Source organism: Netta rufina (assembly GCF_964035555.1).
Source record: "Netta rufina genome assembly, chromosome: 4".
Taxonomy (NCBI): domain Eukaryota; kingdom Metazoa; phylum Chordata; class Aves; order Anseriformes; family Anatidae; genus Netta; species Netta rufina.
Window position 1 is genome coordinate 71,013,733 of NC_140127.1, and position 71,907 is coordinate 71,085,639.

Sequence of the window (71,907 nt, forward strand, 5' to 3'; positions counted from 1 at the left end):
AGGTCTACACAGCTCTCTCCTTATCTTCCACCTAACTACCCTTACTCCAGCCACAAACACCCCCAAACCTTGCATGCATAATAGTTCTCACTCCACCTTTTTCACCTTTTAAATATTCTCTTTCTCTAATACAAAAATCACACTTTACCTTGACCTAAATTTTTTTTCAGACAGGATCAGAACTGAAAAAGCTGAGGACCAGATATTTCTCCACCATCAGCTGTGACTCCCTCAAACTTCATCTTTTCAGTGTCTTCACATCGAGAGATGAGCAGGTCTGGTAGTGCTCAGGTGTCGCTCTCCTAATTGGAGTGTCAGATGGGGCAAGGTGAGCTGCTGAGCTTTGTGCTTTGAGACGCCAGAATAAAAAAGCTGTTTTCTTCCTCAGCATATGTGGAATAGCTTCCCCTGTAGGTGTGGAAGAGGTGGAGAGAACAGAGTGATATTCCCTTCACTCACAGCTCCCATAGCTTTCAGGAATTTTATACTTTCTCCAGAAAAGCAAATGGGGACTTAGCCCAGAACCAAACAGCAATCTGTAAGAAAACACAATGCTCATTTAAACACAAGCAAAGTCGCCTCTCCTGGGGTCTGATCTTATGTTCTCTGAATTTGACCTACCGTCCACTAATGAGTATGAAAACCCCTCCACAATGAAACATTTCTTCACGGGTAATTATCTTAATTTTTATTACACAGGAATTCCTTTTCCTGTCAGACGGGGTTTGGGTGAGTGGAGCGCAGCTCATGGTATCTCCAGCTCCTTTAGCAGATATCGCGGTGGATGATCTCACAGAATGTGCATTTCCCCTCCACACATGTTTCAAAATGGGACCACATCCCTACCTATTTCCTGCAGCCTGGAAGGAGGGCGCATCTGATTTACCCTCCAACTCAAGAACAGTGGCCAGACGTACTACAATTTTCTTGGAAGTAAAGCATGACACAGAAGAGAGAAATGCCCTCGTAATAAGAAAATGTATAGCAAACAGATGCTAGAAGGAAGGCCTAAATTTCAAGAAAGCAGCTGAATGAAGGAAGTTTGGAATAACAACTGGTACAGTAGCATGCTCCTGCACATAGGACACAACTGGGATGTCTTCTGCTTGCCTAAAATTAGTAATCAACGTGCTAGCTTAGTGCATGCAATAAAGACCTTTTCTAGCAGCTGCACCCAGGTATCAGATCACCTACAAGGCTCAAGATCACCTCCTTTACCATGAGTGAGAGACACTGCTGCTGAACATTATGAACTCATGTCTACGAGGACAGTCTTTGAATCCCTGCGTCTGACACCACAGAGCATTGGTCATGGTCTCAGACCCCAGTGCCATGTGCCCGTGGATCACTGCATCGGCATGTTCCCATTCTAAAAGCAGAAACCAAACCAAAACCAAGCTTTTTCTTGCCAGAACTAACGACTCCATCCCAGCCCTCATGACTTTTGCAATCTGAGATCCTAGGAGCAATTCTTATACCTCTACCTGGAAAGAATTCCTCGGTGGAGATCATCCCGCCCCGTGCACCCATACAAGAAGAAAAACAGCTCATGTTTTCATTCAGCCCTACCAATGAGCTCCCAGCCACGCTGAAGAGAGCCATTGTGGAGCCACTGCATTATAAAAGATGTTAAGACCTCTTCCAGACCATAAAATATGCAACAAAACAGAGTGCCAAATACCAGTCCTTTCCATGGCCCAAGACAAAGAGCCGCCCTGCAAAGCATTAATCCCCGCAGCTGCCTTGAACTATTCATGTCTCTCGGCTTTACGTAAGGAGCCATTCCATTCTGGCTACTGCTCTCCCTGCTACAGAGATTTGCAGAGTCTTTAAAACAATTAAAGGTCATTCTGTGAACAGGGAACCCAAAGATTTGAATGGGAGACTGTGACTTCTCAGTAGAGAAGGCCAGACTATTTATTTTCAGTGGAGAGTAAATTTACCAAAAAATGTCGTTATGATTGTTTCTCCCTCACACACATCAACACCCCTTTCTTTTATCTAATAGCTTCATGGTTAGTACATTCAGTTAAACTGTGAGGGACCCTGCTCCAATTTCCTCATCTTCCCAGGGCTGTCTGAATTCACATGTCCCATCTTCCTGCCCCAAACCACCAGGCTTTGGGACAGAGCTGCACAATTAGGCGTTACAAAAGCAGCTCTGAGCAGGACGTACTCACAGTCCACATCCAGGCAATGTGCCCTTCAAGTCACCCTATTACAAGATCTCCGGTGGTTTTCTTCATTTTCTCTTACTGACACTTCAACTTCTCACATATAAACCTGAATATTTGGAAACCTAACCTACAGGCTTGAGAGAGACAATCATGATTTCTCCCTTTTTGGCACAAAAAAAAAAAAATGTAGGGATTCACCATGCTGTGTGCAAAGCTCTAAGAAACAGATTTGAGGAACATCCTCTGTTGGCTATCACATAGCTTCATGGTGGGACTAATTAGAGATGGGATTTTGAAGCCAGACCCTTCACCAACTGAGGAGGAAATGGTATCTAAGTTTTTTTTACTGTGGGCAAAATCCCCAAAAGATGGGCCTTTGGATATAAGGCAACTGCTTCTTCCACACAGCTATTTGGTTCTCTGCTTTCTGCCTGAAAATGAAATGTTTTCCTTTAAACCGAAAGAACATTTGGCTTGACACAAGAATGTATTTTAATTTTGTTGGGTTATTGAAAGAAAGCTAAAAATTTTAAGCTTGGCTGGAGCAAAACCTAAATTTTTTACAAATGTTTGGTTCTGTGACTAAGGCCTACAAACAAACAAACAAAAATCTGTTTCTCACAGCTCAGCTTCTCATCCCAATTAATGGTTTCTCTCCAAACCACCAGTTTTCTGTGGGTCTGAGATGCCATCTTTGTTGGTTTGCTTATTCGGAGGCTTGGAGACCTCTGCTTAAAAGCAATGAGAAGAAAATCTCCGTTGTGACAAGTCTGTGTTTCTTGCACACACACAAAAATACATTTTAATCCTTCAGGTGACATTTTATGACACAATTTCTAAGAGCAAGACTCGTTCCACCAGCAGCCAGGCCTGGGTCTCGTGTATTTTAACTCAAAATGAGGTGAAGTAAGAGTCTGTAACACTGCACTTCAGCTAGGGTAGGTCGCTTAGAGGGGTCCCAATGGCAAAAGGCTCTCTCGAAGGTAAGTCCCCAGATGCCACCCAGCACAGTCCCTCTGAGGAGTAAATGATTTGCCCAAACCTCTCCCCAGGGTACCCAGCTGGCACCTTTGGATGAGCACTGAAGCCTCCTGGGCCAAAAAAAATAAAAAATAAAAAACCACTAAGAGCTGGCAATATTGAGCTAATACGTCCTTCCCTGTGAACTGCACCACACATACAAATGAAGCTGATTTTGCAACACCCCATGCGCGCACCCTGGAGAGGTCTGTGGCCTGTTTTCCCCAAATGCCAAACATCTGCCACCTTCCCCAGAGCCCGGAAAGGCGAAGTTTAGCTGTCTCCTGGCCAGCTTAAAACCAGGCCACAGGTGACCTCTGCAAACTCTTACAGCGTCCTGTTAATGCAGACAGAAGCGGGACTCGGGGCTCCTGGCTGTCACAAAACCACACGGATCCAGGCTCTTTCAGCCATCGGTGGATTTTGAAACACACCTTGAATGACACAGCTCTCTTGTAGAGCCCCAGTGGTGGATGAGAGCTCCTGGCCCTGGGCAATGTCTTCTGGGGAATAAATAGGAAAGAGAAATAAAGTTGTCTCATTAGCGTTGGGACTGGTTTTCCCCACCACTCCAGTTCCTGGCTGTTTTCAAACCCCTAAGAGCTCCAGTGCCCTTACTTGCAACAGCCTGCCTGCTTGGTGACCCAAAATGGCTCGGATAATTACAGATCTGTCGGGACTGTCAGAGCTGCTGGGTGCACGGAAACTTGTCTGTAATGAGCTGTTGGTTGTGAAAGCATTTTCACTCCTAAGTATGTGAATGAACTGTGTGTGGGAGGGATTCGGATCAGTGTTTTTCCAGTTATTATGGACTTTACGATCTAAATTATTGGGTAAGCTACCGACAGAAAGCTGGACACAAGAGGAAAAGTTCGTGTTGGTGAGGGCTCGTTCCATGCCCTACTGGGAAAGGGAGCCACATCTAGTTATACCCCAGCAATTTGGGAAAAGCCCTTTCAGAGTCTTCCTCCGGCTATGTCAAAGGATTATTCAAAAGAGTATATAAAAAAGCCTAACAAACCCCAGAGAGATATGTTTTAAGATATATCAAAATGATGGGTGTTGAAGTTTACAGATTAATTGTTTCAACAGTGATGCCAGTTTTCACGGAGACTTTTTCCCTTTTCCCCTATAACATGCCCACCAAACTGTCCCACACCGGTTAAGATGTGATGCATGCACTCCCCACACAGCCTTGCCCCTCCACATCCTTCCTCTCCCTGCCATCAGTGTACACAAATCCAGTAAAATTAATAACAACAACAACAATAATAATAATAAAGTCCATGAGCTCACCTTGCCTTTGTTAAATCTGGTTGACCAAGTAATTAAAGAGGGATGAGTGGATGGCAGAGAGGATGCTGAGGAAAGGACCAAAGATGGTAGAAAACCAGGACAGGTGGAAAGATCCCTGGGCTCTGAGCTGGCTACTGGTTAAAAATCACAGGTGGTGTGCATTGAGGTGGACTTGGGTATTTCTCCTGCAACAGCCTGCTCAGCAGTGTGCACATTAACACTGTTGAAAAGCCTGGTCGGGACATATTTCATCAATATTTCAATGATTTGTACTAACCAGTCTGAATTTGCAGGGAAGAAGAACTGTATTGAGCTACAAGCCCAGACTCAAACACTATTGGTAAAGGCACTGGAAATCCAGACCAAGCTTTGAAACTATGGATAACATACATATACGTAACTTCAAGCCCAATTCTCCAAGTGGTCCAGAAATGCACGGCCCAAAGCCACTTTTTGGGGTGAATGAGGCTGAACCTCCAACCACCACACCGCAGCTCCTCTGGCTTTGGGGTTCGGCTGAACACCTGACATCAAGAGACTTCTGCATGCTAGCATGAGGTAAATACCACTGAAATACAAATGCTAATGCCCAGCAGGGAGCACGTGAGGGTGTAATCCACATGGATTTTTCACCTGGTCCCAGAATCAACCCCAAGGCAAAGCTCAGCCACAGAAGCTCAGGGTGGAAAACGTTTCAGCCAGTCAGGTTCCATAGGGGATTTTTTTCCCTCTCCTTCACTTCACCTGGGTGCTGCCCCCTGTTCCCATCTCTCCTTGTTTTCCCCTTCCCCAGTCCCGTCTCTCAGCCCACCCTTCCCTCACTTGGGAGGTAAATGGGAGGATTTGCACCAGTCTCTGGTGCATTCCCAGGATGGAAAACCACAGCAGATCCCACAAAATGGGTTCTCCCTTCCCCAAAATCACAGCCAGCCTCCTTCAGCAAGGAAGGCAGATCTGCCCTGGGCACTGCAGGGTTGTGGATCCGAGCATCGCTGGGGAGCTGCTGCCCTGACACCACTCCTTTATCACTCTGTGCCTCATGCTCAACAAACAAAACCCTGAAGAGTGGTTTGGGCATGATGCTCGTGGCTGCTGCCGCCACTACCAAGTGCTTGGCATCGATCTGGTGATGCCACCTCACCACGACAGGCACCGCCACACAATTAGACAAAAGCACGATGGAGGGAGTCCTAGATAAAGAGGGAAAAAATGGGGAGATCTGGCACACGGCCCTCTGTCCTCTTCCTTTGTTTATAGTACGTACGAGAGAGAAAGGGCGGAGGAGAATGCAGGGTTTTGTGTGTGTGCAACGCACGCGGGTCTCACGGCATTTATTAGGGCTAATGCGATGAGCTGCGGTTTTACATTCTGTTCTTCCCCAGATTTGGGAACGAGTACATGGGACAGGCGAAACGCGGTGTGACGGGACTCTAAATCTCTCTCCAAAGACAATTAACTGCTATGATTATTCCCTAATAATGAGTTCATGTTTGCGAACGGGCCCAACCACAAAATATGCTAAACACGTTATCGTCGGCCCCGAGCACGGAGAAACCTGATATCGCCTCCAAACACACCGGGTTCCTCGCCACGAGGAGCAGCGCTCGCTTTTTTTTTTTTATCTTCTGCCTTGAAATTTCAGCTTTTTGGTTTTTTTTTTTTGAACTGTAATTGAATTTCAGTCCTGTGTGTGTGTGTGTGTGAAGAAAGGAAACACTTCTCTCAAGATTTACTGCATGTCTGTTACTGTGTGGGCTGTTTTGACTCTGCAGCGTAGCAGAGACCAGGCAAACCGCGCGCTATTGGAATCGGTTCAAACTTTTACAGTCTTTCAAATTGGGGCTGGAGCCGGAGAGGAAATACTAAAATCCTGTATATACAACTTCTGTCTGTGAGGGGGAGAGAAATTCCATGAAAATTAAGAACTCAATGATGTATAAATTTATATTCTGTTTAAAGGGCGGGTTGTTTTTTTCTCTTTTTCTTTTCTTTTTTGGTTCTTTTTTTTTTTTCCTGTTAAAGAAACAATTGAGCTCTTATGTAAGGATATGCAGGATCTTTAAATAATACTGGATCCTGCGAGCTGATAGTAGAACAGGGGTTCGATTTGCTTAACCGAGCCATCTAATTAACTTGTGAGCCAAGCTTTCTGAAGGCGAGTCAGTTCGGATGTGTCGCTCCCAAGAAAGCCAAACCAATTTCTTTTTAATAGCGTGTTGTGCTGTGAGCAATTAAACCAGATTCTGCAATCAGCAAGCCGGCCGTATTGTCCCTCCTGGCTACTAACAGCCACCGGTGGGCTACGATCCCCGGGGACATCCCCAGCAGCCCCTGCCCAGGAGGAGGGAGCAGCAAGCCCCACGGAGGAGAGGATTGAGGATGCTTCGAGCACCCTCTGATGGTTGCACAGCCTTGCCCCAAAGACTCTTCCCATAGGGAAAAAAATAAATAAATAAATAAATCAAAGATGATAACCTCATCGTGGGGTTTCTTATCCTGCCAGCTTGGTGCCCTGGGGAGGGACTGGTCCAGCTGAAGCACAGCTCTGGTTTTGGGAAGCCGGCCGCCGTGACCTCCCCTCGGTGGCTTTCCAAAGGCATCTCGCAGCTTCCCCGGCTTCTGCGCACGGCTCCCATCCAGAAGGAAGCTGCTCTAAGCAGGACTATTCCCATCTTGTTCCCATTATATTTTTATGACTGTCATGTGGACAGGGGAAAAGGGGAGGCGGGGGGGGGAGACAAGAGAAAAAGAGAAGCAGGACGTCAAATTCTGCCTTTGAGGAGGGAGCTGACAAAAATGCAATGGTCAACTCCCTCTAGCACAGACTTGCACACGCTGAAAATCTGAGGGAGCAGAGACAGCCTCATGATGGGAAGGACCAAGTGCTTCCCTCAGACGCAGTTTTACAGCCCTCCTTGCAAGCTAGAAGCTACAACCTCAGTCCTCTTTTCTTCTTTTTTCTCTTTTTTTGGTTTTTTTTTCTTTTTTTTTTTCCTTTTAGCCTGGGAAATTTGCTCTCCATCCCAGAGGTCAGGAGAAAGTAAGCACTTTGTATGTAAGCAATTTAATGAATTGCTTTCTGCCTACCTGCAAACCCTGGTGTAGCTCTAGCAGGATGCTCAGCACATCCCTGGCTGATGCCACGTGTGGCTCGGGGATGGCAGCAGATTGTCCCTGCCTGTGCCACAGCAGGGACACCACAACCATGGCACATCCCAGAGGGCCCTGGCACCACTCACAGCTCACATCCATGGGGTCATGCACACCTACACATGTACCCAGAGCCTGGTTGGTCACCAGAGAGGCCAAGGTGAGCCCTGTCCCCCCATTCCTTGTGACAAACATCTGATCTTGCTGAGCAACATCACAAAATGGGATCATCTTCTTCCAGTAGGGATCCCTCAGCCAGGTCCTGCTGGTGCTCACGGCTTGTGGTGCTGGGGCTCAGCCCCAGGGTGATGCCCTGGAGCTGGAGCTCATCTCTCTTACCCCACACCAGGTTTGGTGCTGCTGTGCTGGTTTCCATTGGTCTCTGTTCTCCCTCCATACCTTAAAACATTTCTGGAGTTTGTCCTGGTGCCAAAAGGAAGAAAAATGGGAATCTCACAGAATTTGTTAGAGCAAAAATAAAGCTTGCTGACCTGGTCAGGGCATCAAAGGCAGAACTGGAGACTTCTCGTTCAGCTGAGAAATAGGCAGTGATGTCAGGCCTCGTTCTCAAAGGAAGAGACAGATGAAAAGGGGAGTCATCTTCTCCAACTACTTCTGCTTACCAAAAAAAAAAAAAAAAAAAAAAAACCTGCACTGAAAGCAAGCTCTTTCTGCAGCTGATCCTCACTGCCATATTTCTTTGGGATGTGTGTGAACACCTCTTCTTAAATCTCCATTATCTCCTGAAATCAACGATGGGCAATTAATGCCTTTGTATTAGGGTACCGACAAGGTTCAAAGCAGCACATCATGCGAAGTGGTTACATCCAATACTCTTCCCTCTTACAGCATGACAGCAAGAGTACACATAACTAGGGTGGACTTCCCAAGTATGGCCACGTGTCCACCAATATTGTTTCCACCTTTCCCTCTGAAAACATCATTTTCATCATGGAAAGTTTTTGACCACACTCAAACTATCAGCCCTGAAATGCCCATCACAGTGCTTCCTGGACCTGCATTTTTTTCCCAGGGTTTCCACTTTCTGCAGGCTCAGGAGGCGCAGCCAGGCTGCATCCCCACAAATGTACCACGAGAACAAGCTGCAGCCAAACAGGAGACCTCGGGACAGGCAGCCAGGTGGCAGAAACGAAGCAGGGCAGAAAAAGCAAATTACATCTGCCACTTTCAGCAGCTTTTCAGTTCCTTTTGACAGACCTGAAAAGACTTTTGTTTTCATCAACAGTTTCTGCAATAGAAAAATCGCTCTAAGGCAAGGACTCATTGTTTCCTTTCTTTCTGCTGAGTGATGACAGATCTTGCTGAAGCCCTAAGTAGAGGTGGAGTAGGAGACCCAAATAAATACAAGTTAAAATGCAGCAATACTTCCTTCCTGTGAAATACCATCAACTCTAGTGAATTCTGCAACACAAGCAGCTGGGTCAGAGGTGGAGGGAACAACGACCAACATAGGAATCAATTGCTGGCATTGCTGGCGAAGCTCCTGCAAACCCAACGAGCAGGGTCTCCTGCAGTGCTGTGTGTGTGTGCTGAGTCCATGAGGTTCCCAAAGGGTCTGCAGGCCAAAGAAAGAGATGTTGAGAAAGAAAAGAGAGGTGGAATAGCTGCCACAGGGTCACCTAATGCATTCGTGGCAAAACCACCCTCTCCATCCCTTGACATGCTGCCTGGAGACCTGTGTAGGCACCAGAATAAGTCAAGGATGGGCAGCCACTTCTTGTTCCCACAGTTTGTGCCTCTTCTCACACCTACACACTCCGTGATGGATGGAGAAAGCCTTCAATACATCTTTTCAAAAGCCACCCAGAGGTATAGAGTGCAGCACCCCTCCAGCTATGGGACTTATGGCAGGAAGAGGCATTTCTGAATGGAAACCCCATGGGTTGATCTCATGCTTGCACCAATTCTTAAATGTCTTAGGGGAAAAGTAGAATGATTTACTTTGGAGCTTCTCAGCTACAGGTTGTACATGGCTCCTGATGCATAGGTACAAGTTCTGCCTAATTCATTAGCAATTTTTTGGCTCACATTTGGATGTAGCACAAAGGCAGCACGATTGCACTACACTTAATATCACGCACACCATACCTCTTTGGTGTCCTCCTGCTTGGGTGTCAGGCCAGCTGAGATGTGCCTACACATCTCTGCTCCCAAGGTAGTCGTCTCCTAAAAAAGCTCATTTAGGCCACAGAATGAAAGCTAAGAGGGGTCATGGTTGCTGTCTATAAATACAACAGGAGCAAGCACCAGGGAGGCAGTAAAGCTATTGAAGCTAAAAGACAATGTTGGCGCAGGAACAAATGGGTATGAAGGGGCCAGGAATAAATTTAGGCAAGAAATTAGAGAAAGAAGACAACCCTCTGAGAGCCTACTGTAAGATTTAGAAGAAGTAGATTTGTGCCTAAATACATGTGATGCATAAATATATATGGGTTCCCTGACATGCCCAAGATAACCTGAGTATACTTTAGACAACTCAGGTACTGCAACTCAGATCCATCCTGTAAGAACTTCTAGGCTCCATTATCTTTCACATCTTTCTTACTCATACTATATTATCGCAGCCATCCCAACTGAGAGCCAATAAACCCTTCCTACCACACCCCATATCATATGTTCCTCATATACTACATATTTAACACACAAAGTTCACTAGGGATGCTTTAATCTGACCAAATTTTTAAAAATTCCTCTCTAAAGCCAAGTCAGGGCAGATTGGTAGGTGAAAAGTCTGTGAACTTAGAATTCATATGCAGCTCTCAAGTCCTCCATACATTTAGGATAGATCCTGGGAATGCTGTTACCAAGCAGAGCACTCATGGCATGTTATGGCTCAATAAAAATCACAGGCACAGAATCATCTCGCATAAAACCCCTCAGTCTCTTCTGGCCCACTGCATTCAAGTATTTTCAGGATCTTTCTGACCATTGGAGACTCAGAAAATGTGAGAAATTAAATCAGGTATAAGAGATGTTGGATGAGGGACCTTCAGGAGAGCATCTTTTTCATGTAGCTCACCTGATTCCAAGAGATTCATGAGAGGCTCCACCACATCCACAGCTACATCAGGAGAAAAATAACTGAATTTGACTGAGAGAAATGCACTCTCACAGCTGTGCAATGATCAACTGAGCAACAGCTTGTGTGTTACAAGCTTAATATTTATTCCAAAGCCATTTTCACCTCAGATGCACTTGGTTTGCAGACTCCAGGAACATGTTCCCACTCCTCCCAAAGGAGACGAAGGCAGGGGGCATCTGAAAGTCCTCTCCACTTTGCAGGGCCTGATGACTTCTCCCCCTCACTGCACACCCTGAAGGAGAGTAGCACAAGTCCAGGAGCTAACCCCACACTTGTGAATTGAGACCATCTTCCCCTTCCAGCACACAGCTCTCGCACATTTTTGTTTCGAAATGAAACGGTGTTAAGGAGGCCTTTGGGAAATGAAACAAAAATGGCGTTTTATTTCTTTTTTTTTTTTTTCTTTCCTATCCATCACGTCTCTTCAAGACGCTGAGTCCCAGGACATCCTGGCTGACACAATCCAGAGCTGGCCCCTTCAGGCTCAAAATGAAGTCACAGCTTCAGGGTCTCCAGGCAGAAAGTTCACTGGGAGGGCCATGGGAGGGGTTTAGTTCTTCTAAGCCAAGGGTGAGGAGTTGCACAAGAAACCTGGATGCCAGTTCCAGAGGTAGGAACCAAATTCTGGCTTCTCAAAAAAGGAAATGAGACATGGGAGAGACAAGTCAATGACAAATATTTCTTCTTGTGCCTATATCGATGGTGTTTTAGCAAGATTTAGCTTAATTTGGAAGTGCTCACAGTAGTGACAAGCACAACTGAGCCGTGACATTTTACTCTGAGCAATAGATGGGGAATGCATAGATGGGACTTTGTGGAACCCATGTGATCCCTCCATGGTTTTTGTACACTATAAGTAAAGGAGCAGAGCTGGGGCACACCGCAGCTAAGCGTGCTTCTATTTCTGGAGATGTTTCTCCTCTCTATGATCACACATCACTTCCCTGCCACTGTGCAGCTCCTCTGCGGGGACCTCAGAAGGTGGATCTGCCACGTGCCCAAGCATAACTCTGGAGAGCTATTTGAAAACTCACAAGTCCCTACATTTTAATCCTGATTCAATTTCAATTTCCATGCTACACATATCTTCCAGCACAATAAGGAAAAGGGACCCACCTGACAGCAAGTCAGCCCATTTCATCCCTTCTTCAATCACGTAGGAACATGCATTCTGGAAATCACCATCGCCTTGGAAGAGCAGCCATGCATGTTGAAGACCCAATAAGTCAGGGTTTGCTTCCTATGTGAAGCTTGGCTCAGCTTTCTTCCCAACTTTCCTATATGAAATTTTAGGCTTAACACTTTCTTCTTTTTTCTTTTTTTCTGCAAACTTTACTTGTGAGCATTCATCAGCTAAAGATTGCCTCATGCTGAGCTATGAAAATCAAGGATTTTGACTTAAAATGGATTGCTGAGGTCAGGAAGTTCCTGTAGACCTCAAACTCCATAGACTTAAGTGAATTAGGCTACAACCCCTGTGTCTTTGAGCCAACGGAGACTGTCACTTCAGAAGACATTTTACAATTCGGGATGGATTTCCAGATGGTGGCTCTGACAGAAACATTACTGTGCAGCATGGGCTTTTGAAAAAAAAAAAGGTTGTTGCAGCAACATTGTGTTGTTCTATCATAATCTGTACATTGAAACAGTGCAAGAAGGGAGGAAGGATGCCTCCATGGGCCTCTCTCCTCAGTCTCTGCTCCTCAGCATCACAGGCACACCATGCTCACCTTGTTTCCTTTCAGAGCATTGTGAGCTCAAATTCATTCTTACAAATCCTCCACCATTTCCCTCCAAAACACCCTCCTCTCCCTGCTGGACAGCGGCTCCCTCTCCTCCCATGATGGGATGCAGAGGGCCACGCGCCCCAGCGCAGCCACCTGGGGGCCGGCAGCCACGCAGGGTGCCAGGGCTGCGGTTTCCAGCACAACAAAAATAACATCAAGACTATCAGCCCTATTTCAGGACCGTTCTCTCATGCAGGGCTGCCCGGCCAAGCTATTCCAGGCTGCTACTGTACTTGCTGGTGGCCGCTGCCCGCGTGTGCCCAGCATACTGTACATTCCCTTGTAAGGGCTTGCCCCATTCCCTGCTCTGCTCTGAGCTGTCGCCTGGCTGTTTGCCCCACACCTGCTGGTGGGAAGGTCCCCACAGCACCCACTCTCAAAAACCTGTTCCCGAGGCTCTCCTGGGAGCTCCCTGCTCGGCTATGATGGCTTTGAAGGAAAGGAGGCGCTCACAGGGCTGAGCTGAGATGCTGCGTCATGATGGACAAGCTCTGTGGTGCAGGGTAACACCTCTCCTGTCCTACAGCACCTCACACAGCATGGAGTTTCTTGTCAAAAAAACACTTTAGAAACCAATCCTGAATTTACTAGGTCCTCTGCGGTCAGCTAGGGTCTGGGGCTCAGAAGGAGGGAGGTGGATGTCAGACCAGGACCCGCACGGGATCTCCCTCCTTGGGTCTGCGTTGGAGGGCCTGGAGTTGGAGCTTCACTCAGGGTTTATCATTGCTGATGTCAGCGATCTTTAAACAGCAAAATCTAACTTTTATGAGGTTCCTGGAAGCATTTTTATCATCACTCAGGAGCAGGATGGCAACAGGACGTGTGGGCGATGCCTCATGCGATAGGATCCTGGGCCATGCCAAGGACAATAGGGATGAGTAATATTAATGAGAAATAGGTAAAAGCTGATGGATGTGATGCTTCCTGAGAGTCAAAACATTTCACATCTCAAGGCACTAAGGACTGGGGACAGGCTTCATCCTAACCAGATGTAATTTTTATTAGATGTCTCACAGTTCTGTGTTTTCTTTATAGCCTGTGAAGGCGATGCACTCTACGTCCAGTGTGATCCCTGAGGGACACCCACCTGCAAGCCAACAGGTTGGCTCTGAACTTTGGGGAACAGTTTGGACCTCTCTAAATTCACACCCTTAACAATGGCAGTAATAAAAACATGTATTTATTTTCCCACCTGCATTTTTGCCCGACTGAAAGTGCTGAAAACACAATGCTCAAGTTGTATTTTTGGCTGTCCTCTTCCTCACCACATTCCGTCCAAAATCTGTTGAATTCAAGCTGCTCGTTCCCTCTTCAGCTTTTTAAGGGCACATCTTCTTTAGGGGTATGCACCCAGCAAAGACATAAGGCATCTAAGAGATCAATAACAGGCACTTTTAGTGCTTAATTCAAAATCCTACAATTATTGCAGATGCCTGACATTTGTAGGGACCAGGATTCCCACTAGCAAGGTGCTACTTACTGTTTTTGGGCACCTGCTCTCTCTATATAACGCTGTGTTTTCCTTTTGTTTTAAGGCTTTTCCTTACAAGAAAATGTTGGAGCACGCCCTTTAAAAACAAGTATGATTTTTACCATGCAATGCACATCAGGCTAAAGGCCAGCACGAGCAGAGAGGGAGGCACACTGCAAACATTCCTACCCACAGCCACAACCCTCTCGAAGGACCCAAAACACATTGTGATGTTGCACATTTCTCACACCATGCACAACAGCCAGGGTGCTGTCAAATGCTCGGGTTTTGCTCAGGAAATGGATCCCTCATCAGTGGCGAGCACAGAGGCCGTGACAACTCGTGTCACCAAACGCCTGCCAAGTGCAACAGCAGCGGATGTAGCCACGCAGGGAGAGGAGACCTTGCAGCAGGAGATGCTGCCTGTTCTTTCCAGTGATCCACAATCATCTCGCACTCGTATCCGAGGAGCTGACAACGTCAATAGCTGGCGTTTAAGCATGAAATTTTACATCTAAAGAGCCCCTGCTGCTCGTTTGCTCCAGAACCTCCTTCCCAGTTGCCGTCCGCAGGGGTAAGTCAATCAGGATAGTTAAGCTTTCAAAACCTGACAGATGCTCAGCAGCTTTTTGGCAGCAGTGCCTCCCTGATGTCTCTGCAGCGCTGCTTCCCACCACGCACAACCTTCAGCTGAAAGCACCACTCAACGCTGGGCACCTACCAAAGTTCAGCAAGCAACCCCCGGCCAGCTCGCTGCTTCATCACCCTGAATTTGGATGAGCTGCTCTGCAAAATCTGGAAGCCGTTGCCTTGACCCATCAGATAAGGCTGCTGCTGGAGCCAATTTCTCAGCAACACTCCTGGCCTGCAGCTGAAGCAATTCCTGCAGTAGCCCAGCCTGATAAAACTGCTGCTAGATTCCTCCCTTCTTGGCTGAAGATTTAATTTGAGATCTAGTATCCCACTGTGCACTCCCCCAGACTTCCAAAATGTTCTCCTCCAAACAGCCTTCCCGTCTTGCACTGCCAGGCTTTGCACATCTGGAGTCCAGACTTCATTGTCACTGACCCAGGACTCACCATAGTTCTCCTCCTCCAGCTCAAAATTAAACACATGCAGTCGTCCCGATCTGAGCACAGCCCTTCTGCCAGGTGTTGTCAGCATCCCACCGCGCCAGCCCCAGCAGCTCACGTTCTCTTTTAAAACAAAGCAGACCCAGCTCGAGGCACTCACGCTGGATTTCTAGGACCCCCAAAAAAAAAACCCTCAGATGTGTCCTTAGCAATCTCTGCAGCCTTTCCACCCACGTCAGTCTGGGGATGAAATCAGGGAAAAATCTATTATCAGGCTTTTTATTTCTCCCTAAGGTGGAGAAAAACAAAAATAGATGATGGAAATGGAGCATAACCATGCCTCTGCAGAAGCACTGGTGGTCACTGGTTAACTCTCCACTGGTGGGAAGCCTCCACGGGAGAACATGTCAGTGGGTGCAATTTCTGTCCCCAGCCACGTGAGCCCATGGACCATTTGGAGTCACTGAGCGATTAGGGTCTAGCCCCAGAGGCCAGGATGTTCCCAGCACTGTAGGAAGAGTAAAAGCACACTCTATTTTGTTTTATTTATTTCTGAGGAGGAGGAGGAATTATCTATCTCCACGCCTTCCTTGTGCAGGATCCCTCCTGCTTATACATCACCATGCCCAGAGACACTGGGCAGGACCCCCTGTGCCTTTAGGCCCTTGTGCTGGCACAGGATCCACAGAGAAAAAAAGGATCCACATCATGCAGCCTCTTTGCTCTGACACAGAAACTTTCCCCTGCTCCAAATTCTGCTGTGCAAGCAGGTCTGGATTTGTCTGCAGCTTCTGGTGACTTTCAGGGTATCCTTGGAAACATTCAGGAGAATTTCTGGTGAATTAAGCTCCTCCTGTTGGCTCAGCAAGATGAAGCCCTTCACTTCTGGAGCTTGGTCCCTCCATGCACCCAGTTTACCCAAGTGAAGGAAGGCTCTAGGTGTAACTTTTCCTGCTCCTGCTTGAGGAGAACAACTTCTGCTCTGCATCATCAGGCATAAATCAGCAATAATATTGCCCATGGGGAAGAATCTGGTGCAAATACAGACTGGACAGACAGTTTGCTTTTCTGCAAGAGCAACAGGCACTGTGAGGGGGTGAGGCAGCCCTCAGAGAAATGGGCCAGGACCAGCTACCATGAGCTCAATGCTACCAAGGCAAAGAGAAAAGCACAGAGAGCCCTCAGTCCCTCCTTCCACAGCTCCTTCCTCTGGCATTGCCTCGCCTGACCATTGCTGGATTAAAAATAAAACATTTTTTGCTCTAACCTTGAGCACAAGGGTCCCATCTGTCACTGAGGGCTCTGACGGGGCCGTGTCCTCTCCTCCTAACAGGCACCCCGAGCATCTCAGCGCGTCTGATGCTGACAAGATGGGCTTTAACTCTGCAGAGCTTTTGGGTGCCAGAACGACAGTGCTGAAGCATGACATCTGCTGCCGGAATGGGCGCGTGTTCAACGCTGACTCAAGAGACGAGAATGCCCCTTAGTGAGCCTCCAAGACTCGTTTCCCAACAACCCGAAGCTTCTGGAGGTCTCCCATATAAATCCCCGGGCCCAGTGCTGCACGGCTTCCGAGACCTCACAAGAACGGTACAAGGAGGATGATGAACTATTTGGGGCAACCCAGGAGATAATCAGTTTAGAGAAAGACCCTGATTTCCCACGTGGATGTGTTATCTGAGCTGTCCTGCTTCAAGTTTCACCCTTTGGTGGGTTGGGGTTGTGTGCGTTTTTTTCTGTGTAAGGCTTTGAGCAAGGGGGTCTGAGGCCAGCAGGGAAAGGAAAGGGAGGAAGAGGTGGCTAGGAAAGGAAAAAGGCAATTATTACCCTCGCACGTTTTTGGGAGGCAGTTTTCTTCTGCCATCACCTCCCAAGTGATCAGGCAAAATCCTACAGTCAGAACAAGCCTCCACAAACCCCAAACCCACCGCATTCACTCCAAATAAATTATGTCAGAGACAAATCCTCCCTGACCAAGAATTGTGCAAGACTTAGCATCCTGCAGAGACCTCTTTAACCCACCCCAGTCCTACCAGAGACCCACAGCGAGCTCGGATTTTACGGGCTGGAGCCTCCGGCACCATCCCCGTCAGCTGGGGAAACGGGAGATCGAGCCTTGATCCTGCCAGCTCCCGAGCAGCCCAGCAAAGCAGCTAAGTATGCGGCTTATGATGCAGCTTAACTGGCTCGGCATCCCTGGCCGAAGCAAAATAGAGCAAACCAGCGCTTGGCTGTGCCGTGCGGGCGTCTGTCCGTCCGTCTGTCTGTCACTGCCCTCTGCCGGGGGAGCTACGAGGCTTCGGGACCGAGTGGGACACGGGTGGGTGCTGAGCGTGAAGAGGGGAGGATGCAAACCTGGCCCTGATGCCAGGGAAGCCCCGGTCCTTGCACCCCATAAAGATGAAATGCAAAGCGGAGCAGCCAGCAGTGCCGTGGTGCACCGGTGCACAGAGCCTGCACAGCCAACACAGACACCTGTGAATTATACACACTGAAAAAATCACTATTAACTTGCTTTGAGCCCAATAAAATAGTGGATCTGTTTCACACACAGGTTTTTGTAATGCCGATGGCATGCTCAGATGGGATTCGGCGTGTGTATGTGAGCGCTGCCGTCAGCAAGGGGGCAGGCTGGGGTGGTGGAGGTGCACTTAGGAGGCACCCAGGAAACAAAAGGTGCCTCCTAAGAGGGAGGACAAGATAAACACAAAGTGGCTGATAAAAAGGCAGAGCTTCCCCCCAAAATGTGAGGCAGATGGCTGGCAAAACAAAGAAAACGAGTTACGCAGCATCAGGAGCGGAGGAGACTGCCCACTAGCAAGAAACCTGTTGAAAATTTAATGAAGTTTAATTTTACAGTTCGAAAACCGGTCTGATGTGCCAGCCTTCTAAATACTCCCATCAGAGTCGTCTCTAACTCCACCATGGATGCACAGATGGGTGGATGGACTCACTTGTAAGACGGGGCTCAGTGGCTGATGGTCAGCACTGTTTCACTCCATCCCAAGTTGTTTAGGTACCGACTGCCTTCTTCCCTCTTCCCAGGGCAAAGGGATGACTCCAGGACCTAGGCAGAGGATGGCAGCTGTGAGTTTTGCTCCTCTCACCACTCTCCTGTGTTGTCTGCAGATCCCTCCTGCCCCCTTTGATGGCTCTATTTGTAACGGGGACACAGCTATGGTGGCCATCCGAGGGACTTGTCTGTCTGGGAGAGCTGGGGCATTTTTCAGGAGCATCTCACAGCGCTTCAGCTGGTCTACGGACACTGCAAATGGAAATTTCAGTCACAGCAAAGAAAATACAGCACATACTGCATCAGAGCCGTGCTTCCTCCAGCATGGGAAGGAGCAAGAGGACAACAGGGAAGCAGATGTAAGGGAATGTCTTGCCCATGGGGTTATCCAGAGAATAGTTACAGCCTGAAAGCACTATCCAGATCCAGACCTGCTCCAAAACTTGCTAGCATAATCCCTTACAGGTCTGGACTGATGCAATCCATAGCAATATCCTTCCTCCTTTTTGAATTGTGCTAAGTGCCTGGATTTGGTAACCCTCTGCAGCAACACCCTCCAGAAAGCGATTGCACATTCCATGAGAACACTGCCCCTTCAATGAGGTGTGTAGCATAAAAATAAAAATGCAACACGGTCACATAAACCAGGGGGAGATGCTTACTTTGGGGGGTGCAGCAGCAGTTAGCTCGTCTCAGGGAGGAAATCCTTGATGCTGAGGCCAGGTCATCATCTGGGATTTTTCCTGAGCTCTGCACTTCTCTAACCCCAGGGCCTAGGAAGAACCATAATTGATAAAGAAGTGAAAGCTGCAGCTTCTTAGCTCCTCATCCTTCCTTGTCATCTGGAAGGAGGCTATTGTAGTGCCAAGATCCAGGATCTAAAGGCCACAGAGCTGGGTGACAATCAATGGAAAGTATATCCAAAGGTGTGAAGGAAAAGGGACACATTTGCACAGGGAAATCTGGCATGGGTAGAAGCAGCAAACGAGACAGAGAATAAGGTTTCCTCTCACTCGGGGGGAAAAAACACACGAGCTCTCCCAGGAACTTTTATGGGCTGAGGTCTTGCAGCCAAACCTGGGATCTCCTGGCTGCTGCTGAGTACTTTATGAGGTTCCCCCCCCAACACGGGCGCTGAAGTAGCCTGTTCCGTGCACTCTGCTTGTCACTTTTGATTTATATCCCTGTCTACGGGAAGAAAACCCATAAATGAGGCATTTCAAGGAGAGTGTGACTGTCAGTAGGAGTGCCTTTTTCACATCGGTTTGAAAAGGCTTTGAAGGAGCAGCAGCTCAAGCTGCAAAGTCACAGCAGCAAGAGCATCCAAGCACTTCTGCAAATACAATGTGAAGGGCACCAGAAGGTGAGAGTGGTCCTTCCAGCCCAACCTGCTGATGAGGCTGGCTGTGTTTCCTGACCCCCAATGCAATCCCCTGCTCATCCCTAGCAAGGAATCCATCAAATCTACCTGTTCCCCTTTGTGAAAACAAATCTCCTACCTGTAAAGGCTCCCTGGTGTAATTTCAAGCCTACCCTTTCCAAACAAAATGAAAAAAAAAAAAAAAAAAAATCCTGGACCATGCTTCTAGATCTCTAAAGTCCCTCCTAAAATTGTACCTGAAAAAAAAAATAAGAGTTAGAAGCTCAGTGAGCAGCACAGTTGAGCAAGCCTGGATTCCCAGCCCCTACTGCAGCCAGAGCCAGCTGGCCAAAACAGGGTAGGAAATGACCTACCCTTCTCTTCCCCCGTCCAGGCACAGGTTTTTACATTGTTTATGAACTTGTAATCCCTTTCACAGCTCTCCCCATCTGTAACGTTTGTTTGGAATTGGCCAGGAGCTACTTGCGGGGCCAACAGGCAGAGGTCAGGCTGCAGAGCCTTTGTTCCTTCAAGAAAAAAAAAAAAAAAGAAAAAAAAAAAAAAAAAGATTCTTCAAAAAATCTTTGTTCCTGCTGAAGAAGAAAGAAAAGGGGGGAAAACACACAAGCAAGAAATATTTGTCATTCAAAGCAGCAGCAGCTTGTGCAAGAACCAAGGGGAAGCCAGGCGCAGGCCTCGTCCCCTCTTACCCATCTCAAATGTCCTCGCAGTGAGATGGGGACCATGCAAAAGCAAAATTCGACCTGATAAAAGCTCCCTCCATCCCAAAGGCTCTTGGGGATAGCCAGGGGTGCTGCACAACAAAACCCCACATGTCCTTACTGCCTTCCCTGCAGGCTGGCAGCACGAGGGATGGCCGCAGGCTTTGGGGCACACCACTGGCTTGGGGTTTCAGCTGCTGTTAGCTCCCCTCTTCCTTTCATCCAGCCCTTTGATGAGATGAATTGGGCAACGTTTACTTCTCGTCAAGCCAGAACAACCCTCTGCAGGTGTGTGTGCTGCACTCAGCATTTCCAGTCCTGACGCCTCACAACGTGCTTCCTCACGACGTGCTCCTGGCTCCCACATTTCGGGGCAGCATCACGCTGGGATCACTCTGATCTCCGTCAGAAGACCAAAAGCCTCACAGGGACGTGTTTTATTTGGAGCTCTGCATGTTGACGGCTGCCATCTGCTGGGCCCAACATCAGGATCTCCTCACGGGTACCTCAGGAGGTTGCTGTGCTACCAGGTGTGATCGTTTTATGGCATATATTTTTCGGGGGCCACAGAGAGAAATGACAGCAAAACCCTGCTCTGGGAAGAGCTGTTTGGAGGGAGAAGGGTGGGAATCCAGGCTGCAGAAGTGAATTGTTCATGGGGAACTGTATTAAACTGGCAACTAACCCTGGCCTGCCTATCTATGCTCAGGAATCAGCTTTGGGTTAAAAGGGTGAGACCACCAAGCAATGCCAGCTGGAGCAAGGGCACAAAAGGTGTCGTTGCACTGCTGTTACCAGCCAAAAACTAGTTCATAATCGAGTGTGGGAGAGAGACCCGACTGTCATAAGTGCTAGAGCAGGGACAGGCAACATCCCCTAGGAGCTTACAGCACAGCAAGCTCATGAGATGCCAAGAAGGAATAACATGGGGTCCCGCTTCCAAGTGTGTCCCAAAACAAACCCAGGAGTGGTATGCACATAATCCCTTTATAGCGAAGGACTGGGCTGAGGGTCAGAGATAAGCAGCTTGGGAAAAACGCTTGAGTTTTGCAGTCCCATGCTTCAACCAACTATGTTTTAACTCTCTTCTCTCCCATATTAAATGGGGAAATAAGACAGCAATCAGAAAATTTGAGGTAGTGGAAAAGCAGTGGTTCTTCCAACACAAGCAAGAGATTCTCCAGGGACATCGGATGGGGCAGTCGCTATCAACCCATCCTTATTTCTGGTGAGTTTGCACAATGTGGAACCTGCTTTTGTGCCCAGACCTCCTCCCCTCAGGTGACATTCCTAAACCAACACAAGACAAAGAGAAATCCAAGCCCTGGTGCTCGAACATACCTGGAGATGGATCTGCAGTGAAATACCGGCCTCTGCAAGCTGATAAACTGCATTCTCCAAGGCTGGGAATTTTAGAGCAGGTTAGGGCTCTAAAATTTAGGGCTCTAATTTTGGTCAGGGTGGGGTTTGACACATAGATCCGTCTGATTCAGGAGTCTGTTACTCCCTCCTCTCTGCCCCTACCATCCTCATTTAGCTACAGGGGAGATCCTGTCCCCAGCTTTATGGCTGTGTTTTGTTTTTTCACAGCACATTGTGTAAGCAGAGCTGAAAATCCTTGAGGAGGAAGGGTGAGTAACTGCAAGCTCAGCATCAGCACATAATATCATGCTTCGAGCTGAAAGGGCAGAGAGAGGAGGGCTGGAAAGGACGCTCCCTCCTTCCCCACAGGGCACCTAAACCCATGCCCACAGTGGGATCAGCTACAGCTGAAGCCATCCCTTCTGGAACTGCTCCCACTCCTGTTGAGGAATTTGAGGATGAAGACCTCATGGCCGCCCTGCACAAGCCAGGCCAACCCTTCTCTAATCTCACGTTAGAAAAAAATCTACTTGAGATGAACCTGAATGCCCCAGGATGCTGTTTGTGTCTGGGGTGATGCAGAAGGAAGAAAGGAATTACTGCCCCTCTCACTGACCTTCTGGTCTTCTCAGGACCCACTGGTCTGTGTTTGCTCATGTACCCATGCTTTTGGGTGTCTCAGAGTTTTGGTTGCCCTCCAAGTCCCTCTGGTGGGATGGAGAGGCCTGGTTTGGGCACAACACTTTCTGTCCTGCAACACCATACCTGTGGGAAGCCACCATGTGCAGGAGTGTTTTACTGCTCTATAAAGTCCCCTCCAGTACAGCTGCCCATGTAGATAAACCTCAGCTTGTCTCAGGTCCAGAGGATTCCTGCTCTTCACAGATCTCTGGGAATTGTGAACAACTGCCTGAATGTCCATGGAGGCTGCAGGAGGGGGCATCAGCGGTCCTGCGTACATTTCCACAGCCAGAGAAATGAAGATCTGTCATAAAACTGCTGTCTCTCATGAATTCTTCCACTTATAGAATCATTAAGGTTGGAAAAGACCTCCAGGATCTCCTGGTCCAACCACCCCCCGACCACCACTGTCACCACCAAACCATGTCCCCAAGCACCAGGCCCAACCTTGCCTTGAAAACCCCAGGGACGGTGACGCCACCACCTCCCTGGGCAACCCGTCCCAACACCTGACTGCTCCTTCTGACAGAAATGTCTCCTCATTTCCAACCTGAACCTTCCCTGGCACAACTTGAGGCCATTCCCTCTGGTCCTATCACAGTGACCTGCGAGAAGAGGCCGACCCCCAGCTCCCCACACCTTTCTGGCAATTGCAGAGAGCAATGGGGTCTCCCCTGAGCCTCCTCTTCTCCAGACCGAACACCCCCAGTTCCCTCAGCCACTCCTCACAGGACTTGTGCTCCAGGCCCTTCACCAGCTCCTTAACCCTTCTCTGGACACGCTCCAGGGTCTCGATGTCCTTCTGGTACTGAGGGGCCCAAAGCTGAGCACAGCGCTGAGGTGCAGCGTCACCAGAGCCGAGCACAGGGGGATGAGCACCCCCAGGTCCTGCTGGCTGCACTATTCCTGATACAGGCCAGGATGCCGCTGGCCTTCTCATCCAAATCATCATGCTGGAAGGGAAAAAAAAAATACATAGGAAATGACATCAAACCCCACTGCCCCGTGAATGGTAGGAGAACAGCCTCCAGCCCTCCTTTTTTCCTCAGGCAAAGCAGACAAGGAGCTCGTCTAGGTCCCCAACCAAACACCAGGACTTCCCCAGAGATTTTCCACTGTGAACTCAAACCCCACACCTCCACCAAACCACCCGTGAAATCCTCCCAGCACCACCTCTGCCTCCTTCTGCATGTCACAGGGAAGAATTCCCTCGCCACCCACAGCTTCGAGTCCGAGGAAAGGGGATTTAGAAATACTGTTAGGTACAGGCTTTGCTGTGTTTAATCCTATGCAGATGAAAAACTGAGCATACAATAAATAAATAAATAAATAAATAAATAAATTGTAAATAAATAAATAAATAAAATGATTTAAAAGGCACTTTTGCTGTTCTGGTAGCCCACTAGCCAGGGATTAGGGTGCCATGTGCCATGTCTGCTCACAGCCTATTTAACAGCTGCTGGCTCATCAATAGCTGCTTGTAATTAACACTCAGCGACGGGATGTGAGTCCTTATTTCCAGCTCCGCTTGCTCACGGAGCGAGGAAAACGGCTCATCCCTGCAGCCTTCACTTCAGGGTTGACTTCTGGCACCCAGCACAGGCGTGTTGCATTAGCGGTGAAGGATTTTTGGGGGTTTTGACCCTTTCTAGCGGTGCAGTGTAGCTGGAGGAAGGGCTGGTCCAAGCCTGTGCACATCCCGGCTGGCAGCAGGGCTCTCTCCGAGCACTAGATGGGGCTACGAGCCCGCTTCTCATCTCCAACCCTCTGCAAATCAGAAATGCTGCCCTCAGGCTCAGCCCTCCCAGGGCTGCTGTAGGGCTTGGGGTCATCTCTGTGGACCCAGGTGTTTCAAAGCACCGAAATTCCTAACCCAGCCTGAGCGTGAGCCACTACACGGCTCGTGACCATCTCATGGGGTGTTCAAGGTTGGACATGGGTTAGTGGGTGATGGTGGTGGTAGGGGGTGGTTGGACCAGATGATCCTGGAGGGCTTTTCCAACCTTAATGGTGCTATGGCAGAAGAAGCAGTGAAACTCCATAAGCATCTGCCTGAGCCACTGCCATCCATCCATCCATCCACCCATCCACCCAGAGCAGCAGCCAGGCCCAGGGACACACCAGGATGAATTACTGGCTGATAACACGAGGGACAGTCCCCTCAGAGGGAAAAGTAAGGTTAGAAATCAAGGAGGATAAATTCAGACCAGAGAAATAGTCACAGGGTTCAGAGACTCGTGACCTCGTGGAGGAAAACCCCTTGGGGTTTTGAAATAAGCTGCAACCTGTCCTAGTTAGCTGCCTCTATGAACAGGAAAGAACCTGCTTAAAAATAACCCCCCTTCACCCAGGCCTGAAACCAAACCTGCTCGTGGTAATCTCGATACCGTTGGCACAAACCAGCCCTTCTTTCCAGACTTTGCATAGCAGGATAGGCGATAAGTTACCACTCCAACATGCAAACTTCTCTCCCAGATAGAGCAGCACAGAGAGGTCCCGAAGCTGCTCTGGACCCAGATCCTGCTCTTCCCTCATGGGTAAAAAGAGGTGAGCACCCAAAAATTGACAGCACCCTCACCAGCATCCGCAGTCCTCTGCAGAAGAGCTGCTGCGCCTGGCAAAGACGGCAGGGAGACACCGCAACCCCACGGGGCATCTGGGGCCAGGGAGAGGAAAATAGCAGGGGAAAATAAAAATAAAAATAAGGAAGAATTTTTTAAAAAGGGCCAGAGGAGGTAGAACTGATGACAACATGCAGGGAAAAGCTGGAAGCAACAGCCCAGCTCTTGCAGAGAGAAGAACCCCTCTGCAGTCGGTCTGTGGGATCTGCCCAGGTCCTCGCATCCCTTCCCCAGCTCACACCGTGGTGGTGGGGAGGAAAGGGCTGCAGCCCCTGCGAGGTGTGCTGCGTGCCTGGTTTAGCTGGGATCGGGCAGAACCAGGCTGGAGAAAAGGAGAGGCTCGCAGGGAGCCTTGTTTCATGCTCCCCTCATACCCTGCCATTGCTTACATACTCTGGCTTCCATACTCAAGGCTTCCTTGGGCTATAGCAAATACATTTATGCACAGCAGGAGAGGGAAGCAAGGGGCTAGGGAAACTACCCGCTGTCTGCTTTCTAGCTTTCCTTGTACAGGAAGATTAAAAGGGTTTTTTTTCCTGCAACTCACCCATCACCTTCCTGCTGGCCCCTCACGAGTGGCTTGAGCGCCTGGCCGCATACCGAGGGTGCTGAGCTCTGGGGACAGAAGAAAGGAGTAGGAGCAGCTGCACTGAACAGAAAGGCTTTGTTCTCCACAAAGGCGTAAGTCAGGGGTCAGAAACAAGTTGATTTTGGCCTGAGCACAAGAGAAGCAGGGAGGGAAAATGAATGAAGCAGGCAGATGATCCTGGGCAGGAGCGCGGCACCTCAGCAGAGAAGCTGCTCCAGTTCCAGGAGGGTCACAGGCTGGAACGAGCAAGGTGGCAGGGTTTTGGTTAAGATTATTTATTTTTTGTTAACTTATGAAGAGGTGAAGCACAAGTGCTTGGGCGAGCAGAAAAAGGCCAGCCAGCTGGAACAGGCAGGCACCTGGTGAGCTTAGCAAAACCTCAGGGCGCTGCATCTCTGCTCTCCCACCTCAAAACTCAGTCCGGGCAAATCCAGGCCTTGCATTATCAATATAAACCACAAAAGTTGTCATAACACTGCTGATTTAATGCTCGAGCAGCTCGACCGTCAGAGCTGTCACTGGTGTTGTGACCTTGCAGGTCACTCACACATGGTAAAGCTTCAACTCCAGCTCCTGAGGCTCATACCAGGTCTGCAGCAGCAGATCTGTTTTTGCTTGAAGGCTTTTTTTTTCTTTTTTTAAATTAAAAAAAGAATGCGAGTCACGTTGCTCTGAGCACGTAGGTACAGCATGCTTCACCCAGCAAGGTGCAAGGAATGAAGGTGGAGTTTGAGCAGCAGGATTCCCATGCCGCAGGAATGCGGTGGGTCCCTTAGGGGCGATAGTGGGAGCAGCACGGAGCCAGGAGCTGTTGCTGATCCTCCCCAGGAAGGAAGGGAGGTTCCTACATAACACACACAGCCTGGGGACTTGGGGTCAGGCAGGAGGAGCACCCACCTTGCATCCCGCAGCTGGAGACACGCTGAGATGTAGGCGAGCATTGATTACCTGAGCTCGTGATCCACACCACCCGTGGGGCTGTGGGTGGCTGCTTCAGCCCCTGCTTGCAGGAACATTTAAGTCAAAATAAAATAGCTGAGGAGGTAGAGAACGCGAGGATCTACTTTTAGCAAGAAAAGTGCTTTTTTTTGTGCCCTCCGCCCTGAGGGAAGTTGAGGAGCCCATCTTCCAACGCCCCGTGAGACATGGGGCAAAGCTGATGACAGACTGCTCCAACCTGTTGCAACCAGGACATTCCTACGCAGCCCAAAACCACCCCTTCCAGCACTACCCCACACTGCAGACAAGTGGCTTGCTCTCCTCGTGTACCTCTGGCATGTTTGTGGTATCATAAGAAAAGAATTGTGACCTTACCCACGGTACTTTTCCAACGTGGCATCGTTTTATCTCCAGCTCCAGATAAACTGCCTGGGCGCAGGATTCATAAAGACTTGAAAGACGGCACCGTAAATTCGCACTTGGCAATTCAAAGCTCCCAGTGTTTGTTTGAACAAACAGGACCCAGCCAAAATAAGCAAGCTGCTCATCTCTTTTGCCATTCTCTAAAGAGCCATACAATTCGGGAAAAAAAAAATAATAATAAAAGGAAAGAAAAAAAGCTTCACAAGTTTTAAAAATCCTCCAAATGCTTTCAGAAGTGTTTAGTCCTGGTGTGAGAATTTCTATTTATCTCACCTGAAGGTGACAACTGAAGTATAAGAGATTATGCAAGTACTCACAACCACTCTAGAGCGGAAGGAGAAGAAAGTTGAAGCTGTTTAAAACACACACAGTCACATCCCTGCACAGGAACCAGGAAAAAAAATCAGCCTCATCACAGGTCAGACAAACACACGACTGATTCCTCCTAGGACAGTTACCAAGAACAATTCTGTTGTGCAACACAACAGGTCCATCGCAGCTCCCAGATTCTTTGTCGATGTTTTTAAACAAACACTAGTAAAGCACACGGACAAGCAACAAGGCACTCTTTGCAAAGGCTAAGTTCTGGGACACAGCGGCACAGACACACAGCTCTTCTTGTTAACTCACCTCGAGCAAGACTGAGGAGACACAGACCAGAAGACACAGACCTGTTCCTGCCTCCTTAAGGAGACCCATCGTTGAATTTACGGCCAGTGCTAAAACCCAGTCTGAAATCTTCTCATCCACATTAACTTCAGGAACCTGTGGCATGGTCATTGTTAAGATGGATTAAGATGTGTTCCCTCCTTCCAGGTACCAGAGATGTAATTCCAATGACAGGTACCAAAAAGGCACAGAAGAAAGGAGACGGACTGAAGAACCAGCCTGAGATCTCCAGTGTCTGGGATCGCACTGAAACTTTAAGCTAGCTCCGTAAAACATGTAAGAACCTTAATAAGCGAGGCAAAACAAATGACAAACTGAGACAAATGCATAAATAGAAAGTGGTTTCATCAGTTTATTGCTTTTAGCAACCCGAACTTTGCTGCCATTTCACATATGGTCGTGTCTGTGCAGGAATACTCAATGCCATAAACACTACAACAAAAAACAATGTTTTATCACGAGCCATACAACTGGTGGGAAAACAATCTAACCCCACATGGACATCATTTGAGAATCTGACAATAAATACATCGTATCTCCAAAAAGCTACTGGCATTTACATTAATCAACTGATTATTTTTCAAGTTACTGAATAAAGCAAAACTGGTGAGGGATCAAGTGCTCTGAAACGCATGCTTCTGGTGTATTCAAGACATCTTCCCAACGCACACGTTCTGAACTCTTCCATAATTTCATTAATGCCTAAATAAAATTAAGGTACTTTGTTTCCAGTTTAAATACCAGGAGAAAATAATTAGCACATTTCAATATATTAACTAAAAGACCATCTGTATAAAACTCTTCACACATGAAATATTTTAAATTAAACAATATAATTATTATACTTACAGGAAAACAAACTAGAAATTTATTGCTAGTACAAAAATTAATGTGTTTTGAGGAGGAGAAGTTAGATTAATATTATTGCTATAAACACAAACAGTGCCAGAGACAAGAATCTGATTTTCATATTTGCTTATCATCCACAACTGGCTTTCAAGGACACGCAGGTACATGGGACTTGGGAAAGTTGAGGTCCACAACTTCTTTCAGAATTCTGCTTTACGGTCTGATGTCATTTTATTGCCTTTCAGTGTAACGGCCAGAACCAGTCTGCTGCTCCTGTGGCCTAACGTTATCGTTCATTAGATCTCCTCTCCATAGAGAAAATAACCCCTGAAAAATCAGCAACCACCATGATCTTGCTTTCCCTCATTAGCTGCTTGAATATTTTAAACTCAATACTGCTCTTAGGTTAGCCCATAGCAAAAATAAAGAAGTGGGAATGTTCACTATGTGGAGAGTCCGTATCAATAGTTCAATGCCAAACTTTGATCAATTTTGAAAAGATTGAAAGCTAAAAAGCTTTCAGTCCTCCCCAAAAAAGCATTTTTCACATCCAGTGGATTGCGTAACAATGCTACTCATTGCAAACCATCACCCCTGCTACTCCGCTGGTAACAGAACCAAAAGGAACTACACCTGCTCGTAGGTCTGCACGGTCCAGTTTCTTTGCAATGCACTGATTTCCAGTCACAAGAGCGTATATTCACATCGGCTGCTTTTTTTTGTTGTTTAGAAAAGCATGGTGCTTTCAATGGCCATTTAGCTTGCTGCTAGGTCGTATTTTCTCACCGTGATTTTGTGATTTTCCTCTTACACGCACTCAGCTAGTTGCTGACTTACAAGCAGATCTGGAAAAACTAACAGTTCAGCCTCTCCATTCAATTACACAGTCAACACTGGAGTTCACACGGGTTATCATCAGTGTAAACTATTAAGATTACAATAGCTGTAATTAATTACTAAAGGATTGTGAAGTAAATCAATAGAAATTTTAGCCTAGTCATAGATTGTATTATTGCTAAATGAAAGGTTTATACAAACTGGTGTTTTATGGACCTAGCAATTCTCAAGTCACTCAAAAAAAAGAGGTATTAAAGCCACTTCTTTAATCAGGGTGGCTGAAATCTGGTGCAAATTAAGTATTTAGGATATTTAGAAATAATTGTCTAGGTCTGAAAGAACGGAAATGTCCAAGACCAGGTTCAGGTGAAAGCCTTCTACTAGTTACATCACCTTACAACACGCCCTGGGATCCAAACATGCCTCATGATAAAGCAAGATTCTAACTCGACACATTAATGCACCAATGATTTTAACATCAAGCGTGAACGCTAGAGTACTTACTAGACAGTTGTTGCCAAAACAGTTCCTTTTCCTTTGCCCCCACATTCCTCCTTCCAAAAGGAAATATTAGCACAAAAACAAAGGAATATTTATATTTGAAGGAGAAACAAAATGGTCAAGTTGCAAGTGAGAGACTTGAGAAGCACACGCCTTGCTTTTCTTTTGAAAAGGAGTCATACAGCAGGAGCTGGATCCACAGCGACAGTAGTTCAATGGAAGAGAATTACTGTATGCTGTCAGACAACTCAGGCTAGCATCGTGCATACCTTATACATCTGAAAACAACAACTCTTCCACAACTTAAAACATTAAATATTTTAAATGGATCTCTTTGAACTCCACGTTGTATTTACATAGCTATCCACAATAACGTGCAAAAAGTAAAATTCAACATCAAAATAAAGTCCAACAAATTGAATTTGACATTAAAAAAGGCAGCAGAGGTTCCGAGTCCATTTTGTACATACTTTAAAGAGCTACTGAGGACAGTGAAAAAGTTGTTCCAATGAAGCTTCTGGGATTTATCAAATCCAATCGTTGGGCACATCTACCACTAGCTGTCTTTACTGCAGAATTCACAATGTATCCCACCAGTGAGGTCTTTAATAACTTTTTCTTTGACCAGTTTTCGCAGTAATTTTGTTTCGCCTGTCACATTGTGCATAGTTTGTCTGTTCATGGCAGCCATGCAGAGGTTGTTGTAATAGTGCAAAGGAGTGCTGGGCTGATCGAGGTCATATCCAAATCCTGCTATGCTCACTTCATCACATAAATGTGTTGCTAGAATAACCGCCATGACCCCAATCGTGGGTACATTCTAAAAAGCAGGGAGGGGAAAAAGAAAAAAAAAGCCTGTTGAATTCAAATGGCTTCACATATTCTCCTTTACCAGTTCCATAACACTTCACAGTATTTAATACATTTGACTACTCCCTCTACTCACTTAAAAGTTAATAGCAATTAAAATTATAATCGGTTAAAATTAAAAAATAAGTAAGGATCAAGTGAAACTAAACATTTCAGGGCCAAATATCGATACAATTTGAGTAACTGCCTTTAGCAGTAATTTTGGCTTTCAATGCTACATTTTTTTACTGTGAACTGAAGGCAAGACACCCTATTACTAAGTAAATTTAAACTGCAAGTAAGCTCTTGCTCCAAACACTCAACCAACTGACAGGCAGTTACAACTTGGCATTGCCCAATATGTGCTTGCTTCAGTCTCGGACAACAAGCACTCCAGCAGTAATCTTCAGGAAATTACTTTTCACGGAACAGCCTTTGAATGCGAGTATACTTGGATACACATAGAAAATAAATAGCTCGGTATATTACATTATTTAGATAAATAAACATTCCAAGAGGTGAAAATCCTTCAAAACATTTGTGCAGCGCGTTACCATTAACAGCCTTCCCGCAAAGTAAAGCTGCTATTGTTATGCAGCACTTCTCATAGCTCAAGAGAACTACTGATGTCCAATTTGTCAAACAGTTGAAATTTAAGAAAAATGCAGTGCTTAATTAAATTGGGCAATTCATCACTGCTCAAGCTCAGGACACAGCAGGAGGATATAGCAGTAGTTCACTGCGGTGCTGCTAAGCAGGAGGGCGTACGCAGCAATTCCCATATTCTGAAGCACCTGCCAGAGGGAAGCTTGCTTTACACTTCTCAGGCTTTCCCCACTGCTGGAGACAAATCTGACTGCAGGTGATCTCTAGGATTCTGTTAAGGATTCTGTTAAGGATTGCCTTAACAGGGCTGCTCTGAACACACCAGTCAGTCAGAAGTCTGTTCTGAATATTTAACACCAGCCAAAATGATGTGTGAGTGAACACCCTACTGGAGTGAATTTGGGTCTTGCTGCTCTGTAAAGCAGGACATCTCATGTCAGCGTGCACAGGCATAGGGCCTCATCTGGAAAAGGTGAACTGAAATCCTGACTTAATTTTTCACAAATAGAGAAAATGCAAGTCTTCTGAGAGAGTTAATTTCCCATTACTTCAGACCAGCTGACATCCTGCAGAAGAACTATACTGAAAGAACCACCAAAACCTTTTTTCAGTTTCTTATTTTATTCTTTTATACAGTTTCTCTCCTAAAATGAAACTTCTTACCTTATCCCAACCCCAGAATATTGATCGAGGCTTGGGGAATTGTAAAATGTCCAGAGCTGTCTCTTTAACTATGACTGGATTCAGAATCCGAAACTGTTTTGATGTAAAAGGAATTTTCTTAGCAACCTCCTTCCAAAAGAAAAGTCGTATCCACAGAGACTAAGAGAAAGAAAAAAAAAATAGTTGACCAAACGGAAACTCTGACACTATCAAGTGTACAGCAGACATGATACATGAGTTATAGAATTCGCTACTGATACTGAGAAACTCAGGAAACAGCTTAGAGCTGATTTTGTTCTGAAATACCAGCATCCTGTTCAAGCAATTGGACTAGAAGAGGAAAAACCTTCAAAGCGTTTGGAATGGCAGAGGGTAGCAGGGGGAAAGTTTGCTTATTCTGAATGTTTGACTGAACCTGGTGTTTAATCAGCCAACATATCCACCAGCTCCTCTGGGTTCTCCAGACCCTCCCCAGCACAACCGAGCAGCAGCAGTATTTGAAGAAATGGGAAAGGGAATCAGCTTTCCACAAACATTAACCAGGTCATTCTGAAGCGAGCGCTGGACTTAAAACAATTGCTCGGGCTTTGAAGTGAACAGCTGTTGTTTGACAACATCCACCTAGTGATGAATGTACCACTTCAGAAGAGGATTTACACTAGACTCAGCAAACTAGTCTCTGATCTCCTGCCATGTGCAGTCAATGAGATGCATACGAATGAAAAAAAAACACACACACCTCGCTCAGGCTCATTTTACAAATCCCTCCGCATAACACGTAACACTACACGTCTGATAGAACTGACATGGCTGCAGCATAGGCCTGTGTTTTATAAATCTTATAAACAGGTTTTTTTCCTTCTACAAGGTGTAACTCCACAGCAGCTTAAACTGATGGAGTTTGTAAGAAATGTACTTTGCTGTGGTCCCATGTTTCTACCTGAGCTCTGAACGCTTCAGTAAAGTACCAGTGCCTGCACAGGAAGCTGACCAACTGAAAGCCTAATCTTTGAAACAATAAGTAAAAACATTCAGCTTCCAGAGCACTTCCCAAAACTGGCTCTCTGTAACAGCAAAAACACCAGAACACAGAAAAAGGTGGGAATGGACAGACACTGATGGGGACAGCACAGAGACGTGGCAGTCTGGTCCAGTCTTTTGATTAAGTTCTGCAGAATCCCATTTCTTTATGCTCCTTTCCAGCACAAATATAAAAATAGCGTTTAGTCATCTACAGCACATGAACAGTAGGAAGGAGAGAGCTTGGGTAAAGATGAGCATGCCAAGCCTAACAGAGCAGGACAAGGAGACTGGGACCAGACACCAGAAGACCAGTATGGGGATAGACAGGGATTTTCCTTTTCTCCTCTTCAATTGTGTATTTATATAATATTGATATATTAATACCCCAGTTCTGCTCCTAAGACATGCAACTCAATAGAAGGTACCTTTTTCATAAAACATATACTTGAACTCCTTGACAGAGGATGTCGTAGATGCCAAAAAGCAACCATATTTTCAATTCCCCAAAAACAGATTTTAATTCAAAAAGGTGCCCTTGTACTAGTCATTCTTGAGAAACAAATCTTTCAAATATGAAAAAGCCAGACAGCTTGTACAACGAGAGAGGGATTCAACTCAAGTTAGAAAGTTGCTGGTTGGCAAAATGACCATGTTCCTGCAGGACCAACAGGACAGACCAACATTGTCTTGTCCCTGGTAAAAAATCACTATATAGCAGCAACTCTAGAATTTGCACTCAGGAATATCTCCTCTATACAAAACGTACCCTGATTATTCAAAACAAGGCGATATCCCTGGACTAAAGTAGTAGTGGACAGTCATGGTCAATATTAAACAGGCCTTCCATATGCCTTCATGTCATAAAAAAATAAAAATAAGTCACAGAATTAAAAAGGGAACTTGGAGTACCTAAACTGTTATGCATCATATTGTTCAGAAATTGGACAGCCTTCCTTCTCAATCTATCTCAAAAAATGTAGAGCAGTTGTTTCCAATCTGTGGACAGAAAACCCTAGCTAGGGGTTTTCAGCTTATGGAAACTACCTGCCTGCAAACTGAAAGAAGCAAAAACCACCAGTTTAAATAGTTTGGAAATGCAGAGCTCTTCTATCAGTTCCTTAGGAGTATCTGTACTTCTGTAAACATTCAGTGAGAAATGAGTAATTTCTAATTCTGGAAGACCACAGACAAATGTGACAACTGCAGTTTTTCAGTTAGTTACACATTAACTGCAAGCATACCACTGAAGGAGCATGGACTTAAATGGTTAAAAATGTGGGACTAGCAGCCAGCAACCTCAGGCTCTGCAGATTCAAAGAAGTCACTGAAACCTAAGGTGAAATTAGTTCTACTTTATTAAACACTCAATATGTCATGTAGCTGAGTGTCTGAAATCTACCAGTATCAGTGGAAAAAACTGTTGCTGTCAGCATGTGGCTTAACCCAAGTGCTGTTACCAACTATAACTAGGAGACATAACTAAAAAAAAAGTTACATAAAAAATCCCCAGTATGATAAACCAGGAAATAGGGCATCAGTCAACTTCTTAAGCATTAGACAACAAGAACTGAACAGCAAGATCATATAGGTACATGGCACTGCCACTTTACATACCAAGGTTTCATTTTTTACCATTGCTTGTAGCCAATTGAAATCAACACTTTTAAACAAAACAGCCACAAATAAGCTAGCAGGAGGATACTCGAGTTCAGAAAGCGGGGCTCCTTCTGGGTAAGTCATCCGTATCGTCGTTTTGTTACCAACGTGATCTGTGTATCCTTGGACTGGCGCATCATTTAGCCTAACAAAAAAAGATTGAGAGAAACTGTATTTAATAAGCAGTGTGCAACCTCATTAAAACATCAGACACTAAGCAAAAAACTTGTATTTGGCCCGCAGATTATTTTTAACAGAGCAGAGTACAATGTTTTCTCAGTATCTCCATGTTCCTCACCTCTCACACTCATCCATCTCCTATCTTTGAGGAGAAGCCAGTTCTATTTCTGGGTTAGCTGGCAAAAGTGCAAAACTTCAAAAGAAAGAACTTGAATAGAAAAGCGACTCAGAAGAGCATTGCAGAATTTCACATTCACTGCCTTGTGCCAACTGAGAATCTTAACAGAAGGGAAAGAAAACACACAGGCAGTTTCCTGTATTCTTTTGTTTACACACACACACGAGTATTATATACAGCAAAGGCACACAAATTATCCCTTCACAAACACACAGGGCAAAGTAACACATCCTGTGGGTTTGCATCATTCCAGCTCACAAAAAAATAAATCAGAAGCAAGCACACTGCTTACAAGAACAGTGTCACCCAGCTCCATCAGTTCTGCAGAACAGAAGAAACTTTTTCTGTATCAACAGGAAAGCCACTTTCAAGCAGCCAGCCCTAATTTCAAAGAACAACTAATGAAAGTTCTTTGCCCCTCTCCATGTCATGGTTTGTTCACCTTTACATAAGAGGTATTGACTTGCCGTACCCATTTTTCCCTTTGTAAAAGGGATAAGACTTGCTTTACAAAGCTACTTATGAGTGCTTACATTACAAATTTATGATTTCACATGATTCAAAATACTAAGAACAGCTCCAACAGTAAAATTCAGAAAGCACAAATACAGACCATATTCTGGACTTTAGCAAATACAGGTAATCATAGAAACCATGCACTGTTCCTGTAAACATAAGGGAAGATAAGCAGCATGCTCTGCAGTGTGTAAGCAAGCTGTATACTGAAACACTAATGCATTTTTATTGTGCTTAAAACAGCTGTTAAAAAAATCAAATAAGCTTCCCAAACAAACAAGTCTTTAGGACTCCTTTCTGTCTCAGAAAGCTTAAATATATGAATAAATAAAAACACTACTGCTTATTTCTCTAAGATCTCATTGGTTTCTTCTTCAGTTGTGCCTGTACTTTTTGGTATCTGAAGTCCACAAATCATTACACTGAATTCCTGCCTTGTGAAGACAATGTTACTCTGCTCTTAAGACTTTGAATTCTATCAATTCACAAGTAAATTTCAAAAAAGCACTTTCAGAAATAGTCTGATGTATTGCATAAAAAGTTGGAGATATTTTCCCCTCAAAAAGCAACATCGGTTCATAAAGTAACGCTGAAGTAGTCTGAAGCCTGAAATAGAAAATACATACCTTATAACAATATCAAACTGATTCAGTAAGTGGCCTAGCTCTGATCCATAAAGAATTCCACCACTGCCAACAACAACACAACGTTTACAGTGTTTTGACTTCAAATCTTGTGGCAAATCATGCTCAGGTAAGAGTTCGAGGAGCTTTTTAAGCTTATCAAAGAACCTGTGAAATCCAAAGGGAGGTCCGTATTTAAATAAAGCTTCATCTTCATCTATGTTTTTTCCTACAAAGGGAGATATGTCCATGCTGTATTTCTCCGCAAATAACTTTCCCATTTCTGTTTTCACGTAAGAAGGTCGGCACTGTTCCTGCAGCACAGCACTGGCATATTGTTGTGCTCTCTAAAAGAAAACAAACATGATTTCTGTTAGGAAAGCTAACTTCAGGAACAGAAAAAGCCCTGTTAGAGCAACCCGCCAGGTGACAACCAGCAGTTAAGTGAACGCTGGGTTTTGTAAAGAAAACAAACATGGAAATACAAAACATTTTAAAGCAGCACAAGGTCAAAACCTGCAAGTGAATGTCTCTCCATTTAAATCTGGATAGGAGGTGTTTGTTGTTTTTTTTTCGTTTGTTTTTTTTTTTTTACTAGGCTAATTTATTCTTTAGAAAAGCGGGAAGTGAAAATGCTACCTTTTTTCAAGAAAGACCTGCCCCAAAAGCTGCTGGAGAATGCCTGTGCTGTTACTTACAAAGAAAAATTAAAATTACCTTCTCCCATCTAATTCAGCAGTGAGACAGCAAGAGGAATTCTACTCCACTGCTCAACTGCATGACCCAAATTCTGCCTGTCACAGGTTTTTACCAGAGACATACCAGCTGGTTAGAAGTTGTGTCAAACGGCAGGTTGGATTTGCTTACTAATCAGAATAAAGCAATGCTTCTTCCAGAAGTATTGCTAATGGTATTGCTAATGACTAAACCACAACTCGAAGAACGCAAGGGGGATGGGGAGCGGGGGAGTTTCAGGTCTTCTTTCAAAGACATGTCACCAAAATTAAAGGCTGTGGTTACAAACTCCATAAAAAATACTGAGCTGTAAGATAAACCACAAAAATCGGTCTCATTAAAAAGAGTTAATCATACACATTTTTCAGAAATGGGGGCAAACTGGTATCTAAAGCAAGGAAGAAGAGAAATAGCAAAGATTATTTTTAGTCACTTAAAATAATCCTTTTGCATATCTTCTTCCCCGATGTAATTCTGCTTATCTTTCCTCCACTTTAATCAAAACAAGCAAAAAAAACCTACATTAGGCAAACACACAGGTCAGAAAAAGATTCAAATCTAGTGCTAACGCAGTTCCCCTTTTATACTGCTACAGAAGGGGAAGTGTGTATCTGGGTGCACAAAGGGTGGCATAGGAAGCAAGCTGTTTATGTATTTTATTTAAATAAAGAGATCAATCTGCAGAACTACCTCTGCCACAACAGGCTCTGCAAATCTGGGCATAAACACCCAACTTCTTCCTGGGCACACAGTCTTTTAGGCTTGCTTCAATTAGGGTTGTAGTTGTTTGGGAGCAAGAACGTGTTACTGAGAAAAGAAGTCAAATGAAATGCAAAGGGAAGGCAAGGTGAACCTGTAAAAAGCCTTCTGAAGGAGGTGGGGAAGGAAGGATGCTCATACAGGGATGCTGAGATATTAAATCAGGGCTTCTGCTATATGAAAGTAGTGTTTGAGGTCTGAATGTAAAACATTCAAACACAGAAAAGTAACAATTCTAAGCCAAAGTACTGCATTGTAAAGAGCAAGCAGGTTACGCAGCAAAGGCAGAGAAGTGTCAGCAAGAACACTAAGAACGCTTTATTGGCTTCTGTTATGAAAGCTTAAAAGACACATGCAAAACTGCAGCAGATGTGCTACCTTAAATTAATAAGTAAATGCACAAAAGCTGCACCCTCCTGCACGTTAGACTTGTGATTCCAAAAACATCTGAGCAGCTACAAGGTAAAGCAGACTGGGGAACTGGCTTGGGTAAAAACCACCTCTTGGTTGAATGTGTTGGGTCTGATTTTAAAGAAGCGTTACTTTCCATTTGCATTAGTTTCCTGATCACGAGCTTTGCACCGACACCGCAGAAAGGTAACAAGCAAGGAGCAGAGGAGGCAGCTCCCTGAAGCTGAGCATCAGCTGAAAGCTGGCCTGACATTGGTCTCCCTTGGGGCTGTTCCCTCTGGGCAGCACTCACCTGGTGGCAGCCAGGCAACACCTCTGCTCCCACTGGGGCCAGGAGGGCCCAGCGCTGAGGAGCTGTGCCCAAAGCCTCCCCGTGGGGAGCCCAGCTGCAGGTGCCTTTGTGGCTGACCCAGTTCCCAGGGGACTGGAACAACCCGACAGGCTCGCTGCTTTTTGCTTTTCTGGTCTTACACAGTAACCGTGTTAGGAAGGCGTGGCTATTTCATACATTAATTTTTAACAGACACACAGTTGGATCATTTCACCCTTAAAAATCTCATTTCCTTTTGCACTTCCACAGGAAGCAGAAAACAGACAAACAACAGAAAAAAAAAAAAAAAAAAAACAGTTCTACACCGTGAAGAAAATATGAACAAATTATATTTTCCCCTCACAGGATGATCTCAGCATTCAAGTCCTTTGTTACAAACCCTTATAACGCTCACACTGAGGACTAACAAAACCTTTTTGTTTTAACCAAGCAGAAAATACCAAAAAATACCAACCCTTACACGATCGAGGTCCACATACGGTGTTTTTGTTCTGTCACATTCTTCAGGGTAAAAATGTAACTTGAGGATATAAAGGAAGCACCCTCCAACCACAAACAGTACGAGAAGTCTAGAAACAAACAAGTTCATATAGGGGTTAGGAGAAGGGGAAAACAGCAACCCTCTAACTCCTAAATAGTATTTTTAAACAATTTCAAGACAGTTGAAGAATTTCAAATGAATATTTGCATTTGATTCAAACCAAGATAACTGATGGTTTTGTTTCCTCCAAGTCTTTCACAACTCTTAAGAGCCACTTGCAGGGAAGTATGAAAATATACAGATGCTTTGATAAGAAAACCATTGCATACTGATTTTACATATTCCTATACCTGCATCATATATTTTAAATGCATCCCTGATGGATCCAAACACTTCTGATCATATAAAGAAATCATAAAGTGACTTTTCCTACTGTAAAGAAAACACTATTTTGAAATACGCATTTCCATGCAAGTTGTGTGCTTTAGTTTGCTTAAAATAAAAAAAAAAAAAAAGAACCTCAAATTGCAAGGTTTTCAGATAACCACCACTCACAAACAAAATTTCAACTCTCCAGCAGGCCAGACCACAGAATTTAGATGCTCGGGTTTATGCTAAGAAGCCTAATATAACTCTTTTTTTCTTCTGCACGTTTTGGGGCTATAGCTTATCTCACTCAGTTTCAAAAGGTTATCTGCATTTTTGATCTACTCATTTCTCATTACTAAGGAATCTCGCTGTTGACTCAGTGTTGACTCATGTGACTTCCAAACTGATTTGCAAAAATTACATCATTATTTGGTTAGACTGTGGTTGTCGCTCAGGTATATAGTTTGAGATTTATCATTGATTTTCATTTAAAATTATTTCCTATGGTTGCCAGAGGACTTCGTTTAAATGTTCTAAAAAAAATACGTAAGCTATAAAGCATTCGGTGCTTCCTGAAACTCAGTCAGACAAAATCTAAATGTATATGCAGGTTCCCAAGATTTTAGGGAGGGAAACAAAAAAAGCTTGTATAGATAAATAAACCCACTAAACCTCACTGGCCTTCATTTTCCCCAATTATCAGACCATGCAAAGGGCTTAACATTGTTACTTATTTGGATCCAAAAAAAGACCGGAAGCATTTGAGAGCAAAATACTGGGATCTCACACCAGCTAAGGAAAATATGTGTAATACTACAAGAGAGTCGAGGCTCCTCCAAGTGTTTTAGGCACCCCAACAAAAGCTGGGTGCCTAAGCCTCCATTCGGGTCCTGGGGTAATCCCATACCTTGATTTTTGCATCCTTTTTGTAACTGCTCAAGCTAGGGGGAGAGCAACTGCCTCTATATTACCACTGCAATGACACTTACTTGGGAGTACCTTTTAAAAACCAGATTGGTCTTCTCATCTTCATGTGCAACTACCTTACACCATTGCACAGGAGGCGAACGATCACTTTTCAGCTTTACAGAGTTAGTGTCACTCAGCATTGCTGTAAAAAAAAAAAAAAAAAAAAAAAAAAGAGAAAAAAAGGTTTTATCATGACTTTTTCTGAATGAAGAAAAAAGTTCAAAGGACACTCAAATGTTCAAATGACTCAACTTGCCCCGTCCGCCAGCAAAGACTGTGATTCTTTCTTTCTGTGCATGTCAGGAATACTGAATCACTCCCAACATCCTTATGATCAGGAACATACTCATTTTGGATGCAGTGCCAGGAAATGATTCTAAAAATATGTAAATGTTTCTATGTATAAGTCTAATAACTGCAACTCTTGTCAGACACTTGTTTGATCTCAGTCAAACACCATTTCACTTGAGCATTCATTACAATCCAGACAGAAAAATCTGCGTAGTATGCTTAGGGTTATTTAGGACGCCTGAATCAAGATGTCCAAGTACTGTGACACCCTGCAGGCTTCAAGTGTGCTCCCAGCACACAAAACCTGCGTGCACCATCCCATCCCCAGAACTGGAACCCACAGCTCCAATCGATTTCCCAAGGTTAATTGAACCTAGACTCACAGAATATCCTGAGTTGGAAGGGACCCACTACGATTGTCAAATCCAACTCCTGGCTGCACACAGGACCACCCAGCAATCAGCCCTTGTGTCTGAGAGCATTGTCCAAACACTTCTTGAACTGCGTCAGGCTCAGTGCCATCACCACTGCCCTGAGGAGCCTGTCCCAGTGCCCGACCACCCTCTGGGTGCAGAACCTTTCCCTAACCCCCAACCTGACCCTCCCCTGTCCCAGCTCCATGCCGTTCCCTCGGGTCCTGTCGCTGTCCCCAGAGAGCAGAGCTCAGCGCCTACCCCTCCACTACCTGTGAGGGAGCTGCAGGCTGCCATGAGGCCTCCCCTCAGCCTGCCAGTGATTGCCCAGCTCTCCAATCCATTGATCTCTCTCTTACCACTAGTCTGACCTCTTCAGAAGCCCCAGCAACACAGTCAGCAACTTCAGCAGCAAGCACCAGAAGGGACATGCAGAAAACTCTGCCTGGAGGGCAGCAGGACTGGGAGGCTACACAGCATCCCTGCACAGATGGGCAAGTCACTCACCGAGTGCTAACAAGAAGCAACCTCACCACTTGGCAGGAAGGAGACAGTTTGTAAGCTCCCACAAGTTTCTATCGGCATGCTCCGATTCTGATTTTGGAAAGAAAAAACGCAGGCTGGCTCACCAACTTCTCACAGGTTGCTGCCATTAATCTAAGATGGGAGCAAAACCGGAAAGTTAAGTCTAACTACACAAGTCAGCTGTCTTTGTACTGACCAGAAAGGGGCACAGACAAGGTTTTTAGGGCCTTACTGACCTCCCAAAGCAGCTGCCTTTGATCAGCCATCCACAGGACAAACAGCCTGATCCCCTGCAGCAGAGCTCAGCCCTACTCACTGCCTTTGATCTCGGCGCTTAAGGCTCCCTGCTCTGCCCTGCAAGGACATTCACACTCCTGCTCTCTTGCCAACAACTGTCACAGGGAAGTTTTTTTTTTTATTGGAAAAAATCAGGTCTAAGAGAAGGCTTTTATCTAGAGGCAATTCCCAATTCTCTTTTCGTCCCCATATAAAGTAAAATGAGGTGGGGCAATTGCCCGTTCAATTTAGCCTGCGCTGCCACTCTGAACCTCTGTCTATTCGAACAGCCACCCAATGTTCTCAGACACCAGGATGAAGGAGCTGGTGAGATGGACAGGTCCCCTCCTCCAGTCCAACCCACTAAAATCTAGTTCAGCAGATGACACGAGGGCTTCCACACCGCCACACATCGCTTCTCAGTAACGAATCCAGGATTCACCACAGGTCTGAAGCCACAAACGGCAGCAGCGGGGCAGAGATCAGTGCCAGCACCTTCCATCCTTTGAAGAGCAGACAACGGTTAAGTGATGCTCTCTAGAGCCACCTGCAAGCAGTCACATACCACAAAACAGCTTAAAAAGAAGCCTTTTTTTTTTTTTTCAGCAGAAAATTTCACCACTCACCTCTAACGTAACAATATTGAAATAACCAAGCTGCCTAAGAACCTCAAAGTACCCACCTAGCTCTGTTTCTCAATGCCACAGACTCTCTGACCTGTCACAAGCATTTGCAGACCTTTGTAACAGAGCAGCAATACCTTACTCAAACCAACACTCCAGCAGGTCTGAAAGCACTGAACAAACAGGTCAGTATCATCATGCTTGCCTTGGAACAAGGCAAACCAAAACCCAAGGGTTAAGCAATGGCCAAAGTCCCCCAGAATGCTAGAAATTAAGCTGGAAATCAATTCCAGCTCTCACAGCACCTACAAGGACACAAGGCTGCAGGTCACAGGGAATTGATCAAGGGAATCAATCAATCGAGCAATATCTTGTCTCCTCTGACTGCATCTACACAACTGAAAAAAAATCAGCACAGGGGAGGAAAAATGGGTGTTGACACCACCAGGTACCTACAAATCCATTTTGCTCTCAGCAAACCTATCAAGCCCACGTAGGTAGAGACTTATCAATTCATGATGGACCCAGCAGCTTTATACCCACATGTCCTGGAGACCAGCTGTCACACGGAAATCATGCTGCCAGCACGCACTGGGAGCAGCCCCAGCTCACGGCCAGCATGGTCCCACACGGTGCAAGAGGCGAGCAGCGATCAGAGCCTGCTGCAGAGCGGAAGGAGAGCACGAGCAAAGGCTTGCAGAACACGTGCGAAGTCCAGGATTGCTCCACGCACACGGAGCCGGGTCACGGCGGAGACTGGCTGGGAGTAGCACGAGCAAGGGGCACTCAGTGCTGTTTGACGAGAGGGAAGCAGGTCGCTCCCTGACACGGATGGCTTTACAGCACCGACGTGATCACCCGGTGCTGCACGTACAATAAAACAATAATTCCATCTGGTGCTTCCACAGACGCAGCTGGGGCAAAGTATAAAAAAAAGGGAGCCTTGCTTTGAAAAAAAAAAAAAAGCTGATTAAAAAAGCAGGTAATGAGCTTCAGCAATTCGAACTACGGAACAATGTAATAATTATCTCTTGGATAAGCAATATAAAGAGGAGCTTTGGTCATAGTCCATAGGAAGCTAGAGCAGAGCATTCTGCATGGAACAGCTACTGCCAGACCAGGTAGGGGAGGATCCTGCTGGGAAGAAAGTATTGCAGCAACACATCAAGCGATGCAGGGACTTCTGGCCCTAGTACCAGCAGAATTTATGAAGGAATACGCTCCAGATTAAGCACACGTTATCCAGCAGTTTGAATCAAACCCATAAAGTTTTACGGCTTGAAATACGAGGGTAGGATGAAAGCCTTGCTGCCTTTGCTTTGTTCAGTGCAGATTTTTATTTGTTTGCAGATCAGTCTTCCTGACCCCAGGCCCCAGGTTTCGGTGCAATTTGACGGCAATGCTTGTGAAAACCCATGCGATGTATATAAAACGTGGTACTGCCTAATGTAACAACATGCTCCTGCAGCACAGAACGCCACGGCCAGTCTCCTCTGCAGCATAAATCATCAAAAAGCAGTCTGCGAGCAGTCAGCTTTCAAGAATTTCCACAGATGAGAACCTCCTGCTACAGCACTGCACTGAGAGCTCCTCCAAGAGACGCAGGTTTCACAAAGCCTTTCAAAACAAAGAAACGGGGAGGCTGCAGAGATCTGAAAGAGAAGGAACCGAAGAGGTGGAAAGCAGTGAAGACAGAAGGGGATTAGCGAGGAATGCAAGGCTGCTATGAATGGGTACCATCAGTCTTCCCTGCCTCTGAGCAAAAAATTCCAGTTCACCTCACTCATCCTGGATGTGCAAGAAGAAAGCGAGCTTATTAACAAGGAAACAGAGAATTTCATTAATCATCTCGGCACAGGCTCTTTGAGTCCAACTCTTAGTATTTAGCATACTCAGTATTTTTATTTAGTCTGTTTATATGACAAATAATGTCAGTTTTCATTTCATCTGCAACAGTCTGCTTCAGGCTGACTTTAGTCAGTTCTGTTTACTTAAGACGATCCCTTTGCTGATGAAATAAAAATATACATATCTATATCCAGTACAGTGATTTATTATTTCTTTTTCGTTACAAATTGTTTGGAGTTCGATCCTGCACTCTGAACTGAGTCAATAAGGCAAGGCTTCCCCACGGGCACATCATGCCTGCCTGATCTGGTGGCCTTCTGTGGTAGAGGGACTTTATCAGCCCACAAGAGAAGACCGACTGATGGCATCTACCTGGACTTCTGTAAGGCCTCTGGCACAGTCCCATACAACAACCTACTAATCCCTAAATTAGAAAGAGATTGATTTGAAGGGTGGTCCATCCAGTGGATAAGGAATTGGCTCAATGGCACACAGAGTGGTTCCACGTCCAGGTGGAGGTTGGTGACAAGCGGTGTCCCTCAGGGGGCTGTCCTGGGACCGGTGCTTTTCGGTATCTTCATCAATGACACAGAAAATGGGACTGAGGGAACCCGCAACACATCTGCAGAGGGCACCAAGCTGAGCTGATACCCCAGAAGGATGAGGTGCCATCCAAAGGGACCTGGACAGGCTGGAGAAGTGGGCCCTTGTGAACCAAATGAGGTTCAACAAGTCCAAGGGCAAGGTGCTGCACCTGGGGGGGGCAATCCCAGGCTGGGAAAAGAACTCATGGAGAGTAGCCCTGCAGAGAAGGACTCAGGGGTTGTGGTGGATGATAGAACAAAGGGGAATGGTCTTAAACAGAAAAAGGATAGATGTCGATTAGACATTAGAAAGAAGTTATTCACTGTAAGGGGAGTGAGACGCAGGAACAGGCTGCCCAGAGGAGCTGTGGATGCCCCATCCCTGGAGGTGCTCAAAAGCCCACGCTGGATGGGGCCTCGGGCAGCCTCAGCTGGTGGGAAGTGTCCTAATAAGTCTTCAAGTTTACGGAGAAAACCAGTTAAGTTGGCAGTTTATAAATCAAGAAAGTGCCAAGCAGCTATGCCTGCAGCACATATATTCAGATGTTGCTGTTTGCATTTAAACACCACCATGCCCCTTCAGAAAGGGACAGGGCAACATTTGCTTTGAGAGCCCTGAGTGTCTCAATTTGCTTACAAAAGACGCCTCAGTAGTAACGCTGCCTTACAATCACATTTTGCATTGACATTCCCATAGCTACCCATTGTGGTGTAATTAGTGAAGACTCGAGGGACTTAAATTTGCTTTTCATCTACTGAACTTAAGTGATCCCTGCAAAGCTGCTGTGAAAGCTAAATTGTCCATCAGTAGGAACACACTCCAAAGCTTTTTGTGGTGTTATTCTTTTCACCATAATTTACTTTTGTCTCATTGTTATTCTTAAGTAGACAAGATTTCCACACTTAGAGTATTTCAGAAGCAATTAATTTAAGTCTTTGGGACTTAAAGCCTTTTTATGTGGGAATGCTAAGCAACAAAAAGCAGCCTGTGCCGAGTTGCGCCCAACCACTGCCACACCCTGAACAATTGCATTTGGTTATGTGGAGCACCTGGATATACCCGAGGACAAAGGGAAGGACTCTCAGCCCCGCTGTTCAAGCGCTACCAGCTGGGTTACAAGGCATGGAGACAGAACCAGAGCAGCCTGTAGACAAGTGCAGGAGGCACACTTACATCCCTCACCATCCTCTTGTTAAGGACCCTGAGCTGTAACCCCAGGCAGTGGATGCAGTTTCCACTTCCCTCCCTCACCTGTCCAATTCAAGGACATTCCTCTGTCTCCCCACACGCTTACTGTTAGGCGGTAACTCCACTCCTGCAGGAACATATCCATCCAACCTCAGCAAGTACCTGCACATGGACAGATATCAGCAACCTGCAACTGCACACGGGATATCCCGAGTTGGAAGGGACCCACAAGGATCATTGAGTCCATGAGAAAGCTGCCCTAGGCAGAAGGACAAGAGATATCTTCTGTTTTACAGCTGTATAGCATCTAGCTCAACATTAACTACACCTAAAGCTTGTGGGAGTTGAAAATACAAATCAATATTCTCTCTCCCGGTACTACCAGGAATAGAAACAGCAAACTTTGAGTCATCCACAAGACAGTCTATCTCAAGGTCTTGGTGCACAGCTTTTGAAGTTCATGTAAGAACACTGGAAAGTTGCAGTATAAAGTCCAGGGCAAATGAAGGAAGACACACCCTACATAAAGTGATCACTAGTCAAGAGCAATAGGGCTTGAACAGGCAGTAAATCAGGTGGTAAAACTAACACAAAACACCCCAGAAGCACCTGCTTATTTCATGTCTCCTTCTCTAAATCAGATATGCACAAATTACTTTAGAAACATGCTTCTATAAAAAGTAAATGATAAAATGAAACTTATTTGGTTTTAAGCAACATTTGTGTTTCAGAAAACAATGGTGAAATGTAAAAGGAACAGGTGTTTGTACACAGAAGAAACTCTAACAAGATGTTCTTCACTGAGATGCTGCACACATTATCACTGATGAATTCTGCATGCTCTGTTCAAGGCTGGTTGTTGGAATTGTGTCTTGCTTTTTTAAACACAGACATATTCCAAAAATTCACACAAAGGGTTAGAAGAGTACCTTTAAGGAAACTTTAATCACTTACAGATTGTTTCCTGGGACAGATTTGAGGAAAACAGACAAAAATTAGGGGACAACTACACCACTAACCTCTGTGACTGCTTGCCAGGGTTGTGCCCATGGAACAGATCACACATTTTGTCTGTCTTCCTTACTGACCAAACGGCTGAGATATTATATTAATCTTGAAAGCCTTAATGAAGAGCAATAGGCAAATAGCACGTTATTAAGTAACAAAAGAAAAGTTACTTTGGTAAAATTTATAGTTAGGATAAATTTTGTTTGCTTCTTCTGTGCAGTACTAAAACCCAGAGATCAAAGAAAAAAAGATCTAAAAAAAAAAAAAGTAAAACAATCCACAAGGGAAAATTATTAACTGGATAGTAGTTTGTGGTTTGCCTTTTTCTTCTTCTTCTTTTGAGATGTACAAAATGTTTAAGAGCCATCTGTTAAGCAGAGCCTCTCAGCTGAAAATAGCACCTAAGAAATTAAAAATTTTTAAAAAGAAAAGAAGATTAAAAAGTCAGTAGATACATTTAAAAAAAAAGTTGAAATTATACAGATTTCAGAAAACTTGGAAAGCGCTCACAGTTCCATGCCACATCCTCCAAACCTGCTGAGCTCACTGTAGTGGACAAAACAGACTTGACTTGGGGAATTTCTACTTAGCTGAATTTATTTCTAATTAATGCAACTTCTAACCACAGACTCAAACATTGAGGGGGGGAAAAAATGATTAACCCATGAGTAAACACCTCTCTCCTCTTTTTCCCAGACTTCCTTGTCTCCATTCGCCCTTTTTTTTTTTCTTTTTGCCCCAGGCTGCGCACAGATCCCATCCCAACTCCTCTGGGGAGGCAACGGGCAGTGCAGGAGTTGGGGACCATGTCCCCCAGAGCATCTCCTGCCCCTCATGGCTTCTGCTTGCTCTTGAAAATGCCTGAGCAAGGTCACTATCACCTCTTCCGACCAGAGGTTTTGACACCTGTGGGTTATTTACACAGGTTTCCAAATAAGCTGGCGAACACCGTGGCCCACCCAGGCTCTCTCTGCTACGAGACCCCATCATTTATGCTCAACGTGCTCTCCCTCCCCGGTCTCCTGCATCAATCTGTGACTCCCTCAGAGCCTTCCTTTGCTTTCAAACTTCATCTCTTGACTGGAAAGAGTACACCAGTATGAAAGAAATTTTGCAAATAAGCTCTGTCCTGTTTAAAAGAAATCATTACAAACAACCTTCTCTTTTAATCGACAGTGGATGAAGCCCTCTCTCAACAATATTCAGGGAGGAGAAAGATGATGCAAAGAATAAAAAGAGTTGAAGCCAAGTCACGCTCCTACCTTACAACTGCAATAAAGTAGACTATTTTTATCCACCCAAAACACTGGGTTTTTCTTAAATATAAAACCAGTTTGGAACTGGTAACCAACCAGCCTAGAACAACAGACGAGCATTCTGCAGCACGAGAAACTCCAGAAACTGCACCCTGGTGAAGGACTGCCTTTCTTTCCAACAGCAGCTGCAGAACTGAATCCAAATTTTTAAGCCAAATCTCAAACACAGGTTTTAAAAGCCAGTTGAAGAGTTGCCCAGATGCTGAAATTGGATCTCAAACCTACACAATTGAAGTCAAAATCCTTTTATCTGAATGGGCCCACTTGTCCAGAGTAACAAAATACACAGGAAAGAGTGGGGAATGAAAAGAAACAGACAATTTGTTCTAAAGGAACTGTTTCCGACTGGGAAATCTCTTTCTGTAACACGTTGAAGTTTTGAATATCTTCCTTAAGACTCTTTTTTTCCAGCAGCACATGACAATAATCCCTTAAAACCAGAAGCATGAGGAAAAATTCCTGAGATATTAAAGATCTGAGGCAGACTTATCAGGGACTTGCAGCAGCGTGAAAGGCTGTTGGGTTACAATCTGTAGCAATGGACTAACTATTGGATGTTTATCTTCAAATAATCCTCTGATCATCACCTTACCACTTCTTAGCAGAAATGGTCATAAATAAGAAGAGAGTAGTCTAAGAGCTGTTGCAATTCCTTCCCAGAGGAGGGAAAAAATGGAACTAAAGGTACAAAATTGGAGACTTCTGTCAAGTATTTCTTCTGTTGCCACTATATACACCCCACAGTAACGTGGGTACTTTAACATACCGGGACATTTGATAAACCTTATGAGCTTAGTACATATTACTACTGAATGGTACAAAGAATGAGTATTTGACAGACATGCCTCTTCTGATGAGCAGTAGAGTCCGTTGCTGCAGCTAATTTAATAAAGTCAGTAGAAACAATACTTCCTTGATGGCAGAGAGAAGTTTAGCCTGTAATACGGTTATAAGCACCTACAACAGACATTGATTACATTACTGTATAATGCGTCTTACCAAATGAACTTTGAATGTTAAGGCTTTTTAATCAGACAATAGAAAGTAAAAAAACGATGTACCCTGTGCAAGCTCAAATTCATTTGGTCAAAATCTGTCTTCTCAGAAAGCCCGAATGCAGTAATGTATCCTACACGTGTGGACAGAATCGGCAAAAAAAGCAAAAGGAGGAGTCAAGGAAAACTTCAGGGCAGTTAGCAGGCACTGCCAGGGACAGGTTCACAGGCAGGAGTTTTTGTTTTGCCTGAAGCCAAGAAAACCAGCAAGAAGCAAGAGCAACTCGGAGGCAACATCATTTTTCTCTCCTTGCATTTTCTTCTAATTGTTTAATGGCAGATTCCTACATCCTCTTTGCAACATCAGCCACAACTAGCTCATGAAATCATTACTAAGCTGAAATTATTGGGTCTATTTGCCCAGTCCTTCCCTCTAGGAAGGATATACATAGTTACGCTACGATTTGCTCTTAACTTTGGGTCAGCCAGACCTCAACACGCAAAAATTTGTTCCAGCTCAAATCCGGTTCAATTATGGACACTATCAGAGATATTCAGAGGCTAACACCTCCCGAAAGAATGCTTCCTTCCAGCAGCATTCCCAGGAAGCTTTCTAGATATTAAGAGCTTCGGTTAAAATAACGTTATGGGCAAAGACATTCAAAACAGGGCTCACCCTCACAGTTTCACTCGTGCCTTGGCACCCTCTCCTCTAGTCAAGTGCTCCAAACTTCTCTAAGCCTTGCTGTGAAACCTTCCTCAGGTACTCCGAAGTGAACGACAGCAAATATCTCCAACACAAGCACAAGAATTATCATCTAGATGTCCTTGCAACGCTTATGGAGGCAACCGGTGCTCTGTGACAGAAGAAAACTGCCTGAATTTGGAATTTTTCTGACTCTCAAATGAGCTCCACAAAAGGACAGCGTTCCAGCCGAGCAGGAACCAACAGGTGAGTCAAAGAATTGCTGTTGTGAACAGCGTGGTATTAAAAAGATAGATTTCTTCCCTGCAAAGGAAACTTTTGAGCCTCCCCCTCCCTTTTTTAATTCAAACAAAATTTAAAAAAATGAAGCTAGCAGATGCCGGTTTTTCTTTGTATAAGTTACCAGTGTAAGAAACGGTAGCCTGTCTGCACAGGATGTTCTGAACCCGAGGTCAGGCGCTCCTCTGAACTCGAGCCGAAGCAGGGGAACATGCACGAGGAGCAAAGCGCGGCGTCCCCAGCCAGCACTCAGCCACCCCTCCCAGGCACATCTCGCACGCTCCTTTCTGCCACATGTTCTCCTCTCCAAACCACAAGCCCTGCATCCGTGCGAGCACCCGTTGGTGCTTTGTGGATGAACTCAGCAGCCCGGAGGGGAGGAAGAGAGCACGGCACATCAGCACGGCACCCACCCCTAGCCGGGCAAGTTCATCTCGCACAGTGGAAGGTATTTCTGAGCCCCTGCGAGGAAGCCAAAACAAACGAGATCTTTCCCCTTACATGGGAAGCTTGGAGAATAAATCATCCCTAGAAGAAACGGTCAGAAAAGACAGGGCATAGCATTAATCTTTACTGGGCTAAGGAAACATGCCAGCAGACTTCCACGGCCAAGATGTTTCGTATTACATCTGAATTATGCAGCAGAATAGCACCGAACAACTAGTAATTATGGAGCAATGTTAATGGTACAGCAGCATTTTTACCACAGTATCATTTGACACCCTAAGAGTTCATGGCAAAACTCACACTTGAGGCTATACAAGCAGAAGAGTCCACGCCAGACGTGTCCCGTGAAGAAAAGCCTTAAAATTCATTACAATATAGCAAAAAATGTTGCTAGAATCAATTTTGGTGGCTAACTTCTGAAGTCAAACCTTCAGGACTTAACAGGTTGCAGAGCAAGCAGGAAATGATGAGCTGCTCCCAAAGAGAACCAAGGGCTTGACTTTTTTTAGCTCCACGCAACAAGTTGCAATTTCACCCTGAGACACACCAAGCACATAAACACCACAGAGGAAAACAAACAGGAGGAGAACGTCAGCACACAGGAAAAAGTGGTCGTAAATATATATGAACTAGGAGCACAGGACTCCTGGGCAGCAGAGGAATAATTTTCCTTTAGTCCTATGGGAAGGCAAGAGCCTACGAGACGTTCTAAGAAAGTCCTTAATAATTCATGAATGACCTCACGAGAGAGTTGCCTGCAGCAGGGGAGACGTCTCTGTCATCAGGTCCTTCATCTGAATTAGCGCTGTGCGGTTTCAAGGCATCAGGTGCTTTAAGCTGTTGTGTTTGATCAAGTTTTGTCCAGACTCGCCTGTAACGTGAAAATTACTCCACGACAAATTTGAAGTATCGGTTGAGTCTTGTTCAATAACTTTGCCTTGATCAAAGCTCAAGACCTTCTGAAGTTTTCCAGGATTTCTTCCTCAAGCAAAACAACCTTCACATCAAATACCAGAGCTCTGCAGCAACCTTAGCACTTAACAGCCCTTTCCACATCTCTCATCTCCAGATACCCGTAAAACAAACAAAATTAAACATTTTTGCCTGTTTCCCTCGCTGAAAGGAAGTTGCTGCTACCACACTCTCTTTTCCTACATCCTGCCCCTAAATGTCTGTCAACCATTTGGCTCATTTAATCACGCTCCACAGAAGGACAGAGGTTACATCCCCAGCAGCTCCAGGAAACCACAGCCCAGGTGAGCCCATTCCTCACCAGCCCAAAGGAAGCGGCCAAGGCACCAAACCATTCTCACACGCTCTAACTCCTCAGCTGCATTTTGACCTTTCCATGAAATTCCCTGAGTTTGCTGCCTCAGCAGAGGGGTCGGCAGACAGCTCAAGGTTTCCTGGCGCTTGAGCTGGAAGGGAGATAGCAACCTTGCTGCAGCAGAACGGGCGGACGGAGGGAGTAACACACGGTCTGTGGGGAACCGGTGCACACGTCTAAGCCAGGCGCTTGCATCTGAACCGTAAGCTGGGTTTAAAAATCCACATCCACTTTAGACACGTAAACATAAATCCACACAGGAGCATTTACCTTGAAAAGCCGTCTTCAGGACAAAAAGAAATACATATCTGTATTTTCCCTTGATCTCCGTGTTACAGCAAAGCCAGCAGTGGGAAAGCCATTTACCCCCACCGATTTTATGAACATTTCCCATTCATTTCCATAACTAAAGAGAGACGTAAGATAAACAGCTCTCCTCCATCACCCTTATATTTCGATCTTATCTACCAAAAATAGAAAGAAACGATCCAACTCAGCACGAGAACTCCTCTCCCTGAGCAGCGCCGGAGAAGACAGGAAGGTTTTGGCAGCCGCACCAGAAATAATTGCTGGTTTGCCTCCCGATCGCTCCAGCACAGAGAGAAAAAAAAAAAAAAATGAAAATCACCCGCAAAAACACCATGGCAAGCCACAGGCAAGCAGAAGCCTACACGTTTTATTTCGGCAGAATGGCTCCGAACAGCCCCAGCCGCATTCCTGGCGCTGGGAAGAGGCCCGAAAAAGCCGGGGAATACCTGCATCGCCGCAGCCTTCCCTGGGGCCAGCTCTCCGAAGCCAGGGCTGCCGTGGGGCCAGCTTTAAATAGGGGCAGGGAAGGGGGATGAGACAGGGAAGGGGCTGAAATAGGGGCAGGGATAGGGGCAGGAGGGAGGGAGGGAAGGGGGCGGCGGCGCGGCGCTGCCAGGCCTCTCCTCTCCCTGCCCTGACCCTCCCCAGCAGGGCCCCGCACCTGGCGTGGTGGAGGCGACCCCACCCTCAAAATTAATAAAAAATAAATAAAAATAAAAATTTAATATAAAAACAGCACGGAGAGATCGGAGCCTTCACGCCTCGCCGGGCAGCGCCTGTGAGGGGAAAGCAGCCCGCTGAGGGAAAAGCCCCCCTCCTCTGTAAGGGGAAAAGCCCCCGTTCTGAGGAAAAAAAGCGCTTTTCTGAGGAAAAAACACCCCCTTCTGAAGGAGTAAGCCCCTCTCTGAGGTAAAAAAAGCCCTTTTCTGAGGGAAAAACACCCCCTTCTGAAGAAATAAGCCCCTCCGTGAGGGGAAAAGCCCCCGTTCTGAGGAAAAAAAGCCCTTCTCTGAGGGAAAAACACCCCTTTATGAAGGAATAAGCCCCTCTCTGAGGGAATAAACCCTCTCTGTGAGGGAACAACCCCCCCTCTCTGACAGAAAACGCCCCTTCTGAGGGAAAAGCCCCCCTCTCCGACCCAACAACCCGCCCCTCCTTCCCGCGCAGCGCCCCAATCCTCCCCCCAACCCCTCCAACCCTCTTGATTTCCCCCGAAACCAACCCCTTTCGCCGCCCTCACCCACCTGCGCTGGGCTCGGCCCGGGCGCCCTGCCTCCGCATCGGGGCGGGCGGCGCGGCCCCGCCGCAGGTAACGGCCCCGGCGGGGGCAGCGGCGGCGGCGGCAGCGGCACGTGGCGGAGCGCAGCCAATGGGCCCCGCACCGCGGGCCGAGGGGCGGGCGGAGGCGGCCGGCGGCGGGGCCTGCGCGCTGCGGCCCTGAGGGGAGCTCTCCGCCCCTGACGGGGGAGCCCTCCGCCGTCTCACCCCCCCCCACCCCTTGAGGAGGGGATGGTTATGCTGGGTTTGCTGTCGTTTTGAGGGTTTTTTCTTCCGATTTCTGCTCTTTTAGGAAAGAATAAAATGAGAAAAGCGCGCGTGTGGGTGGGTTTTGTGTGTTTTATCTCGCCCTCGCGGCGCTGCGTGCCGGCAGAGGACAGCAGCGCCCGGGGCTGGCTCCCCGCTCTTTTCCCTCCCCTTTGTTTCACAGAATCGCAGAATTTCTAGGTTGGAAGAGACCTCAAGATCATCGAGTCCAACCTCTGAGCTAACACTAACAGTCCTCCACTAAACCATATCCCTAAGCTCTACATCTAAACGTCTTTTAAAGACCTCCAGGGATGGGGACTCCACCACTTCCCTGGGCAGCCCGTTCCAATGCCTCACAACCCTTTCGGTAAAGTTCTTCGTTTTTTCACACAGAATCACAGAATTTCTAGGTTCTCTGCAACGTTTTCAGCCTCAGCCGAGGCGAACTCGAGAGATCCACCACCGAAAAGCATGAAATTTTAATTGCTTTTTTTCGGCTCCCTAATCCCCGTGCCTCGGGTGCGGGGAGGTTTTCAGCCCTGCCCCTGCAGTTGCTAGGGATTTTTATTATTATTATTTTTCAACAACAGCCGCATAAACCCTGCCAACAGGCAGCGTGAAAATGCACCCGAGTTCGTGGCACATCGCAGGCATCCAGCGGGTGCTGAACCTACAGGAGAGGGGAAGGCACCTTGCAGCCCCATCTGATGTTACCATGGCACTATCAGTAACTGAAACACAAGGAAAAACAATAAATAAATAAATAAATGAGAAAAAAAATAAATGATCTGAGGGAAAAAAAAAAAAATACTGGAGCAAAGCTATACAGGCTGTGCACCAGCTGTGAGCAAGAGCTGATTAAGCAAGGAAACTGATTAAAGCATTGCGGGTCATGCTGGCTAGGAGCTTCTCTTTTTGATAGGGTGCTTATCGCTGCGGTGTCTAAAAAAATTATCCCCATGTCTCGGGGATTACTGGGAAATGGGAACAATAGTTGTGGCTGGGGTAGCCACTGGTCTCTGAGCTTTCTGGGTGGAAATCGGCGACAGGCGACCGGAGGGGGGAAATTGCACTCGTGTGGTGTTTCTCCCCAGGGTGTATGGGACTGGCGGTGTCCCAAAGCAGGAAGACTAAAATTCTTTGAAATTGTGAGCTTAACGTAAATGTAGAAGCACTTTTTCGCGGTTTTTGGTCTCTCCTTTACAGCTCTTGCTAAACTGTGTCGCTTAATCTCTGCAACAGACAACACGTCACTTTTGTGTTCTGTTGGCCGTTGATATTAGATTTATAGTCAGATCTTTGATCGCTGTTTGTATAATTCTAGGAAAATATGTTTCACATGCAAAAAAAAAAATCCCTCTCCATTTTTTCAGCCATTGGCATAACCAAACACAGAAGATCCATTGGGATCAGCCCTTATCTCTGCTCCTCCATGACTGCAAGGAACCATTCATTGCCTCAGACTTACAGATGAAGCCAGAAGATGCAAATAAAGACCCCGACTGTGCAGCCAGGCATGCCCCAGGGTGTCACAGGGCCCGTCACATCAGGCTTCGGCCGGGAAACAACCAGGCTTTGCAAGCAGCCTCGAAGAAGAGCAGCTGCAACAAAGATGCTTTCTATTCTTCCTTTCTCAGAAAACTGGAGGAGTGATCTCAGCGGATCGGCGGTGTGCGCAGAGCTCAAACCGTGGGGCCACGCCGGAAGAGAGGATGGGGGAAGAGATGGGCAGAGTCTCATCAGACGTTGTAATAGGGTCATTCCCATGATCTCTGAGATCTGTGGTTACAGACATAGCGATGCTCAGAGACCTTTAGATGATTAAACATATAGCTAGGCGTGGAAAGGGAGTTTTAAGTGCATCTGGTCAATTCTTTGCTGAATCAATGGGAATTAGGCACCAGAGCACTTCTGAAAGCCTCATGATTTGTTTGTCCTCAATATCCTTATTTAAACAACCCTAAAAGCACCATCCCTTTGACATATGCATCAGTTGCTCAAAGAAAATTATTTATTTGGGTCTGGTTTTAGTTTTGTGCACTTGTGTTATTTTCCAAGTTTTGTGTTTGTCATTTGTTTGTTTGTTTAATTGCCTTCTTACCCCACCTGGATTGCTATTTTAACTGCCTCCTGGGTGAGTTTCTGGCTAACGATTTCTGTAAAATTTCCTGTAGCGGAACTAGGACCTTGGAAACCTTTTGGTTTTTAATGGTGAATCGAAGATCTCAGCTCTGGGTATAATTAGATCCACACCAAGACCTGTTTTCAGGTTTAATGGTCAATTTTGCCCTCTAGGAAAGAGTCTGAATCATGGATTCTGCTGTCTACCACGTCCTAGCTGTCTTACTGGGACTGGGTGGGGTAAGGTAAATGATGCTCCATTTAAGTAAATGGCTCTCTCTTATTACCAGCCTTTGTAATTATTTCTGTGGCACAGTCTAATGGTTTTATTAAGCTGCGTTATGCTTTAATGTTTATTCTGATTGATGATTGAATTACAGAATAGTGGCACTGCTGTTGTACTAGAGAAGAAATGCTTAGACAGTCATGCTGTACTTCACAGGAAAAGCATTTTCTCAACAGAGGGCTTCCGTAACTAGGTGCTTGTTGCTATAAAAGCAGGCTGCATTTTCCACACTAATTTAAAAAGGTGACATTTCTCCTGTGGTTACACATAAATTGTGTAGCTAGAACAGTGCATCTAATGACATTAGTCATCTGTATAGCTGGAATCTGTCCAATTTACATGGAAGACAAAGGCAAAATCACATAGATATTTATTATCTTCATGTCCTATATGACACTCATATTTGGAAGATGATTTTTTCTGTTACTGGTGATAGAAGATACTTAGTACCATCACAAAAAAGTTGAAATATATTCCAGAAAAGGTTAAGGAGTCATGGAGAGAGGAATCCACCGTAGAAACCCACACACCTCAGCTATGCTAATAGAGGACCAATTACCAGAAAAATTATGCAGTGTGCCTACACCCCGTGGACAGCACGTAAAACCATGGCCTGTCAGCCTTATTCCAAACAGAGGCAGGAGCCAAGACATTATTAATCTCAGTGGGAAGATACCATAATATTATTACCGTAATAATACTATTGACAAAGACACTGTAAGAGTAACCATAATGTCCTTAGATTCAGAACCCTTGTAGCACCAGAAAAAAAGAAAATTACTCCTCTTCCTTTCAGAAAAGAGGAGTAATAAAAAAACATATATATTTAAAATATATATATATATACATGTACTTTTTAATAAAGAGAAACTAAAGGGAATATCTAAAATATTTAAGGGTGGCATGGAGACTGTTTAGACGCTGTTCTGGAGGAAGAAGAATTGCACCAGAACAGAGCACTTCTACAAGGCAGACTGTACAACTGATAGCATGGTGAGGAACATTACAGGATGAAGATGTCTTCCTTCAACAAGTACATGTAGAAGTTGTATCCGAAGTAGGGAAAAAAAGGATCATAAGCTCTGATGGGTTCAACCCCAGAGCATGATAAACAAGTCAGAAAAGGAGATTTAGGAGCAGCTCAGAAAAGATAAAAAAGATAATAATAATAATAAATCTTTCTCTGAACAAATCAAAAATCAGGAAGCTTGCCAGGGAGTTTGACCAGTCTTTAAGGCCAATAGATAGTGAAGATGCAGAAGGATCATCTGGTGAAGATATAGCCACAGAATAAATACTAAATGGATTTTTGCATTTACAAATGGCATGGAATTGGAAGACATTTCTCAAGGTAAAGTGTAACTAGAAAAGAACGTGGAACTTTTGCAAAATGAACAGTAGCAAACTGCTGAGACCAGGTAGAGTTCAGCCAAGAGTTTTCAAGCAGCTCAGAAATGAGGAAGAGCAGGTACTAACTTCTGTCCCTAACTTCTCACTTCAAACTTCCTCAGCATCACAGGGCACTGAAAGGTTGCTCATGAGACACCAGTTCTCTGAAGGGATTTGGAAACTGTTGAACCAGAAGCCTGACATCCTTGCTAGACAAATAAGTAAAAATTATGCTGAAGAACAGAAGAGACTTAGTGGACACATGGATAAGACACATTAGGGGAAGTCAGTATAGCTTTGGTAAAGAAAATTAGCAGCTCACAGCAAACTCATGGACCAGGAGAGATTCAATGAACTGCTTCTGATGAAAAGCACTCAGTAAGATTCCTCCTGAAATGAACTTTAAAAAAAAAATAGTCTGCTAAGGGATATGAGATATGGACAAATAATTGATAGAAATGGAGGTCAATAGTGACTTACAAAACATGCTGATGATACTAAGCTCTTCAGAGTAGGGCTAACTGTGAAGAGCTGCAAATAATTTTATTGATTCAGGGACTAAATAGCAGATGAAATTCAAATCAGATAAATATGAAAGGGTAATGTATGAGAAAAAGTAATCCTGGCTTTATATGTATATACTGAGGAGCTTTGAGTTGACTTTTACCACTGAGGAAAAAAAATCGTGAGGTAACAAGAGGTGGTGCTGTGAAAACCTCAGCTCAGAGCTCAGGAGTGGTCAAATTGAGAATTGTTACGATTGTATTAAAAATTATTAGGAGAGAAAGAGGTCAAACCAGAAAGAATTATTTTATACAATGTCATTGCACTGATGCACCTACGTCTTGAATTCCTTGTGTAAGGGTAGTAGCCCAACTTACAAATAATATTTTGGAACTGGAAGAGACTCAAAACATTTAACAGAATGAGCAGAAACAGCACGAGGGCTTCCAGGTGGGGGCATGGCTAACTCGATCGGGTCTCTTCAGTCTGTAGTTGTGGGGGAGTAGGGTCACAGCCTATAAAATTTTCAGTGGTCCAAATAAGGAGCAGGAATCGAGATTGTTCTCTAGTTTTTCAGGTACAAGAACTGGGGTACATCAAATGAAAGCAGAACTTACAAGGCTCGAAACAAACAAAAGGAGATAATTCTTCACATAGTCGGTGGTTAAGCTATCGGTAGTTGTTGCTTCAGGATATTGTAGATAGCAAAACTTTACGTGGGCTTTAAAAGCAACTGAAAAATCATCAAAGACTCTTGCTCTAGCTCAGCAAGTTCCTGACTGGCAAGTTGCTAGAGCTGGGAAAGTATCAGGGGGAAATACAGAACGTGTTTGCCCTGTTCTTACATCCTTTCTACTCACATACTGTCAGCCACTGTCAGAAGGTGGCTGGGCTAGATGGAGCTTTGATCTGACCCAGTAGCAGTTTTTATGCTTTAATGATTATTTTAACAGTCAGCCTCAGAATATTACTTCCCAACCCTGAGACACCCGGCTGCTATAATCTCCCTGAGCATTTTTTTTTTCTTCTGCAGCTCTTTTTTGTCTTTGCCTTGATCCCTTCACCATTTCCTGTACCTCGGTATTATATTTAAGTACACTTACATTTTCAGCACTGCACGCTATTCTGAAAAAAAAAAAAAAAAAAAAATCATTAAAAGTGTTTAATGTGTTCTTCCCAGAAGCATTAACAACAAATTAATGCGTGTAGATGTGCTGCCTTTCCCACTTTCAGGGAAGACAGGTTGTCAGTGCAATCCTAAATAGAGCCTGGAAGAAAGAGGCAGTGTTATATACGGTGTGCTCGTCTGGGGAAAAGAAACAACGTTGTATTGCAGCCAAGTCAGTTGTCAAAATGAGTAGATGTGAAGCAGTTATTCCTCAAACACCCAAGCTGGCATTGTGAACTGAAGGGAAGCAGAGCAGAAACAGTCACGCTTTCCACTTTGGCTGGTGCAGACAGGCTTGGGACTATTGGAGTAAAGGAGTTTTAATACGAATAAGTAACTTAAAATGATGGTAGACCAGTTACAATCTGTATCCTTTTGCATTTCTCTTCCCTCGAAGAAAATATTTTCGTCCAGTTCATATCATTGTAAGTCTATTAATAATTGTACAAAGCCTTAACAGCAGAGATTGTAATGTATATATTAATAATGCATTTGCAGAGAAAAATATATTAATGCTTTCCTGAATGCTCAATTAAGCAATTACCTAACGCCACAAAACATTAGTGATAGAAAGCGAATATAACCTTAAATCATTTTGTGAGACTGCAGATGTCTGAGAGTAGTTCTGAAGAGCATGTGGAGGAAAGTAATCCGGGAGGAGAAGAGCGCCCAGCCTGCTGTGCCAAACAGCCCTGCGAGGCTGTAACAAGGCGAGCCCCATGGCTCAGCTGCCTGGAAGGCGTATCTTGGCCAAGGGATTGTCTGCAGACTGCCTCTCCGGAGAAGATAAAACGCTATCACACCAGCCTGAGCCAGGAGAAAGACTCTTCTGGCTTCTTTCGTCCCCCTCTTCCTCCCCTACCCCAGACCTTCATGGATACGTCTATCAGGATGGCACGTTCAAATGGAAACGTAACCTTTAACACCCAGTAAAGATCACTGATACCATTTATTTTTCCTGAATTTTGTTTAGGCAGATTGGCAGTTTTCTTTGGAGTTAAGCATTAGCATTTATCAGTCGCTGGTTTGAATTCCAACATTGTGGTTTTGATTAGCCTGTTTACTTAGCGTATCTCCCATAACCTTTGGCGTCTCTCTGAGGAGGGAACATAATAAAAGGTTGTTTCACTGGAAGTACATATATGCCACAGACCACACTACTTTTTTGCCGTTCTTTATCAGTTAAGCAAACATTCCCTTCTGTAAATAAACTCCTCTGTGGATATACTTCAATTGCATACATTGGGAACATAGGGCAATTCAAATGAGATGGGCCCTCAGGAGATCTCTTCTCCAAACTTCTGCTCCAGGCAGCGTCAGCTCTGAGGTCAGATGAGGTTGCTCAAGACGTTACCCAGTCAGGCCTTGAAAATGTCAAAGAACAGAGTTTTTACAACATCCCTGGGCAACCTGCCCTGCTATCTGACTCTCCTCATGGTGAGAAAGGGTTTTCTTGTATCTAGTCAGAAGCTTTCACATTCCAACTGATCAACGTCTCTTCATTCCCCTACCTTGTACCTCGGTGAAGATCCTGGCTCCATCTTCTCAAATTCAGCTCTGGAGAGCTGCTCCCCACCCTGTCATTCCCCAGCCCATGTCATTGCCAGGCGTGTTTCCTTTCCCAGAACTTTGCACAAGTTCTTGTGGGATTTCATAAAGGTTCTGTTGACTCATAAAGGTTCCCCTCCGGTGTTTTAGGTCTTTCTGAGTGGCAGCCATGCCCTCCATAATGTGGGCTGGCCCTCACAACCTTGTGTCTCCTGCAGGCTTGATGAGAGGGCACTCTGTCACGGATAACAATGAATAATATGGATAATGTTAAACAGGACGGGTCCCAGGAGAGACCCTTGCATTACCCCAAGGAGCACACCTCATTAACCATGACCCTGATCATCCAAGCAAGTTTTAACCCATCCCATTGCCCCCAATCCAGACCATAACATCCTAAATTGGTACAAGAATATTCTTGGAGATGCTGTTGAAAGCAAGCTGAAGTCAAAATAAATAGGATCTGCCGCTCTCCCCTCATCCACAAATCCAGTCTTAGAAGAGAATAAGGTTGATCCAACGTGATTTATTCTTGGTAAATCCAGACCTTTTGCTAGACCTTTCTCCTTCAGGTGTCCAGCAACATGCTCCATGAGGCCATGCTCCATGATTTTCTCAGGGTCTGAAGTGAGACTGACCCATTTGTTTTCCCCAGGTTGTGTCTTTAGCCTTTTTTTTTTTTTTTTTTTTAAAAACAGGTTTGGCATTTGCCTTTTCCAGTGGCCCACCAACCTCCATGGCCTTTTGAAGATTACGGAGTGGCCTTGCAAGGACATCAGCCGGTTCTCAGCACTGTGGACACAACCTGTCAGGTCCTGTGGACCTGTGTGTGTGAGGTTCTCTCAGCCAAACCCCAACGTGACCTTCATTCATGGCTGGGTAAGTTACACCCTGCGGATGTTTGTATGAGTCACATTCTTAATTTCCAGGTATCTCACGGCAAGCCTACGTTCACTCAAGCAGATGCTCAGACACACAAAATGCTGCCAGACTTGGGTGTCAACCTAGCTAAAACTGATGTCTTCACTGATTCAGCCTGTTGTGAGCTTATAACGAAGCACCACGCTGCTGAGAAAGCCACCGCTGTAATCTTCACAGCATCCTTGCTTGAGGTACACCAGATACACACTGAGTGAAAAAAAAGCGTGAAAAAAAAATACAATAAAAATGAAGAGGCTAACTGACTGAAGGAAACCTCTTGCCAATCACTCAGCTTCCACGAGCACCTTCCTGGTACCCAGGCTACATTCAAGACAAGCCAGAGAGCTGAGCTCAAAAAAAACATACCTTGTGTGAGCAGCAGAATGGGAAATTGTTAAGTAAGGCTAAGCTGCTGAATAGGTAACATTGAGAACTGCACCAAGGCTGCCAGGCACAAACTGTAAGTCAGGGTGATGCAGAAGATACGAAGATGCTGCAGAAGGGGAGAGGGCTTATTAGCTCAAGTCCTGCTCTGCGCCAGGCCTGAAAGGATTTCTCCTCAGGCTTGCTAATATTTGGGAAACTGAGCGGATGTGCAAGCTGTTGATCACTTTACTCTATGCTTTCCCAGCAATGTTCCTGCCTACCAAAACACCATAAGTTAGCCCTGTTATTATAACCAGGCAGCGATGCTGCAGCTGCCGTGCTTGTCACATCCAGACCCGCCCTGGACCTGAAGCCTAAGGCTTTGCTTCAGGAGGAGGGGGATTTTTTACTTATGAAAGCTGCTGAACGGTAATCACCGACCTCTGAACATGCCCAAACAGTGCTGTTTGTACTGCAACGTGTTGTATTTTCTCTGTTTTTTTGTGTGTTTGGCTTTGCGAGCCCAAAGGAGCAATGAGGAGGAGGAGGAAAGTGGATTTAAAGTTGCTTGACAGACACAAGAGCAATTACCAGAGCCCGTGGAGGCTTTTCTCAGCTGAGGAAAGCGTGAAGAGTGTATTTTGACAATGAGCCATAAACAGACAGGGTCCTGCTTTGTATTACTTCGTGAATAAATAGGGCCTGGCCGTGTCATGAGTTTATACAGGGTTTTCAGGATCTGCCGAGGATCTGTCATCTAAGAGTTTCTTTTACTTCTCTGAACCACATAACAAATTAAATAAAGTGTGCTCTCCGCAGCACACAGCTTTATTGTGCCATAATAGGAAACAGAGGAGGACAAAACAATTAAAAACCTTGAAAAAGAACAGGCAGGATGGAGGCTGTGCAGGGACAGAGTGGGGCCAAAGCAGCCAAAACAGCGCCTTTTTCATTCTGGGGAGACGTGGCCAGGCGCTCTGAGAGCAGAGGTTATCCACACCACGCTGAGCAGTTTTGGCAAGTCTCGCATATGGAAGGTAATAATCCCACGGGTGCTGTCTCCTCTCCAGGAACAAGGCTGTTTTCTCAACAATTTACCCCAATACGTCTCTGTTCCTCTGCCCCACGCGCAGTCCAGCAGGACAGCATGGTCTGGGACCCACCACGCGTAGTGTCCGTGTGCCTCTATCTGCCATCAAGTGGTCAGACATGTGCCTCATATATGACCAGAGCATCTTCTGAGCAGGTCCAGAGCATCTCCTGCTGTCTTTTGGTCTTCTCCCCAGTTGTCAGGATCAGGTTTTCTTTGAGGAGTAATCACCAAAAGGAGACCTGTCCAAGTCACTGCTAAACCAGGTATTTGGAGTTCAAAAAAGAGCTGCTTTCCATTTATTTTTTTTTTTTTTCCTGTAAATCCATATAGATATTACAAGAAGGATGCCCACATCTTGCCTAAGGACACGGAGGCAGGAGGCAGGGGTGTGCACGTAGAGCCCAGCAGCGCTTTTAGGTCCTGCTCTGGATGCAGGAGTCACCTGCCAGCCTCTTCACTGCAGGGAGACCACCAACGCTTCCTGCACGTGGAGAATGTCTTATCTTGACAGGAGAAATAAAGCCGCTCTTCCTAGAAATGCACAAATGTTAAATCATGCTCGCTTGCTAATATTGCTGAAGTTGTGCCAGAGAACAAAAGAGAAGCCTGGGCCAAGATAAATCAACGCTGACAACAGAGAACAGCATTACTTGCCAGCTTGAAACCAAGTGCCCTGAGCCAACACATGCCATTTCTACCCGTCCAGCTGCTGCCAAATGACTTGCTTAAGATGTGGTGTTTCAGGTTGAGAAACAGAAATAATGTGTTTTTGACAAGGTAATAGATTTATAGAGAATTCTTCCTGCAAAAGCATGTAACCTGAATACCCAGCTGCAGAATTGCTTGGAGGCACCTTTGGACCTTCTCCACCTTTCGGATACTGAGTGTGTTGTGACATGTCTTCATTTTGACTTAGGTCTGCATTGTCTTTTTCGTTCTATTTATTGCACGTTGTTTGCATTTCTGTTGGGAAAAAATAAAAATAAAAAATAAAATCTTTGGAATGCCTGCCAATTTCTGAACACTCTCTTTCTGCCAAAACATATTTTGATATTTTTTGTCAGTGCACAATCTTGAAATTGAAGGCAACTCCTTTGTCCATGTCACCTTCAGCCTCTATTTGAAGGGAAGGAAGGAAAGATTACAGGAGTCATAAGGAAAACGTGTAAAACTGTCATTCACTATGGCTGCTTTAAGCTCCCTTTTCCAGACTTCACTGTTCTTCCTTAATGTTATTTTACCTCTAGGCTTAGGTAAAAGCATCTTGACTGGATCCAGAAGACTTGGATTTTGCATTTCTCTTCTCTCTCCTCAGCAAACCCTTACTCACCGTGCAGTTTTGGGGTACACTAGCATCTCTAAGATGCAGGTCCTCTTCCACACCCTGCTGGCACCTGCCATAGGAGGTCTTCCCATGTTGGTGTTTAGCATTAGATGTGCTATTGACCCTCCCCAGCTCTTGAAAATGCCCACAGCATTATAGGAATTGGATGCTCCAAGGGCACATCAGTCCATCCTAAGTATTCACTGTTCCTGTAGAGCTTGTGTCCCATAGCTCTCAGCTCTTGGAGATCACCATGTATTTACAATTATCTTCTAAACCACAGTATTCTGCACAGAAATCATTACAGGAGTTTCTCATTCAACACTAAGCAAAGACTAGGCTGGCAATGTTCCCTCTTGGTCTGACCACAGAGCTGTATTTATATTTTTGGTTCACTCAGGCACTATCTGAACACCCAGGAGCTTGCAGGCTTTAGCTGCTCTCTCCCAGAATGAGCAGCAGAATGACTAAATCCCCAAATCTTTCCATAGAGCAGGTCTCCATGCATATGAACATCCATACTGAGGAACACCTCGTACATAGAGGACAAGTACATTGAGCTGAATAAAGAACTGAGCTGGCACTAGCTGGTGAAGCTGCTGCCATGGCCAAATGTGCTGTGTCCCTTGTTGCCACCTGGGAATGTGGCAGCAGTTGTGGGAACCCCACCAAAACGTTGCCTTTATTTGCTGAGAGCCTTGTGCTTTGCATTTGGAAGAGGATTTCACTGCATCCCTTGTAACATACCAGGGCTGCCCACTCCTGCAGCACCAAGCCTGAGGGAGAGACCTGGGCTTCTCCTGGCTTTGCCTTTTTCCCCATCACCAGCACTTCCAAATCCTCTCTTCCCATTATCCCTTCTATCCAAACTGCTCTTTCCATCCTCCGGCCATGCCACATCTGGCCCTGCAGTGCTCTCTTCTCTTGCAAGCTGAGCAGAGCCAGGGCATTTCCTTCTCCAGGAAGATGCCTGAGGTTAACCCAAGCTTTTTTTATTTTTAGTTTTTTAAACACATCCCCCTCTAACCGTGGGGCAGGATGCAAAACCTCAGCCGGAGAAGGGCTTGCTGCAGAGCTGAGATGCTGTCCCCACATTGCATGTGGGGGCAGCCAAATTTCCCAGCACTTCTGCTTCTGGACGGGGCTTCAGCTCACTCACCAGTGGTGTGCAGTGCAGCAGGCAGCGAGCTCTGTTGGTAGGACTTTGGTTATGTCAGCCTGGCTTTTGATGTTCTAATCACATATAAACACCGTAACTGCGCTCATTAGGGGTATGAACTCCTCTGACTGTTTGTTTGCTTTGCGGAGGCATCTACCAGGAAAAGCCGCAAATATTATTAGTATAAACACGCTTGTAGCATTACATTTAATTTCCCTCCCCAAATGGAAGTGCACTTATATCACTATTAAATACTTACCACTTTAAAGTTTACTAGTTTGAAAGCATTAGAGATAAAGCAATGCATTAACAAGTGGGAGGATGAAATGGCTTCGGAAGAAATACGGAATTTGCACGTTGTCCTCAGTTTCTATCCAATAACGAACACCGAGCACTAAGGACATTCACCACTGCCGTGGCCATAGGGGCCAAGCTCAGTCTTAGGCTTTTGGAGTGAAAAGATGAGTGTTTTCTGGGAGTTTTCTATTTCAGCTGATGTATTAGTGGGATGACTTCACAGCAGCATTTCCTGGAGCATTTTTGGCCAGTGGTACCCACACTTGCTGTGGTTATGCTGACAAATGTTTCTGCCATAGCCTATAATGAAAAGCCCTTCGAAAACTCATTGGAAATGTCTCTGCTGATTTTGGGAGTCATTTGAAGGAGTCACAAACGATAGTGGGGCTCCTTCATATGGTCAGCGCAGGGTGTCTTCACCCTATGTCGCTCTGTGATGGGCAGTGGATCCTGCCTTAAATACATCCATTTCTCTGGCTGCTGCAACAGGAATCCCTGAGCGCCTGACTCAAATATCCTCATCATGATGGGAGGCCTGGAGGTTGGGTCTGACAAAACTCACGAAAAAAAACAGCATCAGATTTCAGATACATAACGTCAGGCAAGCAGATACCCAGACCTCGCCATCAGCAAGGCTGAACGGTATTAAAAGACTAGAAGAGGGCAAGAAAATGAAAAGCTCGTTTAATCAGGCCTTACAAACCCTGACGGACAGTAACAGGGATCTGCAGAACTGGAGGCAAAAAAAAGCTGCAATGTTTCAGATGACACGCACATGAGCGAGGATGTGAGTCACCTCTCTGCAGCCCTTCTTCAGCAGCAGCAGCGCGCAGAAGTCATTTATCTGATTTCTCAGGACACAGCCTATTTGCAAACCACACAGATGAGTCGCAGACTGGGGGTTATTTAAAGCAAATTGGGAAGGAATTGTAAACTTTGCTGATAGCTTATTTGTTTTCTTTGACAACATACCTTTATCTGATAACTGCATTCATATATAGGTTCACCCGATTGTTTACGTTGTGCTGGGGAGGGTAAATGTTTTATTGCTTCTCATGAAAGTTATGGATATAAGGTGGGTTACTGCCTCGGAAAATTAGGTCTTTGGCTTTCTGCTAAATTAATATTGCTACTATTTAATTAGTGGTGAGAAGACAGAGCTCAGTGTACTTGCCTCCGCCTTCTTTACTTATTTCTAGTGAAAAAATGGGCTTTTAATACAGACCAGCTTCTGAAAGGTCTGCTGAAGATGTAATTACCTCAGAGGCACCCTTAGTCCTTTCTATACTTGGAAGTGACACGATGTGACATCCCTCCTGCGTGGGGATGAAGGTGGAATGAAGAAGTTTTGGCACAGAATTTCCATGTCTGCTCAGAGACAATGGAAAGAAAAAGAAAAACAAAAAATTATGCCGGACCGCATTTCTATAATTATTTCTATAAATAATCTTTTGCCCATCTGCCTTTGCTGGAGCGATGCAGCTGCCAGGGAGCCGAAAGCAAATGCTAAGCACAATGCTGGGTCCTGTGCCAGCCCCGGCACAGACGGGCTGGGTCCAGCCCCTGGTAGAGGTGCCGTCTGCCCAGCTTCCCGGTGCCCGGTGTCTGCTCCAGCTGCTCGGCGGGGTTGTGGTTTTCGTCCTCCTTCTGGACGAGGCTCAGGCCATGGGCACTGCTCTGCGTCTGGCAGTCCTCAGCTTCACAGCCCCCGTGTTCAGTGGGTGCAGACTGGGTAATGGCCTTGTCTTAGTACCTTAAGAGCTGCAGCTTCATCTTCTTTTTCACCACAAATGTTGACAATTTGCTTTGTAGTAAATCAGCCGTAGCTTTTCATTAGACAAAGGATATCTAAAAGGAAAAAAAGTGTCAATTTTAAGCCTGCTTTGCATCAGTAATGCACTAAAACCTGTGTTTTCAGACGTCCTGTTTGCTCATGTTTCTTCAAACCATCCCATAGCAAATTGCGACACTGCCAAAACCATTTCCAACCACAAGACTCAGCCGTGAGGATCCACTACGGATGACCACTTCTCTGTTTTACACTTGCTCTTATCAGATTCTCCGCGTTGATGCCAAGGGTGAAGCACTCCCCTCCCAGCACCCTGGCTGCCCAAACCCCTTCTCTCTGCCTCCCCGATTACAGAGGCTGAGAGCTCCTTGCTGCTCTGCAGGAAGGTGCAAGCGAGATGCTGCAGCTCCGTGAGCGGGGAGCTCCACGCAACAGGCAGTTTGCTCTTCCCCCTGACAGTTATGGTTGTTTCTATGGAAATAATGCTAAAAATAATTCAAGAATTAGCCTCACTTTTATTATGAAGGAAAGAATTTGCTTTGTTCAGATCTGTCAGTTGGGCGCACGGAGGTCTCTGATGTTTAATTTTTGAAACACAGAATCAGAGCAGCATCGAGGTTGGAAAAAACCTTTAGGATCAGCAGGTCCAACCATCAACCTGACCTACCACTGGGCACTCAAAGAAAATCAAATCCACAGACGGAATAATCCTCTTTGGCAGGTGCTAGACCTTGGAAAAGGACTCTTGGAGCACTATTCCCACAGGAAGGCAAGTCCCATTCCTGCATAAACCTCTACTGGGTTTGGCCACTTTTCAAGCCTCTGGCAGCGCTGGAGGAACATGTGAGATTTCAGCACACAACGGAGATGAGAAATCTCACCTTCCTGATGCCACTTAGTTCCTCATCGCAGTTTGGCGGCTCTCCTCTGGTTCTGCTGCCACGGCCGTGTCTCCTGCATTAATCATGCTGCTTCCCAGCCTGTGCAGTGGCTGGTGCTGGCATGCCTGGACCACCCTGAGTGCCTGGCCCCCGCTCCGGTACTTTTCTGGCCATGCCTCCAGGATGCTTTATTTGCCCTGCTGTAGAGCAGATGCAGGACATAGCTCAGACAGAAAGTGTTTACTTTCTTCTTCCCCGTCTGGCTGTAGACCTGGAGCATTGAGCAACTTGTCTTGCAGCAGCATCCTTCTTCCTTATATCCCCCAGCCCCAAGCTGTGTTTCTGTGACTGGAGTAACTCACTGCCAGCTCTGTGTCCCTGGGTCATTTTGTTCGTGGGCAGTCAAAAACACTGCACCAGGACTTGTTTTCTCTGTACCATGACCTTGTTTGACTTCACAGTAGTGCCCTGATGCTGCTCTGATAGCAAAGTATGCTAGCCTCACTGCCCCAGCAGTGCCACGGTCTGCAAAAGGAGCTGCTGATGCTTAACCTCCCCCAGCACTCTATCTCCCAAATCATTTTCTTCCTGTCTGCTTTCTATCCCATTTCCAGGAAGGAGCATTATCTTCTCAGCCAGTTTCTTGCTCCAGCTGGCTGGATAATCATGCTGTACCTGATGCCCCACTGACTCAGCTGCACGTGCACGGGCTGCAGGCTTGTGCTAGCCACAGATTTCCATCCAGATGCTTTCCTACTGAGACCAGCAGCACGTAGGTGTCTATCTGACCTGCGGGACACTTCTGAGTGTCCCAGGGCCATCTCCCATTTCATTGTTTCTGCTTCACTGCTGGGGTCGCTGGAGCTGCATCTCCACATACTTGTCCTCCTAGCAAATCTGTGCTGGCTGCGCTCCTCAGAGCTTCACTTCTCCTCCTCCCTTGGGTTTATGTCTTTGTTCTTGTTTTCTGGAAGAGCAGGACCATACTTGGCTGGAAGGAGGACTCAAGGGGGCACGGGGCAGTGCCCATACAGACAAGCTGGAGGAGAATTCAGTTCATAAAAGGAAGCAGGAGGAATCGAGTGATGGAACTGCCATTTTCAGAAGGGTGGAGTGCCACGGCAAGGATTTTCTGCTCCCTTCAACTTAATCTTTCCAAGCTCAGAGCCATTCCTCAGAAAATGTACGCAGCCCCTAATTAATCAAGTCTTAGCAGCTTGGAAAGCGCCCATTTGTCCTGCCCACTGCCTGATGCACAGATAATTTTGTCTTTTCCTATCATCTGTAACAACAGCAATTACTAGTCATGGATGGTAACATTGCTTATAATGATTAAAAAGCTGACATGCCTTCACAGGGAAGAAAAAAAAATAACTGCGAGCAAAACCCCTATAAAATGCTCTTCAAAACAGTCAGAAAAGGCAGCAGAAGAGCCAGCAAGTGTAAGCTGAGGCCAGACTAATTCAGATGGGAATCTCAGCTGATGTTTGCAGCTATAGGCACAGGCCCACAGGTAGTTTGCACCAATGTTTTCCCCATTCTTCTGAGGTCTTCAGCTTAAGACAGATGCTCACTGAAAGGAATGTTTTAGCAGATTATCTGCTGTCCTCCTGCCCTGAAGCAGAATGACTTTTCCCACACTGCATGACTTGTCAGACATTTATCACATGCCATCACAGCTTAAGGTTGGGGCTTTCACATCAGATCACAAGTCCTTTGAGGAGCGGCTGAGGGAGCTAGGTTTGTTTAGTCTGGGGAAGAGGAGGCTCAGGGGAGACCTCATTGCTCTCCACAACTACCTGAAAGGAAGGTGTGCAGAGCTGGGGGTCAGTCTCTTCTCACTGATAACCAGTGATAGGACTGAGGGAATGGCCTCAAGTTGTGCCAGGGGAGGGTCAGGTTGGAAATGAGGAGACATTTCTGTCAGAAGGAGCAGTCAGGCATTGGGACATTTCTGTCAGAAGGAGCAGTCAGGCATTGGGACGGGTTGCCCAGGGAAGTGGTGGCGTCACCGTCCCTGGGGGTGTTCAAGGAAAGGTTGGGCCTGGTGCTTGGGGACATGGTTTGGTGGTGACATTGGTGGTAGGGTGATGGTTGGACCAGATGGTCTTGAAGGTTTTTTCCAACCTTTATGATTCTGTGATCACTCGTCTGGAGGCCACATACAGTGTCCACATGGGATGGGAGCACATCGGTTCAAAAGCTGGAGCAGAAATTTGAAATTCCTAAAGAAGGGGAGTTCGGCATGACTGGCTTACCGAAACAAGTAGTGGGTGAGGTGTAGGTGGAACAAAATGAGATGCTGTGGTTTGTGATGGCCTGGCAGTCATTGGCACTTTAGGCCTTAAAAGCTTGAGTTTATGAATCAATTAAGCATATAGTATTGGGTGACATTGGCTGGGGTCTGGCTACAGGGGAATATGTACTAGATGGAGTTTAATTTGCCTGAAGTGATATGGACCTGCACTACAAGGCTACCTAACTTGTCTTAACTCTTTCTTAAATTGGTTTAGCTTGCCTGCAAATTACTAAATTCTAGTGTAATTGATTTAAGGAAGGGTTAAATTGGGTTAAGTACATCTCCATTATGTGCTCTTAATGCTCTAATTAGGTCAATTTACAATCAATTTAGAAAACTTGCCCCGGCTGGTTTAGCTAATGTAGATCAAAATCTAGATATGGTGAAAGAGCAAAATAATTCATTGAGTCATCAATTCCTCATTTTTTTATGACCAGATGTCGGATGGTCTCCAGCCTAAATTTATGGTGTCGGTAAGCCCAGCTCTGCTGGAACATGCCTGTGTGCTGGGGAGGGGGGGGATTAGCTGAAAACAGTTTGTCCCTACGTGAGGCCTTAAGGCTCAGGCCTGTCTGGGTTTGGCTTGCTTGTTTGAGGTTATAAGTGTTCCTGGCAGTGACAGGGATAGCAGCCAAACCCTAAAATGAGGTGATGAGCAGTTCTGTGACCAACCTACACCCAGCCAGCCTGCTGCAGGCCTGCTCCAGGCCTGCACCAGGCCGCCTGCTGAAGCAAGACCTGCCCTGCGATTTGTGTGTGTTTATTGCCAGAAACCTGGTGTCACGGGTGGTGAAGGTCAGACCTGAAGGTGAAAACATCCTTGTGGTACTAAATCTTGGTATAAAGGGCTTCCAAAATCACCCGCTTCTGCAGCTCCTCCCCAGCGCTGCGCTGGGTCACTGATGGGCCCAGAGGCAGGGAAGGCCAGCAGACAGCCACCACCATAAATTCACCTCTCCACCGAATGGACCACAAATCCTAAATGGGAAGAAGCATAGAAGATAAAGCTGAAGAACTGAGATAGAGCATCTCAAGTCAATATTGACTACATTGATTGTCTTCCTGACAAGGGGTGACAGGTAGAGCTCAACCTGCCAGGAGGGTGAT

General features: G+C 45.7%; 1 protein-coding gene across 4 annotated transcripts; it reads right to left on the minus strand.

Annotated features, from left to right (window-relative positions):
* Positions 1–27,830: 27,830 nt before the first annotated feature.
* On the minus strand, positions 27,831–53,501 carry ST3GAL5 (ST3 beta-galactoside alpha-2,3-sialyltransferase 5). Of its 4 annotated transcripts, none has more exons than XM_084286585.1 (7): positions 53,373–53,501; positions 40,013–40,134; positions 38,634–38,742; positions 35,941–36,284; positions 34,399–34,585; positions 31,762–31,920; positions 27,831–30,463 (listed from the first exon to the last, which is right to left on the minus strand). In XM_084286585.1, exons 2-7 carry the CDS (start codon positions 40,054–40,056, stop codon positions 30,200–30,202), a joined length of 1,107 nt encoding a protein of 368 aa, XP_084142711.1. In that variant the 5' UTR covers positions 40,057–40,134; positions 53,373–53,501; the 3' UTR covers positions 27,831–30,199. The 4 variants fall into 4 exon arrangements, with proteins under 4 accessions (XP_084142711.1, XP_084142710.1, XP_084142709.1 ...); XM_084286584.1 differs by having other exon boundaries at positions 38,628–38,742; XM_084286583.1 differs by having other exon boundaries at positions 38,628–38,742; positions 40,023–40,134; positions 53,373–53,495.
* Positions 53,502–71,907: the final 18,406 nt, after the last annotated feature.

Bases quoted from the DNA above. Each gene is read 5' to 3' on its own strand.
- ST3GAL5 (XM_084286586.1), bottom strand. From the start codon at position 53,409: ATGCGGAGGCAGGGCGCCCGGGCCGAGCCCAGCGCAG. The intron at 31,921-34,398 runs GTATGTAAAGTG...TCTTTCTCTTAG, and splicing joins TGGTAAAAAATGAAACCTTG to TCTCTGTGGATACGACTTTT. The intron at 30,464-31,761 runs GTAAGAAGTTTC...CCTGCTTTTTAG, and splicing joins TATTCTGGGGTTGGGATAAG to AATGTACCCACGATTGGGGT.